Source organism: Capsicum annuum, chromosome 1 (genome assembly GCF_002878395.1).
Source record: "Capsicum annuum cultivar UCD-10X-F1 chromosome 1, UCD10Xv1.1, whole genome shotgun sequence".
NCBI lineage: Eukaryota > Viridiplantae > Streptophyta > Magnoliopsida > Solanales > Solanaceae > Capsicum > Capsicum annuum.
In genome coordinates, this window is record NC_061111.1 from 101,455,210 (window position 1) to 101,527,298 (window position 72,089).

The 72,089-nt window shown below is 36.2% G+C and overlaps 1 protein-coding gene across 10 annotated transcripts; it reads left to right on the forward strand.

The window, feature by feature from the left end:
* The first annotated feature begins 3,098 nt into the window (after positions 1 to 3,098).
* On the forward strand, positions 3,099 to 56,758 carry LOC107878578 (light-mediated development protein DET1). Of its 10 annotated transcripts, none has more exons than XM_047406707.1 (11): positions 3,100 to 3,567; positions 5,632 to 6,059; positions 6,159 to 6,387; positions 7,308 to 7,445; positions 32,830 to 32,898; positions 33,064 to 33,123; positions 33,889 to 33,969; positions 34,051 to 34,215; positions 34,544 to 34,626; positions 56,138 to 56,237; positions 56,361 to 56,375. In XM_047406707.1, exons 1-10 carry the CDS (start codon positions 3,496 to 3,498, stop codon positions 56,217 to 56,219), a joined length of 1,407 nt encoding a protein of 468 aa, XP_047262663.1. In that variant the 5' UTR covers positions 3,100 to 3,495; the 3' UTR covers positions 56,220 to 56,237; positions 56,361 to 56,375. The 10 variants fall into 10 exon arrangements, with proteins under 10 accessions (XP_047262667.1, XP_047262663.1, XP_047262665.1 ...); XM_047406697.1 differs by having other exon boundaries at positions 3,102 to 3,540; positions 34,544 to 34,639; positions 56,361 to 56,758; XM_016725641.2 differs by having other exon boundaries at positions 3,103 to 3,567; positions 34,544 to 34,639; positions 56,361 to 56,758.
* The last annotated feature ends 15,331 nt before the right edge of the window (positions 56,759 to 72,089 follow it).

Below are 72,089 nucleotides of genomic sequence, written 5' to 3' on the forward strand. Positions count from 1 at the left end.
TACTATGCAGATTGGAGATTCTCCCATTTTCAAATCAAACAACGACTTCAATTCAAAGTTAATTACAAACCCTAAAATTCTCATTTAAGTAAATTTATCAAAAATATACAGAATCACAAATTACAATATCTTGAAGATGAAGAAATTACCGTAAATTTGTCCATTTTTTCTGTATATCGCGAGATAAAAGATTTGAAAGAGATAACAACAAAGAAAAAGAGAAGTGCAATGAAGAGAAAGAGCAGGAACGAGAAAGAGTAAAGGCGTTGGACTTGATAAAAATGCGTTTAAGGGCATTAGAGAGAATAGAGATGCATTTAGGGGCAAAAAAATCCTTTTGATATGACAGTAAACCTTTGAAGGTTATTTACTTAGGGGTCGTTTGGTTTGAAGAAAAGTTATGATGGGATTAGTTATGCTGGGATAGTTGTCCTGGGATTAGTTAACCTGCTATTATTTTTTGGAGACTATTTGGTTTGTGGTCCTACAAATAATGTGCATTACATTCTTTCTAAGAATATATTGTTTGTTTACAATATCCTTCACTTTATTTAGCTTATTAATTTTTATGTATGCATTTCTATGATTTTTTTGTGTGTTCAACAAACACCTAAAGAACGCTATTTACATGCCTAATGGAAGAAGAGTCTGTGTAAGGCATTACAACATGTTATTTTTCAAGATATCATGTAAAAATGGATGATCTGGAGTACTAGTTTGCTAAGTTAGGACGTATGATCATGTAAGGTGCTACACGTACATGAAAGAGAGATTATATTAACGAAGAAGCTTTTATTATGATCATTAAATAAAAATCCTTCAACTGATAATTTTCTTTTTTGAAACGGGGGAGTTTGATGAGGCATTTGAATGCACAAGGATAATTGAGAAAAATCCTAGTGTCAAAATCTTCACCCCATTTTATTCTCAGCAATGAACTGAAAACTTTCATTAGAAGACAACAACAACAATGTCTTAATCCCTCCCAAATATTGTTGTAAGATGACAGATGGAGAAAAACTAGCATACTCCACTAGACAACTTAATATTACCAGATGGAGGTCCAACTTTAATCTTAAAACAAAGCTAGTCAGACAGTGCAAGCGATAATCAAAAGAATTGGTGGATAATTTTGTCATTTCATGGTTTTATCCTAAGATAAATCATAATGGAATTAGTTATACCATCAAAAGGATGTGATAACTTATCCCGATACTATTTGTTAATACCGGAATAAGTTATCACGAACTTGACAACCAAACAAGCAATTAAAAATTTTATCCTGGGATTGTTTGTTCTAATACCTTACACCAAACGCCCCCTTCGTTTGGTAGAGTGTATTGAAAAACTAATGCATATAATAATTAAATATGTATTACTAATACCTTGTTTGGTATATATATGTCTAACTAATGCTTGCATTAGTTATACATTCTATTGTGTATTGAGGTGTGCATTACTAATACCTCAAAATCCATGGTATTAGCAATGCAATGGATCCAATACATGCATTAACATGATTAAAGACATTATTGTCCCGTAAAAAAGTTTTCACATTCTTTCTAACATATATATGGAGGATAATTTTGTAAAAAAAAATTCTTAGAAATTATTTAATTCGTGTTATTTTTAATACATTAAACCAAATATTAGATTAAAAAAATACAAGCATAACTAATGCAAGCACAGCTAAAACAAACATTACTAACACATCATATTTTGCATTATTTTTATACACTCTACCAAACCATCCTAAGGGGCCGTTTGGTAAAGTGTATTGAAAAACTAATGCATGCATTAGTTTAATGTGTATTACCAATACCTTGTTTGGTATACTTTTGCACCCTATGTATTATACACTTTATTGTGTATAGAGGTGTGTATTACTAGTACCTCAAAATTAATGGTATTAGCAATGCAATGGATCCAATACATGCATTAACATGATTAAAAATACTATTATCCCTCAAAAAAAATTCGCACCCTTTCCAACATATATATGGAGGATATTTTTGTAATTTTTTTTTCTTTTAAAAATTATTTAATTCATGTTATTTTTAATACATCAAACCAAACATTGCATAAGAAAAATACAAGTATAACTTATGCAAACATAGCTAACACAAATATTACTAATACACCATATTTTGCATTATTCTTATACACTCTATCAAACGACCTTAAGTCTATTTATTTGGGGTTATCAAATATAAAAAGCTTTGTGGTGTGTTTGGTATGATGAAAAATATTTTCTGAAAAATGTTTTCTTATTTTTTTTTGTTTGGTTGCAGTTAAATGTTGGGAAAAATATTTTTCATAATTACTCATTTTTCGGAAAATGACTTCCCTCATGGGCCAAAAGAAGTCATTTTTATTTTCCGAAAAATGACAAATGTGATTTATGCCCCACCCCACCCCAACAACATTCATATTCACATTTCTCAAAAAATTCACATTACTCAAAAATATTTTTCACTGTGTTTTGCTTCAATTTTTCACTGCTTGAAATAAAAATAGTGAAACCCAATTTTTTTTCTTTTCCAATGATCGTTGAATGTATTGTTATTTTCATATGTATAGAGGAAGACTTACCTATGTTACTTTTGCTAATTGTATATTTCATTTTGCGATCGATGTAGCTTGTTTCACAAGGTTAAATAAGCTTATCGTTCCGCTATATTTCTATTGATTGTAGTATCTTGAGATTGTCCTAATAAAATGTTGAAGAATGTCTCCTATATTTGCTAATTAGTAGTTGGTCAAATTTAGTGATTGTAATATTTTAGTATTCGATATTGATATTATTTGCTATGCCTAAATTAGTTCTTATAAATTGTTGAGTTGCTAGATGCACTGATATACTAGTTAACAGTTAGTAGTATTTTTTAAAAAATATTTTTTCACTCACTAATCAAACACCGAATTTTTTTTTCCTATAACATATTTTCTACTTACCAATCAAATACCACGAAATATTTTTGAAAAATATTTTTCACTCACCAACCAAACATATAAAAATAAGTAAAAAATCAATTTATTTTTCCAAAAAACTTTTTCGAGCAAAATATTTTTCAATCAAAAATATTTTCTATCGTACCAAATGTTGCCGGTATCTAATGCAGGAAATATTTTCCATGTAATTTACTGTATCTAAACTTCTTGCCACCGCTGAAACTTCCCCGTATCTGCCACTCCAAATGTTGCTTGCCTAATCTTTGCCAACGAATAAACCTAGCTCGCCCCTTTTCGACTTCATCTATCCTAATTGAGGTTTGCCACTCCAAAAGTTGCCTGCATAATCTTTGCCAACGAATAAACCTAGCTCGCCCCTTTTCGACTTCATCTATCCTAATTGAGGCTTTCTGTTTCTTCAATTATCTAAATTCAGTATTACTGCTACTGAGAATCTGGTCTATTCGGTTTTGTAATATTCACAATACTAATGCTGGTGAAAGCAATTAAATAAATCCGAAAAGTTGTGAGTGATTTGTACTGATGTTCAAAAGCAACAATGTTACCACCAGGCTTTTCCAGCGCCAGGTTTGCACCCCTGCTCCTGGCACCAGTGTATGCGTCGTCTTCTCCTCTTGTCCGACCTTTTTATTTTCCTTGTTTTGTATTTTCATCCTGTAGTTTTATTTATGTTTATTGCAAACTTAATTATGGTGATTGAAAAACTGAACCCTTTATGCATTCGAGGTGTTGTCACTTTTTCTTATGAAGTACTTTCATGGTTATACTCTTAGTTTTGTAATTCAACTTCCAGGATCCAGGCTGCAATTGTGAGAATAATACTTTGAAAGATTTGTTTACCTTTTTAAGATTGGGTGATTTTGTCACCGCAGACGTGCTTTGTATTATGAAAATGTTCTGCGAGGATTTTTTTTTTCCGCCATAGGAGAAAAGTATTCCTCTCACTTAGCAGGGTAGAGACCACATGGAGATGTATGGGTGATCCAGCACCAGTCCTTTTTTTTTTTGGTAGAACTGTATCCAGCATAGTCTCAAACTCAAATATTATGTACTTAAATATGTCATGAGTATTTAGGATATAATTTTTAGCAGCAGCCAGGGCAAAAAAGTTGTTGGGTGCATTAGCTGAAAGATAAGACGAAGTCTCACAAACATGTTGTTCGTAGGAGGTGGCAGGTAGCCCGTGGATTTAGTCGAGGTGCGCCAAAGCTGGCCCGGACACCACGGATATATAAAAATATAATTAAGTACTAGTAGTTTTATATATTTTCAACATGCATAAAAAAAAATCTCTGATAGAGTTAAAAGAACGCCTAGAAAGCTTATGACCTAAAGTAATATGTTAACAAGACTAAAACATAAAACATAACAAACTACTCTGTAATCCCAAATTAGTTGACTGAATCCTCGATACCATAAATGATCTGTTTGGGGCCATAATGTTTCAATACTCCGTACATAGTGACTAATACATATCCCCAACTAATTGGAATCGCATATATAGACTACTCTGTAATCCCAAATTAGTTGAAGTCACTGTTTGAATCCTCGATACCATAAATGATCTGTTTGGGGCCATAATGTTTCAATACTCCGTACATAGTGACTAATACATATTCCCAACTAATTGGAATTGCATATATAGATTTGTTCTTCCATAACGCCCTATCTTTCACTAAATCTGTGTGAACTCAAATAGATTGAACTCTTTCGAGATTTTTTTTTTTCATGTGAATTTACGTCTACCTCATCCCAGTTCAACACATCAGCTCAGCATGATTTCACACCTTTAGACCTTTGCATCTAGGGTCGAAAAAGGATGTGACTGAATGTCCAAGTAATCTCAATCGACCTTATCTCAATGTCCACGTCATATATCATTTATGGTCTGATAACTGTTCTATAAACTTATAGTTTCACTTTGGTAGTCATCCTTATATCCTGTAACGCCCAGTAGCACTTCCCTGTCCGCAACTGATTCTGATTCCATTTCAACCCCCTAACCACTAATTTTAAAACTTTGCGAACTGCCCATTGAGTTACAAAGCCTAATCGCGATGTTCCCTTCGTTTCTTTTTTGCTTTTGATTTATCTATAACCTGTCACCACATCTGGTTGCCGTGTTTCCTTTCTTCTTTTCCTTCTTATTCATGCTGATTTCTTTTTTCCCTTCTCTTCTTTCCTTTTACTTCTTTTTTTTGCCTTTCTTTTGCTCATATGTACTATCCAATCCATTGAACTCCCTCCTGCTTGGGTTCTTTTTCTTCTAAGGAAAAAATAATGATCTTCTGTCATTGGTCTGTTTTTTCTCTCAGACGTAGCCGCAGCAATAGTTTGCTTGTTTATCCTCCTTTTAAGTTCCAACTATTACTTCTTATCACTTATTTTAATCAACTCATAGACATTGTTGTCAATCTTTAATGATAAAAAAATATGGTCAAAACATTATCATCAAACTTTGTCCAGAATGTTGCATTGATACTATATGTCTCGAACTCGTATAGCCAAATAGCATGGTCCAAAAGATAATTCCTAAGAATTAATTTTCTCCATACCAAACACATCTTCGGCTCTTCCTTCGGATTGTCCATGGTTTAATTGGTTAGATTTGGCATCTTTGATGTATACTGTCTAAGAATGCTGGTTCACCCTCTGCAGATTCATTGTGCCAGAAGATTTTATGAGAACATTGTACCAAGTTATACCATATATGATGTTGAATGTCCTGACCATTCATTTCGCAAGTTCACGGATGATGGTCTATATCTTGTAAGTTTCAGCCGAAATCATCAGGATGTGGTTGTTTATAGACCAAAATGGTTGACATTTTCCTGCAAAGAAAAAGATTGTGATACTCATGATCTTCCTTTAAAAGCCAGAAAGTTCGAGAGCTTCTTCACACAATTGTACAGTGTTACTCTTGCTTCTAGTGGGGAACTTATATGTAAAGATTTCTTTCTCTATATGGAGAGCAACCAATTTGGACTCTTTGCTACTTCAACTGCACAAATTCATGATGTACCTCCTACTGGAGGGGCAACACAGGGAGTCCCTTCAGTTGAAAAAATTACTTTCCACCTTTTGAGGTGTGTAATCAGTCTCAACTATGAATTTCATGAGCACTTGACATGATGGTATTTGAAGTTATCGTGGTTGCTTTTGTTGTGGTTTGGTTTTATCATCAGGTTGGAGGATGGAGCTATACTTGGCGAGAGGGTCTTTCACAATGATTATGTTAATTTGGCACATAGCATAGGTGCTTTCTTGTATGATGATTTGCTTGCTATAGTGTCTCTTCGTTATCAAAGAATACACATCCTTCAGATCAGAGATTCTGGAGATATTGTTGATGTACGAGCAATTGGAGAATTCTGCCGTGAAGATGATGAACTTTTTCTCAATTCCAATTCCCAGGTAACTATGGCAGTTCATGCTCTTTAAGGAATTTGGGGTTCAGTTTCATCTGATTTTCATTCCTTTCTTGAGAATGGTATGGTTGTATAAACGAAGCACAAGATTGTTCCAGAAATTACATAAAATTCAGTCCTTTCATTCCTTTCTTGAGAATGGTATGGTGTTGTATAAATGAAGCACAAGATTGTGCCGAAATTACTTAAATTTTAGTTCCTTAACATTACTGTAGTAAGCTGAGAAAATCTATCATCCTATCAACTGTATTAACATTTCTAGTCTACACCAAAGACCCAAAAAGGAAATACATCTATACTTTAAAAGTGTGAATGTTTTCATATTTGTTTTCAAAACATCATTTCTTCGACATGTGATATTGAAGTGAAATAGAGAAAAGCTCAAATTCTTGTAACTTCCTGATATAAAAATAGTGACACACTTGTAAATGAGCCATAGAGGAGAAATGGAAGGAAGTTCACTAAGTCCCTGTAGGACTAACCAAAAAGCGATTGTGTTTCCTTTCTCTCTTTTTTGTTTAAATTTTCACAGCTTTATAACCTAGAAATTGGACTTCTATTGTCTCTCCACGGTGGTAGACTCACCAAGATATCTGTCCTATCATTCCTTATAAAAGAAAAATATGTCTGTCCTGTCATTACATGAAAGAGGTCTTAAAAATACTTGTTTGTTGTCCCTAAAGATTTTGAGCATTCCTTGTTAGGCAGCCTAAAATCCATTTGTTCCTAACCATGTGGAAAGATTTTATTAGGAAAAATGCATCTTTGCTTTTGCCCATTTTTTCCTTCATATTTATTTTATTTTGGGTTGGGGTAGGTGAGCAAGGAGGATGGTTTATTTCTCGCTTATCTGAAATTGATAAGCGGGTTGTGCTGGCAAATCCCTTACAGAGCCTATTGCATCAGGTGCTTGTAGATCATGTTGGAAATGGTTTTCATCATAGCCTGCCTGAATCGGAAACTTTTTTCCTTAGTGGTATAAAGCAGCGGCTGCTTTCTTTTATATTTCGAGGTATATGGAATGAAGAAACTGACCAAACCATGGTTAGTAAGAGTGTTGAATTCCGTATATGTTAAGAGCTTTATTATGTTGTTTACCCGATTGCTTATTTAATTTATTATGTCATCAAAGCTGCAAATCATAGATTATTCTAATTGAAACTTGAGGTTATTTAACTATTCCTTGTTGTGTTAGCTTATACTGATTTTTGACCTCATGCATCTGGAGTACAACTGTTGTTTTTGTATTTGCTTTTTGGGGAGGTTTCTCTTTTCTGAATAAAAATTTATTTAGTTCTGATAAACTAGAATCGTATTGTAACTGTAATCTAATTTCTAGTAATAGAATATCATGAGAAACTCATTGTAGAGGAGAACAATGTTTCTTAATTAACATTGACTGCCAAACAGGAATGAGTTCGTAATTTGATGCCTATATACCTAAAATGCAATTCATCAAGGATATACTTTTTAAAGAAAAACTTGTTAAAAAATGCAATTCATCAAGAATAACTCTTATTGGATCCTATCTCTATATATTTTGGGTAACCTCGAGTAATAGGGGAGTATTCTCTCATGTTATATATATTTTATGATAACCATTGTGAAATGGACATCTTAGTACTCTCATATTATAAATAGTTTAAGAAGACCATTGTGAAATGAACGTTTTATTTGTGGAGAGCAAGAAGAAACTAACAAATCTTCTTTTCATGTACTGCGAAATGCACAGTGAAGTTAAAGTTGCCAGTTTTAAAAAAACAAAACAGTGAAGTTGGTCTACACATTGTGTTTCGGATGGAATGGGAAATCTGGGGCTCAATTGCTAACTTAAAGGGCGATCATTTAGTTTGTGAGCTAGTAAAAAGACTGTGTGACAACCCAGGTCCAACTGGCAAGGCATCCACTATGTCTCCAATTTTTGGGCCTTGTCTCTGTGGTCTTTAACCCAAAAGAGGCACCCTGGCAGTTGAATCCTGAAATCACCCCTATATGGTCACTCACTCTTCCCTCCTATTCCAATGTGGAATTTGCTTAAGGTAAGCTTCATAATGATCCCACCTTTGAGTTCAATCGCTAGTGGTTCGTGGCTGGTATTCTTATCTTCCTTTGGGACTCGACGTCCTTTGTAGTTTTTGCAACAACCGTACTAGAGGAAGTGCTGGCTGTAATACTAATTGTAATGGTCCAAGCCCAATTTTGAAGATATTCTTCGCTTAGGCTCAGACTTTGCGTTTCACAGTTTTGTCCATTTGATTTTGTTTGAATATGAGTAAGAATATGAATAGTATATAAAATCCTACTTGAAAAAGGATTGTAATGTAGTTTCTATAAATAGGGCCTCAGTGTAATTGTGTAGGTACACAATTCAATAATATTTTCTTCTTTATTTCTCACATGGTATCAGAGCATTGGTAAGAAACTTCAGAAAAAGAATACTCCGTCACCATGCGTCAATTTCCGGTTATTGATTTGTGTCTTCTTCTGTTTGGTGAGTGTTGCGTGAAAAACTAACACTATACAAGTCTCAGAAATCTCAGGCAACACATCCCCAACCAGAACCACCGGAAAACAATGCCTCATGCGCTCTCACGTGCTGGAGAAGGTGCGATTTTTTGGTGAAATTTGTGTCACGCGCCAGAGATTCTGATCATTTTGGGGTCGTCCAGATCTGGTATCAGTTCCGATCAGATTCCAACAACTTTTTGCATATTCTTGCACCATTTTTCTGGATTTCGATCGTCGGAATTAGGTTTTCGGGGACTTTCAAAGATTCTTTTCGGCGACTTTTAGAAGTCATTCATTATTGTTTCTTTACCAGATTACTGTCTTGTTGCTTTCTAGTCAAATTTCACAAGATGTCTTTTGGATGTGATATTTTTGGCTCCAAAATACGGTAGTTGGAAGTTCAAGCCATATGATCACTTTCGAACCATTAATGGGAAGTTCAAATTATTTAGCTTGAGCTTCATTGGTTGAGGTTTGGTACAGAGGTCAAGGTGTTCCAAGATCACTTGAAGATCAAGGCTAATGTGGTAGATGAAAAAAAGTCTAGTAAGGAAGATGCGAAAGCCAAAGAAGAATGGGAGAAGGTTGACACTCAATTATGTACTCTCTTATGGCGATCTATTGATTCTAAGTTGATGCCTCAGTTTCGCCTGTTGCAGACATGTTATTTAGTTTATGAAAAGGCTCATGCTTTATACACTAATGACATTTATAATTTTTATGATGTGATATCTCGAATGACCAACTTAAAGAAACAAGAATCCGATATGTCTACTTACTTGGAACAGGTACAAGCAGTGATGGAGGAATTTGAAACGTTGATGCCCGTTACTGCAGATGTAGAAAAACAACAAGAGTACAAACTTTGTTTCTAGTTCTTACACTTGGGAGATTTCCTACCGACCATGATTCATACATGACCAAATTTTAGCTAGTTCTACGGTTCCTAGGATTGATGGATTATTCTATCGTCTACTTCGTTTTGCCATGCCTTCCAGTCACAAAGTAATTTCATCACCCACCATTGACTGTCTATTATCACATTGCAAACCATAGAAAAACAAACATATCAACCTATGGAGAATCGGTGAGGTCATTCTGGAAAATTTCGATCCTAAGTGTAGTTATTGTCATAAGCTTGGTCATACTCAGGGCATGTCATATTTTGCATGATCCACCACCCCGTTATGATCTTATTGCTATAAAGGAACTCAATGAGCTCCTTCAGAATCTAGTAAGCAAGCAGACGTCTCCACAGCCTAATCGACCATCCAATAATGCTCATATTGCTTAGACATAATATGATGAGTTCCTTTAGTATCAAGCAAGTAAGCAGACGTCTCCACCAGTGGCCTTAGTGGCTCAACCCAATGCTTCCGTTTTTGGTAATTGCTTTGCCTGTGTTTCACGGTCTAGTTCTCTTGGATCATGGACTCAGGCGCTTTTGATCATATCTTTAGTAACAAGTCACTTCTATTTAATATTGTTTAATCACAATCTTTTCCTGTTATTACTTTAGCCAATGGGATCCAAACAAATCCAAAAGGAATTGGACAAGCCAAACCCCTATCTTTTGTCATTCTCGACTCTGTTCTTTATGTCCCCGGTTTTCCTCATAATTTTGCATCTGTTAGTCGTTTGATGCGTGCCTTTCATTCTGGTAAAACTTGAATATGATCAGAATCGCTAGAGTCCAGAACCCTTGATCCAAAGGTAGAAGACTGTACAGATGAGGCTACTGGTAAAGATGCCTGCATACTTGCTTGATACTAAAGATACTCATTATATTCGTTATCACATAAATAAACCCATTGATTACCTGTGGTGTTAGTATAAGCAACGTGTGCATTTTTAGGTGGTTGACCATGCAAAGAATAACATATTTCATGGGTTGTCCAAGCCTATTACAATACACTTAGGTCGAGAATATCATATATCAGGGGTGTGTCCAAGCCTATTACAATAACTACACCTAGGTCGAGATCTTCCAAAATGCCCCCCGTCCTGGTCGATTCTTCATGGACTATGACATTTGATTTTTTGATCTCATTAAGGGGTCGTTTGGTAGAGTGTATTGAAAAAACTAATGCATGCATTAATTAATGTGTATTTGGTTCATTTTTTTAGAGTATGTATAACTAATGCTTCATTAGTTATACACTCTATATTGTGTATTGAGATGTGTATTAGTAATACACACCATTTTCCATGTATTTGTCATACAAAGGCTTTGAATACATGTATTAACTTGTTAAATGACAAATTTAACCCTTTCTTTTATCTTTTCTGCTGGCCTGCTACCTTTTTTTCACTAATTCAACATTGCTGCTTTTAGCAATCAAATATTGCGATTCCTTTTCCATATTTACCAATTTGGGTACGCAAGGAATCGTTACGAACCAGTGATTTCTTTTCCATCTTTGATTGTTGAACATTAGCCATCTTTGATGGCATGAAGATTACTGGATCAGTGGGTGTTTGGGAGGATTATTGGACCGGTGGGAATTTGTCAATTCTCATCAAAACGCATCATCAGCTATTTGGGAAGATGGCATTATCTGCCGATTTAAGGTTAATGTAGAGAACGTCTTTGGATTTCCAACTTTCCCTTTTTACATTAGTTGTTGCTATGTATCCCTTGAAAGAGAGGATACAAAGAAGGATATTTGGGTAAATAAACATCTTTTTATAAAAATTATATAAATATATATTATTTTTAATACATCAAACCAAACACCGTATAAAAAATAATGCTTGTATAACTAATACCAGCATTACTAATACTTACATTAATAATGCAGGCTTTACTAATACGCCTTATTCAACATTATTCTTATACATTCTACCAAATGACCCCTAAGGGTTCAGACTTAATCATAGGGCTGAATGAAATTAGTGATGTCGGAACACGCCTGAAATTCGTGGAACTGTGCTGAAGCCGTCAAATTATTAGATTTGATTGCTAAAAATGGTCAAAATCTTAGAAAATTATTGGTAGGGTTGGAATGATGATGTGATCCTATTGAATTTTTTTCCAAGAGAGTGGCCGAAAAGTGTCTCATGTGTCGGCGTGTTGTTAGATTTTGCCGGAAAGTCGCACCTCTGATCGGCGCGGGAGGGCGCATGAGGTGGTCTTTTTCCATGGGTCTCACTAGGTTTTTTGATGCTGGGGAGTGGGGGACCTAGTGATGGTGTTCGTTTTCGCACAACACTGACTAAAATAGATGATGACGCAAATTAGCCATGATAGTTGCCGAAAATTGACATATGGTGACATGTTCTCACCAATGCAGTGATACCATGTGAGAAATATATGAGAAGAATATAATTGAATTGCTTATCTACACTATCACATCAGACCTTATTTATAGAAAGTATATCCCAATCCTTTTCCAAGTAGATACATTAAAATCCTTTTCCAAGTAGGATTCTATATACTATTCCTGATCCTACTCTTATTCTAACAAAACTTAGTGTCCTCTTAAATAATGGAGCAAGGCTTAAAGAAAGCACAAAAAATATCCTTAATTGACAAGCGTGATAAAGCAATAAGGTAAATCCATAGGATCATCACAAGGTAAATCCATAGGATCATCACAGATACCACGCGCATTTACCATAACCATGTAATAAGATAGTGTTTGTGAACTACCGTTGTATAACACTTAAGGTTGAGAACGCTAGCAACCCATCCCCAAGGAGATATCAAAGCCAAGTCAATGGCATCAATGTAAGGCCACGAAGGCATCAAGTCTATGGCTACGAATTATATTGAGGCTAAAGCTGCAGGGCATAAAATAACCCATACTTGCACACATGGTTCCAGGGTTAAAGCCCTATTTAGTGAGAACACCCAACTCAGATGTTATAGTCATACATTCATGCATGGTAAGGGGAAGGTTTGCGCCCCAAATGGATATGGTGCAGGCAAACTACCGTACATGATTTATGTCATCATAAGAGGTTTCAAATTGTTCATAACATTCATTCAACATAAGTGTACTATTTAATTGTAGCATCTTCACTTTTGCATAAATACGTGTACATATGTGAAAGATCACTTTCGAAGTTCAAGTCCAGTTATAAAAGATATAAAGTAGTCCAAAGAATGTAATTTGCATAATCTAAGATATCATTTGATAATTTTCATAATTTGCATAATCTAAGATATCATTTGATAATTTTCATAACTTAGTGAGATTGACGAGGATGTCTCGCACCGTATCGGGGCGGGATGGATGAAGTGGAAACTTGCATCGGGGGTGCTGTGTGATAAGAAGGTGCCGCCCAAGCTTAAAGGTAAATTCTATAGGGTGGTAGTCCGTCCGGCCTTGCTGTATGGAGCGGAGTGTTGGCCAGTTAAGAACTCCCACACCCAAAGAATGAAGGTGGCAGAAATGCGGATGTTGCGCTGGATGTGTGGACTGACCCGAAGGGATAGAGCTCGGAATGAGACTATCCGGGAGAAGGTTGGGGTGACTTCAGTGGAGTGTAAGATGCGGGAAGCACGATTGAGATGGTTCGGACACGTGAAGAGGAGGGGCATGGATGCCCCGGTCCGTAGGTGTGAGAGGCTAGCGTTGGATGGTTTTAGACGGGGTAGGGGTAGACCGAAGAAGTACTGGGGTGAGGTGATTAGGCGGGACATGGAACAGTTACAGCTTACCGAGGACATGACCCTAGATAGGAAGGTCTGGAAGACGCGAATTACGGCAGAGGATTAGGGCCTGTTCGGGTCGCTAATGTAGGGAGGTAATTGGTGGGGGTGTATTCCTGGTATGATTCCGTATTTCAATGTTCTGTTCCGTGTTCCGTGTTCTATGTTTGTTACGAATCTGTGTGCTTTCCTCTGCTTTATATTCCTGCATTCCTGCTTTACTCTGTTTTATATTCCTTATGGCTGCAGTATCTATGTTATGTCATCTGCTTCTGTGCTGTACTATGTGTTTGTTTGATATCTCGTAACTTGAGCCGGGGGTCTTTCGGAAACAGCCTTTCTACTTCATCAGAGGTAGAGGTATGGACTGCGTACATCTTACCCCCCCCAGACCCCACAAAGTGGGAATACACTGGGTTTGTTGTTGTTGTTGTTAGTGATAAGTTGATAAAGGTTGGGGGTTTTAATGGGCCAACAAGCTGTGAGAAAAGTCGAATTTTGTTTCCTCCCTTCTCTCTCCATTCTCTCACCAGACATGACCCCTCTACTTCCACTGTCTTTCTCCCATCCTTACATAAAACTTCCACTTTTAGCATTGAGGACTTGGAATTAATAGATGTTCCACTACATGTAAGATTTTTACATGGTTCAAGGGTGATAATTAAGGGTGGGAACTATAATAGAGACGGTATCTCTTCTCGGTAGAATTGAAGGATGAATTCAGACTTGTAAGATCAGCTCCATTATCAAAGCTAATGCTGAAGTCCGGACATTGGAAGAACTAACTCCCATAATTCTTCTTTTTGAGTCAAAGGTAACTTTGTATTAGCAAAAACTCATCATCCAAGAGATGATAATAGTTCTTACAGCTCCCAATCAAATGGAATTTCTTTCTAGTGGACTGCCCAAAAACAAAGAAACTTTACAAGTTACCTATAAAATCTACTAATATGTGGTATCTCCCCAATTTCCTGTTTACACCAAAAATAAAGTAAGCTAAGGCAATGTCTTTTAATCTTCTGGATGCTGCAACTCTTGCCATCAAAGCACCTGGCATTTCTTTGTTTCCACAACGACCGCCAGACACAAGCTGGAATACTCATCTACCAATCTTCTGTTGAACCTATCTTCCCAATTCCTTTCCAGCTTTTTAGAATTTCTAGTGTGGACCTTGGCATTGTCCAGCTGATACAAAGAAACATGTTCCACAATTTTTCAGCTATGTTACAATGCAGAAATAGGTGGCTATTCACTTTTGCATCTTGTTTACACAAAAAACATCTAGAGCAAATCTGCATTCCTCTTCCTTGTAGAGCTTTATGAGTTAGGCAAGTTTTCGGTTGTCTAACCAAACAAAACAAGCCACTTTCAACGGACTTTTGACTTTCCATGTTTGCTTCCAAGGCCAATTGATTATCTGGTTTTGGTTGTTGTTTCTATTACAATAGCATGATTTCACTTTAAACACCCTTTTATTCTGAATCTGCCAGATTGGTTTATTAGCAACATTAGAGATTCTATTTGGACTCGGTGCTTTGTCACCATCGCGCTGTTTAATAATTTGGAGCACTTCTGATTCTGAAAAAGGTCTTTGTAACCACTCCTGTTCTTCCTGTGAGATCTTAGGACAGTCTAGCATATCAAAAGTTGGTCTGCAAACTTCTATTTCTGAGTACAATTTGCTATAGAAGTCAATCATAGCCTTTTTGATCCCTTCAGGTTCTTTAATCTCACCCCCTGCACCATCAATATATCAATTGTGTTGTACCTCCTGTGCATTGAGGCCATCCTTTGGAAGAACCTTGTATTGTTATCCCCTTGTTTTAGCCAAAGACCTCTGGATTTCTGTCTCCAGGATGTCTCCTCATTTTTCGCTAGGCTTTCTAGTTCCACCAGGATAGTAACTCTAATAATCACTTCGTCCTCTTCAAAGTCCAGCTATCTTGTATCAAATCAATCTCAGCCAATTCACACATCAAACTGTTTTTTCTGTTGATTGACTCTCCAAGATTGGTTTTACTCCACTCTAAGCTTTTGTTTCAGCATTTTCAATTTAGAGCTGAGCTTGAAGTCAGGGCACCCCCCTCTACCACCATTTCATTCCATCAACCCTTTATGAGATCATTGAAGCGATCCACCTTGAGCCACCAATTTTCAAATTTAAAGCTAGTTTTTTTCTTCTCCCAATTCCCTCACTCAAGTATAATAGGACAATGATCAGAAGTCACCCTAGGAAGGACTCTTTGCTGGATATTACTGAAAGATTCATCCCACTCCATAGAGTACATAAATCTGTCCAGTCTAGCAGCACTCTGTGGTTTACACCTCTGAACCAAGAGAATTTCCTCCATCCAGTGGAGGGTAGGGTCATAGAGTTCCAAGTCTTTAATCCGTCTAGAGAAATCAGTCATAACATTTGTAATCCATGGCCCCCGCACAATTCTTTGACCGCAACCTATTCTTCCCAGCATTCTAACTTCTCACTTATATGAGGAGCTGACACACAGCTAAGGAACCAAGTAAAAGAGCTTTGAACAGCTTTAAACTAGATAGTGACCGAGTACTGACCAGTCCACCAATGCCCCCTCCCATGTCCTGCTATCCCATATTATCAATAATCCCCCCCCTACTTCAGCTTCCATAAACTGACATTTCATTGATCTTCATCCATCTGCTTGGCCATTGCATCCTAGCAACACCCTTCACATTTTTATTAATTTTTGTTTCTTGAAAACAATACACATCAGCTCCCCATTTTTGTAGGGCACTCTTAGTCAAATTCCTGTTGGGAATATTATTAAACCCCCTTACATTCCATGTGATGAGTTTTATTTTCATTTAAAAGTCAGGTTAAGTACTCTCCCTCTATTTCTGACCCTTCTACCTCCTCATTCAAAGTGGACTTCAAATTCTTCAACTCGTTTTTCCCAATTCCCCTGTTTCTAGGTGTTGAATAGTCTTTCCCGTTCTATATTTTGTTCAGTTAAGATTTTCTCTCATCTAATCTCATTAGAAGAGCTAAAGTTTCTTTTTCGAACCCCATGAAAAGCGACCCCATAGGTATTGCTCAGCTCCAGGATGCGGGAATTAACATGTTGGTTGAGGACTTCGGATTATTGAATTTGTTGACATGGTGAAGCAGTGTTGGGAGTCTTTGAGTTAGAGGTAGCTACGATTACATTCTGACCCAATAAAGGTTGGAATCCGAACAGCTTTTAATAGAACTAAGCATCTGGCCTTGAGCTAGGAGTTGGCAGTTGAAGTCCCACCAAAGCATCTTTGATTCCTCTGTGTCCATAAGCACCACAAAATAGTACCTGGAACCATAGATAAGATTATTTGGATGAATTTCTCAACTAACCAGAAGTTCCAGTTAACAAAAGTCTGATGCTAGAGGGCATAGCCCACTGTAGGCCAAAGAGGTATAGGTACATAGACCAGATATCTGAAGCAACAGGGCAGTGTAAGATGATTGACAGATTCTAGACTTTTAAGACACGTGCATCTGATAGCTAGGTGAAATTTCCTTCTTTTGAGATTATCTTGACTGAGTTCAACTGTAGTCCTTAAGGTTAACCGACACGAGGCACTAATCTCGGGAGGCATTTTCACCTTCCATACAAGTTTGCCAGGCCACTGATAAGTTGGAGCTTTATTGGAGCTCATGAGTTGATTGTTGAATTTGACCGAGTATTGGCCATCCAAGTTGTTGCCCCATCTGAGCATGTCCTTCTGAGGATTGGTGGAAATATGCTGTAAAATGCCAAGGAGGCCTATTAATTCTTCAAACTCCCAGTCATTTCAGATTACTTCTAAAGCTTGGACACCAAGTATTCCCCTCGCAATTCTGGAAAACAGTAGAGTCAGGATTGGAAGCAATGGAGTTAAACCTAGGGTAAGCTTCTCTCAGAGACAATTGGCCTAACCGTAGATCTTTCCAGAAAAGAGTATGATTCCCATCACCCACATGCAAAGATGATTCATTGAGAGTTCAGGCCACAGGTTCCTGGTTCCGTTCCAGAGTCCACAAACATGAGGGAGCCTGCTGATGTTGGAGACCCAATGACTATCACTGCCATAGTTGGTTTGAACCACCTTCTCCCAAAGGCTCATTCCTTCTGATTGTACCTCCAATGCCATTCCAGTAGCATGGTTTGGCTATGCAGAGCCAGGTCTTTCACCCCTAACCGCCCAATCAATGGCAAGTTAAAATTAGAAGAGGAATGGCAGGAGATAGCAAATATTGAAGAGATATCTTGTAGACAGAAGTCGAGATGTTTACTGTTGCAACATAATGAAAGGAACTCCTAATTCTTCCAAAAAGGGTGATGCCACTAAGCGATACAACTTTAATTAGAAGTTGGAAATTGATGGAAATTTAATATGGGATCCGGAAGTGGTAAAGGAGCAAATTGTAGGTCAGATATAATGCTTCAAAGAGGAAGGATGGAAACCAATCTTTAGAGGAAAAGGAATGACCACTTCAAAAGAGGAAGGAAATAATTGATAAAGATAACATTCTCTAGAAAGAGCAGGAGAAACAAACTCTTATATCGAATATAGGGAAAATAATGAGAAGAAATAGAAAAGCTTGATTATGCTTGGTTGAGAATTTATAGTAATTAAAAATGTATACAATTTTGTAAGTGTACGATTATGGAATCAGATCCTATTAAAATTCCTAATAAAATCCGCTCTTGTTAATGTAATCTTGTATTATCTTAAGTTGTTTGGACTCTTCAAAAATGTTTATGGGTGCGTGTCAGATCCTCCAAAAATAGTGTATTTTTGAAGGATCCAACAAGAGTGCGGCAATATTTTTGGAGAGTCTAAGCAACTTAGGTCTTAACACCCTTCAAGTTGGAGAATACATATCATAACCTCAAAACTTGTTACAAATGTATTCAGTCCAAGGTCCTTTTGAATGATTTAGCAAGAACATAAGAACATCTCTCAGCTGGTCATTTGAGCTCGCAAAGCTGGTGGATATGCAGCGAGATTCAATCTTAGGTCTAATTAACTGACATCTACCTCTAAACGTTTTCTCATCTCATCAAAAAAGCAGGGTTTGAGGCAATGTGAAGGGAAAATTAATTTTCACATATTAGCTTCATCTATTTGACTTTAACGTGACTCATCACTTGGAGAAATTGTTTCAGTCAAATAAGCTTAGAGGTTGTAAAAGACATTGCTTGGTGTTCTGCATAAGCACTAGATCCAGTGCTGTTCTGCTTCTTGCTTTCTAAGAGATTAGATGGCTCTTGTGATATAATATTGAGATGAACATCTATCTGATGAAGAAACAGTCTGATTGCATATATCAAAAAATGTCTAGGTGACAATTGTCGCTGTCGAATAGATGCTGCTTCAGTTAAAAAGTTCGTTCTTGATCGTTTATTATAACGTCATCGGCATAAATTACCATTGATACTTTTTTCTAGAACCAACATGTCAATGGTATGCAGCACTTTGAAACATTCTGAAATGTTTGACCACAGACTAAATCTTCCATTCTCCTGCTATTTGAGATTGTTTTAGACTACATAGTGACTGCTTTAGACAACATACCAAATTTGACTCTCATGAGCAACAAACCCTGGTGGTTTATGCAAAGAGGCCTCAACCACAGTGGAAAAGAATCTCAAATCACAGGGGAATGGAACAAGAGTGGTGTGTGTAGCAGATGGGGTCTTTTACACGATGGACAAGAATGGTGCATGTAGCAATAGAAGTGGAGGGGAGGGTCCCATAGGGTATCTTTTAAATTTAGTTAAGGGTGGGACTGCTTGGAGAATTTAAAAGAAACTACAGTGGAGAACACTGCGGATATCGAAGAAGATGGGGTTTTTTGCGAGATGGACAACAATGGTGCGTGTAGCAACAGAAGTGGAGGGGAGGGTCCCACGGAGCATATTTTAAATTAATGAAGGCTGGGCCTGCTACTTATTTAAAGAAGAGTGGGCCAGTTTTTACTGGGCCCAGAAAGTCAGATTTAAGTGAAAGAAGGCCTCTACGAATTGAACCTTTTGCTGAAAGAGTTAATGTTAACTTTGAAAACACCATGGAGCTTGAAAAGTCTTGCACGTTCAACTATCGTGGAAAAATAAGGGAGATGGAGCAGAGAGGAGAGAGAGGAGGGACTGCTGATAACATGCAATGCCAGAAGTCAACCCCAACCAAATGTGCGACTCAAATTTCAAAAGCAATTCAAGAAGTAAGCACAAAAAATGGGACAATAGGGATAAATGGGGAAGAGGTAAAAACAGGGGATAAACAACTAGTACCTTTGGAGGAGCCAACACCTATTCAATGCATTCCTAGTAATTGTGACACAAAGGTAGGAAGTAGACCATCTTTATGGGTTCAACAATTATTCTCAAGTTGAGTAAGGAATTTGGAGCTTTTTTTGGGGACTTTGAAAAAGAAACAGAAGCTCTACTCGAAAAGTTGGATCAGAGGAGAAAGCCTACAACAGTGTCTATCCTTCTATAGGACCAGTTGGTGCCTATAGAAGTGAGGAACCTAATTTTTGAGGTAAAGTACAAGAATGGAGAGCCTAGGAGTAGCTAACAGAGGGGAGGAGACCTCCTATAGGAGATCAATGAAAATTCAAATCATCTCTTGGAATGTTAGGGGGTTAAATGAGGTTGATAAAAGGAGATTGGTGAAGCAAATTTTACACCAACGGGGGCCAATATTCATGTTTTGATAGAAACGAAATTAGAGGGAGATGTGAAGAATGTGTTGGGGGAGCTATGTGCAACAGATGGGTGGGGGAAGAACATTTAAAAGCTAGGGGTAGTAGTGGAGGGATCCTAATTGTGTAGGATAATAGAGAATGGAAAGGGGAACTGGTAGAAGCGGGGGACGAATGATCATTCGCAAATTCACTGGGGTTAACCTAGAGCTGCCTTGGTGACTCCGTGCCGTTTATGCAGATTGCAACAAGGTGATCAGAAGGGAGTTGTGGAGTGCTTTGGCGGCTGTGAAATACATATGTGAGGGAAAGTATGTGGTTTGTGGTGATTTTAATTTCGCTAGATTCATAGCTGAGAGAGCTAATTGTCACAGAATTTCAGGGGCGATGTCTGAATTTTCTGATAGCATAAATGAATTGGAGCTGGTAGACCCTCTTTTATTTGTAGGGTTTTATACATGGAGAAGGGGGCACAATCATAGAAGTGCTTTTAGCATTGACAGGTTTCTATGCTCGACTGATTGGGAGAATATTTTTCTGCAGGTGAAACAGAACGTGCTTCCTAGGATAGGTCTAATCATAACCCTATCATGTTGACGTGTGTGGATTGGGAACTAAAAAGGTCTTTTTTTAGATTTGAGAATTGGTGGCTAGAAGTGGAGGGATTTAAAGAAGAAGTGAGTGGTTGGTGAAATTTCTTCCCAAGTAGGGTAACCTGCTTTTGTTCTTGCTAACAAACTAAAACTTTTAAGGAGGAGCTAAATCAGTGGAGTAAAAACATCTGGGTGAACTGGAAGCAGAAGAAAGAAGAGATTCTAAATTAGATTAGCTATTTTGAAATTCTTCAGGAGTAGTGAGGCTTCACTGGTGATGAGGTCCTTCGGAAGAAACATGTAGCACTAGAGTTTGAAGAGGTGGTGAAGAGGGAGGAAATAGCTTGGAGATAAAGATCAAGCGTGCAATGGTTGAAATCTAGAGACAAACTCCAAATTTTTCCATAGGGTGGCTAATGCACATAAAAGATATAATGTCACGACCCGAACCAGGGCCTAGTTGTGATGGGTATCTCAAACGCACCGCAAGCTGGCGACCACCCCTTTAGCCTAACATCCAGAACACAATATAAGAATACAACGGAAGCCAACCCAATAGTAATAAAAAAGATAGAAAATCAAGATGTAAACTCTAGGAATCAAAACCGACATCCAACCTACACTTGTCCTCAAAAAGCCTCTAAAACCAAAATACAAAACTTAGTCGGGACATGCCCTCGACTATGGCCAAAAGAATCCAAAAGAAATACTAATAATAAAGGAACAAGTGAAATGACCGGGCCTTTCGAAAGATGGAGGCTCACCACTTCATAGTAGATTCACAGGAATACCAAATCACCTAACGTTGCACAGGAGCAATAGAAAAGCCCTCGGACCCTACATCATGAAACGATCCACTTGGTATCGTCATAACAATTACGCTTGTAAGCTTATATAATTATGCCAAACCAATCCATGAAACCATTTGACTCTCAAGTTCCATTTAAAATCCAAAACCATGACCACCAGGGGCCTTTCAAATCCGTTTTATCTATTTATCCATTAATGCAATGCAACAGTTTCAAAAGGCAAGTTACATTATGCAATTATCCATGTTCAAAACCAAATTTACAATGTGGGTTGAGGTTAATGCCATTACCAAGCCAAAAAGTCATCAACTGGGGGAAACCGATGTTCCCTTTTCCAATTTCCATAACAATGCACCCATTCAGTCCAAAACCATAAATTTAAAGCATAAATAATCAATTTAAAACATGGAAAAAGTAATTCAATTAATACCTATCAAAACCCCTCAACCCAATTTCAAGCCATCAATTCAAACCACATGGATAATGAGTAAATAAATGCCACAATGTAAAATTAAAGTTAGGGAATGAGATACATGCTTGAAATACACAAGAAATTAAAGTCAATTCGAAGTTTGGAGTCCAGACGATGAATTCTCTGTAAAACCCTTGAATATTCTTGGGTTTTGAGTTGAAGAGAGAAAGAAAATGATTTGATCTTTGATAATTGAAGGAAAATGGTCAATTTTATTTTTAAAAGTCGTACAAGAGGTAAAAAGACGAAAAACCCCTTACCCCAAGTGAAAAAAAATAATAATTAGGCGAAATTAAAACAATAGCGTGGCACGCCAATATCGTGGAGGGTAGCCACTGTGCCACGCCATTATGCAGAGGCTAACCTTCGTGGCACACCATTATCGCGGAGGCTTACTGCCTCAGGGTTCCAAAATGGCCTCGAATTCCTTTCGAAAATTTTGAAACTTTTCCGAAACACCCTTTTAACACCCTTAAACATAATTCAAGTCAAAAGTTGACATTACGTAAGCAGGAGGGTCAAAAATAAAATGGTTAAAATTTTGCGGGGTCTTACATTATCCTTCTTAGAATCATTCGTCCCCGAATAATGAGTTAGGACATTTTTAGCATGACAATCGTAAGAATACCTTAGGATCAAATGACAAATTCAAAATGCGATAAGAGGGAAACGAAACTCATACCTTATGCACTTTCATTCAACACGGGGAACAAGGACGGGTACTTGACTTTTATATCTTCTTTCGCTTCCCATGTAGTTTCTTCCATCTTTTGATTTCTTCGAAGAACCTTCATCGAAGCCACATCCTGGGTCCTTAATCTGCGCACTTACCTATTCAATGTCTCAATCGGGACTTTCTCATAAGACACTGAATCGGTAACACCAACATCTTCGACAAACACTATCAAAGAAGGGTCACCCACACATTTTTTCAGCATAGACATGTGGAACACGGGATGAATCAAAGCTAAACTTGCAGGCAAATCTAACTCATAAGCGGCATTCCCAATCCTTCGCAAAATCTCATATGGACCAACGTAACGGGGACTGAGCTTCCCCTTCTTCCCAAATCTCATAACTTCTTTCATAGGAGATACCTTTAAGAACACCCAATCATTAACCTCAAACTCCAACTCTCCCTGCCTCACATCCGCATAAGACTTTTGGCGACTTTGAGCAGTTTTAAGTCTTTCTCTAATCACCTTTACCTTCTCCATGGCTTGGTGAACCAAGTCAGGGCCAAACAACCTAGTCTCACCTACCTCAAACTGCCCAATAGGAGACCTACACCTTCTACCATAAAGAGCCTCCAAAGAAGTCATTTGGATGCTAGAATGGTATATTATTGTATGCAAACTCAATGAGGGGTAAATGATCAATCCAACTACCCTTAAAATTAATCACACAAGCCCTTAGCATATCCTCCAAAGTCTGAATAGTACACTTCACTTGTCCATCCGTTTAAGGGGGAAAGCGGTGCTAAGGTTCACCTAAGTACCCAAACCTTTCTGAAATGAACGCCAGAAGTGAGAGGAAAACTGCGTACCTCGGTCTGAAATGATGGCCACCGATGCCTCATGCAACTTCACTATTTCCTGAATGAACGACTTCGTATAATCCTTTCCTGAGTAGTTAGTCCTTACAAGCAAAAAGTGAGCAGACTTAGTCATCATATCCACAATGGCCCAAATAGAATCATACTGATTGCGAGACCGCGAAAGACTTGTAACAAAAATCATATTGATCACCTCCCACTTTCACATGGGCAACTCTATCTCTTGAGACATGCCATCAGGCCTCAAATGTTCCACCTTAACTTGCTGAAAAACCATACACTTAGCCACAAAGTTCGCCAATCTCTCTTCATATTATTCCATTAGTAGATTTCCTTCAAGTCATGATACATCATTGTCGAACTTGGATGAACGGTATATCTACTCATGAGCCTCAGTCAAAATTCTTTTCCGCAGCCCATCAACATCAAGAGCACAGCCTTCCTTGGTACCTCAAGATGCCATCTCCTCGAATCTCGAATGCCATAACCTTTTGTTGACCCACATCATCTTTAATTTGCATAAGTATGGAATCCAAAACCTGCTTCTTCTTCATTACAACACTAAGAGATGATTTGAACACCTCTAGAACAATCACTTCATTCTCGGAGTCCAAGAGTCGAACTCCCAAGTTAACCAATCTGTGAGTATCCTTCACTACCCTCTCTTCTCCTCACCCATATGAGATAAGCTTCCCAGACAACCCTCTAAGAGCATCACTAACAACATTAGCTTTGCCTGAATGATAGTGAAGGCTCATGTCTTAATCCTTAAGCAATTCAAGCCACCGCCTCTACCTGAGATTCGATTCCTTCTGCGTAAACACATGCTGCAAGCTTTTATGATCTGAATAAATATCCACATGCACCCCATGCAGATAATGACGCCAAATTTTCAAAGCAAAAACCACAACCGCCAACTCTAAATCGTGAGTCGGGTAATTCTTTTCATTAACTTTAAGTTGCCTGGAAGCATTAGCTACAACCTTACCATGCTGCATCAAAACACAACCTAGACCCACATGGGGCACGTCACAATACACAACAAAACCACTAGTGCCCTCGACTAGGGTCAAAACAGGTGCAGAAGTCAACTTATCCTTCAACTTCTCAAACCTACCTTCACAGGAATCAGACCACAAAAACTTGACCTTTTTCTGTGTCATTCTTGTTAGCGAAGCCGCAATAGACGAAAAAACCTCCAATAATACCCAACCAAGCCCGAGAAACTCCTAATGTCGGTTGGACTCATGGATCTAGGCCATTTCTTAACTGCCTCAACTTTCTGTGGATCCACCTTGATCCCTTTCGTAGAAATAACATGCCCGAGAAAGGTCACAATACTAAGCCAAAATTCACACCTAGAAAATTTTGCATACAATTTTTGGTCCTTAAGAGTCTGCAACACAATTCTGAGGTGATTGGCATAATCCTCCTCACTCTTAGAGCACTCCAAGATGTCATCAATGAAAACTATCACAAACAAGTCTAAAAACTACTGAAAACCCGATTCATAAGATCCATGAAAGCAGCCGGAGCATTAGTCAACCCAAATGACATAACCAAAAACTCATAATAACCACACCGAGATCAAAAAGCAGTCTTGGGAATATCAACCTCCCTAATTTCAACCGGTGATTGCCCGAACGGAGATCAATCTTAGAGAAACACCTAGCACCCAAAGCTGGTCTAAAAGATCACCAATTCTTGTAAAAACATACTTATTTTTCACTGTAACCGTAATCAGCTGACAATAATCTGTACATGTCCGAAAAGACCTATCTTTCTTACGCATGAAAAGCACCGGAGCACCCTACGGAGAAACACTAAGACGAATGAATCCTTTATCAAGAAGATCTTTCAATTGCTCCTTAAGCTCCTTTAGCTCAGCTAGAGCCATCATATAAGGAGGAATGAAAATGGGACGGGTATCCGATAGAAGATCAATTCCAAAATCTATTTCCCTATCGGGAGGAATTCTAGGAAGATCATCTTGAAAAACTTCAAGAAATTCATTAACCATAGGGATAGATTGCAAAGCGGGACTCTTAGAATATCAATCCATAATCCGAACTAGATGATACAAACACCCCTTGGAAATCAACTTCTGAGCTCTAAGATAGGAAATAAACCTCTCTTTGGGCACTAAGGAACTTCCCTCCCACTTAATCATTAGTTCATTAGGAAATTGAAAACTGACCTTTCAAGTACTACGATCCAAGGAAGCATAACACGGTGGTGCCTTATTTCTATTTTTTTCATCTTGTGTCATGTTCTATCACAACCTTATTTACTGTGGCGGGGGTCTATCCAAAACAACCTTTCTACGAGGGTGTTTGGACAGAAGATTATAAGTTGGTCAAATGACTTAAATGCCATTTTTTACGTTTAGTAGTGTTTGGCAAATTTAGAAGTTGCTTTAAAAAAGCTAATTTTGGCTTTTTAAAAGCCAAAAGCTAGAAGTTGTTCACTCCTTACTTTTTTTTTAGCTTATAATCCATTAAAAGTTGACCAAGTAAAAGGCGTTTGTGTCTCTTGTAATTCTTGCTTATTCCAAAATTACCCTTTTATAACCCTGAAGGAGAGCCTTGGAGTAACTGGTAAAGTTGCTGCTATGTGACCAGGAGGTCACGGGATTAAGCCTTCGAAACAGCCTTTGGTAGAAATGCAACGTAAGGCTGCGTATGATACTCCCTTGTGGTGGGGCGCTTCCCCGGACATCGCGTATAGGGTAGCATTAGTGCACCGGGCTGTCCTTTTTCTTGTAACCCTAAAACACACTTCTTTCACTAGAACACACTTCTTCTTGTATTAATTAAACACTTTCACTTTTTGTATTTATGGCGAACTTAACTCTAGCCATATTAGTACCTCTTTTGTATGAAACTTCTAATTTATAAAATATGATTTTTATGTATTATTCTCATTCTTTAATATATTCTTTTAAATTTGGACAATTATTATTGTACGACATATGAATTTCTCTAAGAAAAAAACAACTCACCAATCAATATATATGGAGAACACTCACTGAAGATATACAACAACTTCATGAACGATTAGTGAATGATTCATGTATATTTAATGATGCAACGTTCGTATTCGACAATGTTTTAATAGTGATAGTCATTACTCAATCAACGAGTGATATATTTTTCAATTAAGAGTCATTTTAGCAAAACAAATAGTATCATTTGTGACCAACTATTTATCTATTAATGTAATTATAATGATTAGTAACAAATATATTTTGTTTGATGATTTAACATGTCAACAAATGGGGGACTTTTTTATTGTAGTCCAGACAATATGATAAATTCTTTAGAATTTGGAAATATATAAAGATACGTATTCAGACAAAAGGATATGAAGAAATGAATAATGGAAATAACTTACTAAAAATAAACAGTACTAAAAAATAAATAGTACTTAACAAAATAAATAAAAACGGATAGTATACTAATAGACTCAAAACAGATAATAAGTATAATAAAAACAGATCGTAGGGAAATGACGCAAACAATTTATGAGTAGTAAACAACAAGATTAAATAGAGTTTAAAAAATATGGTGTTAAATCCTACTCAGTACTCCATCCTTCGTTTTCCCTTAATCATGTGTAGTCGTGAAATTATCAAAATCAAAGTATGTTTTTCTCCCAAAAGACCCTGTTTATTATTTTTATACCCTGTTCATCTCTTTCTCTTCAGTTTTAGGTATTTTGGCAATATCTTCTTTAATCACACCCTGGGATAACTCAACAGTCCTTTCAAATCTTCTTTGGACTTTTTCAAATCCCTAGGAATTTACAGATTAATCTATTGTTACTACCAAAACACTGAGAGAATAACCATATACTAGGGGTATTTTATAAGTAATGTACTAGATTTATAGGAACGGAAGGCTGGCGGTAATCCGCACGGCCATCAGTCTTGTAATATGATATCGGCAAAAAACCAACTGAAAGAAAATATGAACTTAGTATAACAAACATAATTTACATAGTAGGGAGAAAGATACAATGATTTTAAATAACAAACTACTCATATGTCTTAAGGTGAAGAGGTTTTCCTTTTGGGAGCCCTTAAAACTTCGCAGCTACGGAGGAAAGAATTAGATACTATTCTACACACATTTAATCACTCTCTTGCTCTTTTTTTTTTTTTACTTAGAAAATTAAGAAATTCTTACGCTAATATTTTCTTTACTCTTGAGATTGTTGTTGCTTTCTTTCTCTCCATCTTCTTAAGTCTGATGAAGAGGCTATTTATAGGCGTTTCTCGGACTTCAAACTCGGACTTCAAATATATTTTAGAAGCTTTACATGCCGGGCACACTTTGTTGGCCCCATCGTCACATGGTCATGTTTCTTCTTTTATTCATATCTGTCAACTTATTCTTTACTTAGCATCAGCCTTTAATCTTTTACGTCATTGCTTGCATCTTGGTTTTTGTCTTTTTATGAATATCGTCACTGCTTACGTATCCAAATTATATAATACTTCTGTATCGAAACTCATTCCTGAGTCATCGTCTGTATTTGGGTCTTGAGCGAATTGATCCATAGCTGAGTTATAGTCATCTTCCCTTGTAGGATCATCCTTGTCACTGTCTCCACTTAATAGGCCTAATATTGTTCCAGTCCAGAGTCTTGTTTCTTCTCCTGAGAACATTTTGGATCTCGGGCTTAGGATTTTCCATTGTTATTTATTTAGGCTGTTCTGCTAACAGTTTTTTTGATAGAGTTTGCTACCATTTGTTCTATATTTCTTCTACTATTTTTCTTTCTTCGCAAGAAGAAATCTTTTTTATTTTTGTCTTGGGTATTTGCCGATGTCCCTTCTTCTAATATCTGGGTACTTTTGAAACTGGCTGGGAGGATTCTTCCTACACTTTTTGGCAAAGTGTCAGCCATTAACAGATTTGATGGGAGGATTATGCGCTTAAGTTGTTGGACTAACTTTATATCTTCAGTATTAAAGGTCAACCATTAACGGATTTAATAGGAGGATCATGCACTTAAGTTGTTAAACAACTTAAGCGCACGATCCTCCCATCAAATCCGTTAATGGCTGACACTTTGCCAAAAAGTGTAGGGAGAATCCTCCTAGCCAGTTTCAAAACAATAGGTACCCAGACATTAGAAGAAGGGACATCGGCAAATACCCGAGACAACAATAAAAAAGGTTTCTTCCTGCGAAGAAAGAAAAGTAGTAGAAGAAATATAGAACAAGTGGTAGCAGACTCTATAAAAAAACTGTTAGCAGAATAGCCTAAATAAATAACAATGGAAAATCCTAAGCCCGAACCAAGATCCAGAGGACTGGAACAATATTAGGCCTATTAAGTGGAGACAGTGACAAGGATGATCCTACAAGAGAAGAATTCGCTCAAGACCCAAATGCAGACGATGACTCAGGAATGAGTTTCGATACAAAATTATTACATAATTTGGATACGTAAGCAGTGATGATATTCATAAAAAGACAAAAACCAAGACGCAGGCAATGACCTAAAAGATTAAAGGCTGATGCTAAGTAAAGAATAAGTTGACAGATATGAATAAAAGAAAAAACATACCATGTGACGATGGGGCTAACAAAGTGTGCCCGGCATGTAAAGTTTCTAAAATACATTTGAAGTTCGAGTTTGAAGTCTGAGGAACGCCTATAAATAGCCTCTTCATCAGACTTAAGAAGATGGAGCGAAAGAAAGCAACAACAATCTCAAGAGTAGAGAAAATATTAGCGTAAAAATTTCTTAATTTTCTAAGTAACAAAAAAAAAAGAGCAAGAGAGTGATTAAGTGTGTGTAGAATAGTATCTAAGTTCTTTCCTCCGTAGCTGCGAAGTTTTAGGGGCTCTCGAAAGGGAAACCTCTCTTCACCTTAAGACATGTGAGTAGTTTGTTATTTAAAATCATTGTATCTTTCTCCCTACTATGTAAATTATGTTTTTTATACTAAGTTCATATTTTCTTTCAGTTGATTTCTTGCCGATATTATATTACAGGATTGATGGCCGTGCGGATTACCGCCAGTCTTCCGTTCCTATAAATCTAGTACATTACTTATAAAATACCCCTAGTGTATGGTTATTCTCTCAGTGTTTTGACAGTAACGATAGATTAATCTGTAAATTCCTAGGGATTTGAAAATGTCCAAAGAAGATTTGAAAGGACTGTTGTGTTATTCGGGGTGCGATTAAAGAAGATATTGCCAAAATATCTAAAACTGAAGAGAAAGAGATGAACAGGGTATAAAAATAATAAATGGAGTATTTTTGGAGAAAAACATACTTTGATTTTGATAATTTCACGACTACACATGATTAAGGGAAAACGAAGGAGGGAGTACTGAGTAGGATTTAACACCATATTTTTGAAGCTCTGTTTAATCTTTCTGTTTGCTACTCATAAATTGCCTGTTGTTACATTTAATTTATATTAAAATTAAAAATATATATATTAATTTGAATCATTTTAGAAATAAAAATTAAAAATAATCAACTCTACATATTGTTAACAGTTTTATGGGTATTTCAGACATTTCGACCAAAAAAAGGGCTTAACAACACTTGTACACCAAACACATCAACAACTTTTTTTCAGTTTTCGCACTTTTATCCAAACTCGTAACTGTATATTTTTAAAATAAGTTTCAGCGCTTTTAAAGAACTTTTTAAAAGCCACTTTTTTTCCGTCTATCCAAATGGGCTCTACTTTTTTGGTAGTGGAATGGTTTGCGTATATTTTACCCTCCTCAGACCCCACTAGGTGGGAATTCACTAGGTATGTTGTTGTTGTTGTATTTACAACAACAACAACAACAAACCCAGTGTATTCCCACTTAGTGGGGTCTGGGGGGGGTAAGATGTACGCAGTCCATACCTCTACCTCTGATGAAGTAGAAAGGCTGTTTCCGAAAGACCCCCGGCTCAAGTCACGAGATATCACACAACACATAGTACAGCACAGAAGCAGATGACATAACATAGATACGGCACCCATAAGGAATATAAAACAGAGTAAAGCAGGAATGCAGGAATATACAGCAAAGGAAAGCACACATATTCGTAATAAACATGGAACACGGAACACGGAACATTGAATACGGAATCATAGCAGGAATACACCCCCAACAAACCGTATTTCTTGCCAATCGTAGCATAAGTCTCTTCAACTGGCCTGGTCAATTGCAAAAGTGTATTTGCAGCATCCAACAATAGTCCATCATATGCTCTCCTCCCCATTTCTTTCCCAGGGGGAATCTTGGGTTTATTAGAGTTGGATTTTTATATTTTTATTGTTTGAGCCGGGGGTTTATCGGAAACAACCTCTCTACTTTTTCGGAGGTAGCGATATGGACTGCGTACATCTTACCCTCCCCAGACCCCACTTTAGGGGAATACACTGGGTTTGTTGTTGTATAATTTCTAAAAAAGAGTAAAAGACAGACAATAATTACTACAACAATAACAAGTTAAGTGGAGGGGGGTGGGGGGCATACTGGATCCATCAATTCCAAATTCACGTAGTGGATTGTATGATTATTGTTTCTCTACCATTAGGAAAGTGATTAAGCAAAAAGGAGATAAAACTAAAGATATAGTGGAAATAATATGAAAAAAAGACAAATTTATGCTAGAGCAAGGACCAAATTATCCATCTATGGAATTTTGACCATGGAAATCGTATCATACCCAAGAAATCACCAGTGCATGTTGTCAGCATCTTCCACATCAATGAGTAATAATCTTCTTCTGAAGCACTTCTCGTTTCCCTTTCTTCTTGGCTGCATTAATTTCAGTATTCTTGAATTATTTGAATCAAAATTCAATTGAATTACATTAATATGCCTTGATCAAGGTGTGTTTAATGGTGCAAAAATTTGAGAGGAATGCATCATAGTTGATGTAGAATGTATATATAATAAAAATATTTTAGTAAAAAAAATGAGCTAACCTCGTCCTATCATGCATTTAGATTAAATGAAGGGCAAAGGGTCAAATTTACTCCCGAACTATGGAAATGAACAAATTTTTCCCACGTTAATTGTTGGGGTCAAGTATGCCCTCACCGTTACTAAAAGTAGCTAAATTTGTCGTTATTTTCTCGTGGTAGAAGTTTAGCTCCCGGTGAGGTCACATGTCTCGCAATTTAGGATTAATTAATTAAAACGAAGGATAAATTTGAACCTTTCGCAAATTTCACGGGAAAATTTGATCCTTTTATCTAAATTTTATATTTCTCCCCTCTTCCTGCTAATACATCTATAGGCCAATGAACCTTTCTTCCTCCTTTGAACCCTGCGCGACTATACATATTAAGATAGTATTTTATGTTGCATGTTCATGTCGGTTAGCGCATTTCCTCCTAGTGGTGGAGGTGGAAGTGGTGTGGAGAGAGAAACATAAAGGGAAGATAAAATGGTGATGGAGGTGATGGTGACAATAGTGGTGGAGAGAGACAAGAAAGGATGAAGAAAGGGTGATTGGTGGTATAGGTATTGGCGGGGAGAGAGGTTCAAATTTGCCCCTGTAACTATGTGAAAGGCTCATATGTGGCCTTTGTTCTTAAAAAATAATCCTTAATTGCACGACACGTGGCATTACCGGGTGCTAAGTTTTCCATTCTTGGAAAAAAAAAAGCAATATTTGCCAGTAACGATGAGGGTATATTTTACCCCAACTATTAACATAGGACAAATCTGTTCCATTTCAAATAGTTCAGGATTAAATTCTTGCTTTATTACAAAATTAAATTAGGATATTTCATCTTTATACGTTGCACACGGAATAGTACGTGATTTTAATTGTTCCTTTGCTAGGTCAATGTGGCAATAAAAATTCCATCCATCTAGGATAGTAAACAGATGTGATTCATAATAATATTGAACCCGTTTCTAAGGTAGAGCAAACAGTCAAGTACAATCCTATCATAGGTATCTGGATCGATGGACAATTATCAACATGATAACAGTACTTCTACTTCTAAGGATAGAGGTGATGATTTGAAACAAAGGCTTTACTAGAATGATAACTATCAATTAGAAAGCTAATTTACAAGTCAGTTTGTGCAAACTTCCAGTACTAGAAGTTCAAGACAATCTTGTTTCCTGACTCTGGGTTCTCTTATAATCAGCGAGTGCAGTGCCTGAAGAAGAAGTTTTACTTCCACTTTCAAGATTACATTGACTTGATTATCTGGAAGGTAGTGCTTTTAACTTCATTTTTCTTATTTTTTATGACCCAGATGCTCTGCCTTCCAGAAAAACTGGACATATTCAGTTGCATCTGGTAACTTCTGTACATTTCCACGGCGTGATTCATTTTCCGAATCATTGAAAATCTTCCTACTTCTTGACTGCTATGTTAGCAGGTGCAATTTTTGGACCGACATCACCTGTTGATCAAGTTTGGCAGTGTTGATGGTGCGGTGAGACTTCCTTTTTTGCTCTATGATTTTTGTACAATGGTTTGATCATTTATCCTAATCGTCCATTATGAATTCTGGAAAGTTTGCTTGATATAAGAAACCTTGTGAAAACAATAAGATTTGAGGTTGAAACGTACCCTGAATTTAAAAGGAATTTGGTGTTCAAAGTTGTTAAGATACTGATTTTTTCTAAAAAATCCACATAAGAAAAGTATCTGACTCCTTTATTGCACAACTCTTATCTTAAAATGCATGGCAATAAGTCATTCAGTTTGTGTCGGTGGTATACCTTGACATGTAGTTAAAGAGTAACTGCATTAAATTCTTTGGATATTTTCTTTATTTTGTAGTACATCCATATTGCTGGTCCGGAGTAGTACATACATATTGCTGGTTTGGATCATTATATTTTACCTGTATGAATTCAATTAATATTATTCATGTTTAGCATAGATGGGTCTGCCATTGTAGCCTCTTTTTCTCTTTCTCCGATGGAGCTACTTTTGGGTTCAACTGTAACTATTTATATAGGCTCATTTCTCCTCTAAATTTGATTGGAATTTCATATGGTGCAAGCCAATATAAGTTGTCAAGACAACATATTACCAAAGTTCCAATCCAATTAATGTTGCTGAGCCGTATAAAGAATCTGTTTATTTCTGTTATTTTAGTCTCCTGATATCTCTTGTACTATTCAGTTTGAAGCTTTTTCTCTCTATGGAAATAGCCGACACCTATGTATGCTGAATATTGTTGAATCTGCAGGTATCTCGAAATACTGACAGCCATCCTTCCTTTTTGGCTGTTTACAATATGGAAACTACTGAAATTGTTGCATTTTATCAGGTATATCTGAGGTTTAATGCAAGTGTTGTACTTCCTGTCATGCAAAATTCTCTCAGCTTCAATTGTTTTTGTTTCCTTCAGAACTCAGCCGATGAGCTTTATTTCTTGTTCGAGCTCTTCAGCGACCATTTTCACGTTTCATCCAAAAGTTCATTACATATGAACCTTATGTCCTCACATTCAAACAACATCCACGCCTTCGAGCAACTAAGGTGCACAAAGAATAAAGCAGCCAGTTTCTCTCAAGTAATGTTCTCCTGAACTGGAAAGTTTTAAGTGCTTAGGTGGCATTTGTTGTGTTACATCATGGTATAAAAATAATTGTTTTCAGGAAGTGCAAAAATTATTTTGAAAACCTTTTTCAATTTTCATATTTATTTTTTCCAACCAAACACTGCTGGGGGAGTTTTTTTTGTTTTAATTTCATATTTTGATTTTTCTAAATTTTATTGCACCTGTATTTGAAAGAAACACGACCTAAATTATTTTTCTATATCTCATTTGTACTTCTTAGTATGAGGAATGCAATAGTTTTTGTGCTTTGAAACTGATGCCATGGTGTTTCTAAATGCAGTTTGTTAAGAAGATGATGGCTTCCTTGCCTTTTAGTTGTCAGTCTCAAAGTCCTTCCCCATATTTTGACCAATCTCTCTTCAGGTTTGATGAGAAGGTCTGGTTCTAGAATTCAATCTATATTTATTATGCAAAAGCTATATAGGAAATCCAGAACTGGAACTAAAATCATTACAAAGTTCATTTGAATCTCTGACGTGATAACCAGCTGAATGAATTGTATATTCTTCCCTCTTTTTATTGGGTGTGGGTTGTTCTAGTGTTTGAACTAGTTAGGTCTGTTAGAAATAATGGAGAAAAAATATTATCGAATTTTGTATCTACATTAAGAGTTTAAGTTTTGTACACTGTCAGTGTACAAAATATTCTACACTTAGGTACTTGCAATAGCAGGTCAAGTTTACCTGATAGTGTAGAATATTTTGTACACTGACAGTGCATAAAACTAAAATTCTCTACTTAAATATATTGGGACCCAATTTATAGACACTACATTACTATCCTTTTCCTAGTAGGATTTCATATACTATTCCTATTTTTACTCATATACTAACACTCCCCCTTAAGCTGGTGCATACAAGTCATATGTACCTTGCTTGTTACAAATGTAATTAATATATGAGGACAGGTGAGAGACTTGGTGAAGATATCTGCAAGTTGATCACTTGACTTGATGAATTTTTAACAATATCTCTTGAGGGTATTTTTTTTTTGACAAAGTGAATCAATCTCTATGTGCTTAGTCCTCTCATGAAACACTAGATTTGACGCAATATGAAGACCGGTTTGATTATCACACACAAGTTCCATCTTACCCATTTCTCTAAATTTTAGTTCTCCCAACATTTGTTTGATCTAAACTAGTTCACAAGTTGCTACAACCATTGCTCGATAATATGTTTCTGCACTAGATCGAGCAACCACATTTTGTTTCTTACTTTTTCAGGACACCAAATTACCTCCTACTGAAACACTATCCGGATGTAGAATGTCTATCAAAGGGTGATCCTACCCAATCCGGATCTGTATATCCAATGATATGTCATGGCTTTGATCTTCGAAGAGTAGTCCTTTCCTTAGAGCTGACTTTATATATCATAGAATACGAATGACTGTATCCCAATGGCCATCACAAGGGGAAGTCACAAGACTTACAACACTCATAGGAAAAGATATGTTAGGTCTAGTCCCTGTAAGATAATTCAAATTTCCAACCAGCCGCCTATACCTTCTAGGATCACTGAGTGGATCCCCCTGTCATGGTTGAAGTTTAGAATTTGTATCTATATGAGTGTCAAGGGGTCTACATCCCATCATTTTTTTCTCAAGAATGTCTAAGACATACTTGTGTTGAGAAATAACTATACTTGATTTGGAATGAGCAACCTCTATACCTAGAAAATACTTCAGTCCGTCGAGGTCTTTAGTCTGAAAATATTGAAAGAGATGCTGCTTCAAATTAGTGATACCACATCTTAATCATTGCCGGTGATAATGATATCGTCAATATGTACCAAATAAATATACAAATTTGGTTCATAATGTTGATAAAATACTGAGCGATCAGTTCCACTATGAATCATGCCGAACTCCTAAATTACTGTGCTGAATTCCAAACCAAGCTCGAGGGGACTGTTTCAGACTATAGAGTGACCTGCGCAATCAACATACGAGGCTACAAGACTCCGCCTTAGCAACAAAATCAGGTGGTTGCTTCGTATAAACTTCTTCCTCAAGATCACTATGCAAAAATGCATTCTTAACGTCGAACTGATAAAAAGGCCAATGACAAACGACAACCCCAGCTGAAAAAAATGGACAAATGCTATTGTAGCCATGGGAGAGAAAGTGTCGTTATAATCTAGCCTAAAATCTGAGTATACTTGCTGGCAACAAGGCAAGTCTTGAGCCAATCAATCTGACCATTTGGACCAACTTTGATTGCATAAACCCTACGCCAACCAACAGTAGATTTACCTACAAGAAGGGAAACACACTTCCAAGTGCCAGACGTATGTAAAGAAGACATCTCATCAATCATAGATTGGTTCCATCTTGAATGAGAAAGTGCTTCACGTGTAGTCTTAGGGTTGAAAATAAAGGACAAAGATAATACAAAAGCATAAAGGGATGATGATAGACGATAACTCAAGAATGTATAATGTGGGTAAGCATCACAAGTGGATTGTAATCCTTTTTGAAGTGCAACCGATTGGTTAGAAGGAGGCAAGTACGTAGTGGGAGCAACATCTGATGCATGATATGAATCATTCGGGACAAATGCTTGACGCGGATGACGATGATAAGTCGAAAGTGGTGGCACTGCAAATGGATTTGTAGAAGTAATCATAGACTCCTCAAAGGTTGTTGTGGGTATGACCGGAGGTTAGGGTAAGACCTTCGAGATATCAAGATGATTAGAAGATGTATAGTATGGTTGAGATTCAAAGAATGTGACATCGAATGACATAAGGTAGCGGCGAAGATCAGGTGTAGCAATGATACCCTTTTTGAACTCGAGCGTAACCAAGGAACACAAATTTGAGAGCCCGAGGGGCTAATTTCTCTTTTCCTGGGGCTAAGTTATAAACAAAACATATGTTCCCCTAGACACAAGAGGGGTCGAGTAAAGATGTGACCGAGGAAACAATATGACATGGGAACCTGATTTTGAATAGAAGATGATGGTATTCTATTAATTAGCTAGCAAGATGCGAGGATTGCATTGCCCCAAAAACGCAATGGAACATTGGATTCAATGAGGCGAGCTCGAGCAATTTCAATGAGATACCTATTTTTCCTTTCTGCTATACAGTTCTGCCGGATAAGACGTCTGGTGAATAGTGTCTTGGTGAGTCATAAATCCCTGAAACTAGGAGAATAAATGTTCTAAGGCATTATCATTTCAAAAAAGTACAAATAAATGAACCAAATTGATTTTGTATTTCGTCACCTAAACTTTTGAATATCAACTTTAAACAAAAAACTTTTGAATATAGAAAGTAACTCAAGAACAATCTTTCATTAAGATAACCCATGCGTATCTTAAAAATTCATCAATGCAAAATAACAAAATCCTAACATCGAACGAACTTTACTAGGACCCCAAATATCATAATGAACTAATGAGAAAATAGACTCTAAACGACTCTCAATGCTACGTGAAAATGTGGCACGGGTGTGTTTCCCAGGTTGGCACGACTCAATCTAATGTGGATAAACTAAACAAACTAGGCGCCATCTTCTGTAGCTCGGATAGACTCGAATGTCCTAAACATTTGTGAATTAGGTTTGGAGTGTGTGTAATGGAGCATGCTGTGAAGTAATTTGAAGAGGTAAGATAGTAAAGGCCATGTGATTCATGTCCTCTGCTAATTATCTGGCCCGTACTAGGTCCTACATAAGAAAAAAGTCATCAAAAAATGAAGGACACGCATCAAACGACTAACAGACGCAAGATTAAAAGGATAGCAGGGACATAAAGAACAAAGTCGAGAGTGACAGCAGGAAGAAATTGTTAAACAATATCAGACAAAAGTTATTTGTTACCAAAAATATGATCAAATGCGCTCGACTCCATGACCCATGATCCAAGAGTACTAGACTAGACTAGACTGTGAAACACAAGCAAAAGAATTACCAACAATGGAAGCATTAGGCTGAGCAACCGAGGCTACTTTTGGAGACATCTACTTGCTTGTTACTGAAGGAACTCATCATATTTTGTTTGAGCAATATGCACATTATTGGATGGTCGATTAGGCTGTTGAGATGTTTGCGTGCTTGCTTGATTTCGAAGGAGCTCATTATATTCCTTTATAGCAATAGGATCATAAATGGGTGGTGGACCATTCAAAATATGACATGTGTCCTGAGGGTGTCCAAGCGTATGACAATAACTACACTTAATAAAGATTTCCAAAACGACCTCCTCCTCGCCGATTCTCTATAAGTTGATATGTTCGTTTTTCCATGGTTTGAGATGCGAGACTAGAGGAGTCAACAATGGATCATGAAATTACTTTGTGACGGGGAGGCGTGGCAAGATGAAGTCCAACAAGTGTAAGAACTAGAAACATCTATCGCTTTTGTTGTTTTTTCCACATCTGTAGTAACGGGCATCAACGTTTCAAATTCCTCCATGATTGCTTGTACCTGTCCCAAATAAGTAGACATATCAGATTCTTGTTTCTTTAAGTTGGTCATTTGAGATATTGCACCATAAAAACAAGATATGTCAGTGTATAAAGCACGAGCCTTTTCCCAAACTCAATAAGATGTCTGGAATGGGCGAAATAGGAGCATCAACTTGGAATCAATAGATCACCATCAGAGAGTACATAATTGAGCGTTAACTTTCTCCTATTGCTCTTTGGCTTTTCCGTCTTCTTCACTAGACTTTGCCTTTTCATCTACCACAAGAGCATTGATCTTTAAGTGATTTTGGACACCTTAACCTTTGCACCACAACTCAACTGAGAAAGCCCAAGCTAAATAATTTGAACTTCTCATTAGTGGTTCCGAAGTGATCATAGGGCTTAACGTCTAATTCCTGGATTTTTGGAGCCAAAAATATCACAACCAAAAGACATCTACTTAATTTTGACTTAAAAGCAACAAGAAACAGACATCTAAATGTCTTATAATTCAAATCTGGCTGGAAAACTCACCGCAAAAAAGCTATGAAGGTGTCGGAACTAGGGTTTTGATGATCAAAATCTAAAAAACTTAAAGAGGAATGTGGTCGGATTATTTGGGTGACCAACAGAAAAGGAACAATTTAGGAAAACAATCGGAGGATCTCTCACTCTCCCGGTGCGTGACAAATCTCACCAGAAAAACGCAACTTCGACTGGCGCGTGGGAGCGCTTGGCTTAGAGTTTTCCGGTGGTTCTAGTCGGGTTTTGGTCGCCCGAGCCTTCCGATCCTCTTGATAGTGTTGGATTTCACACAACACCCACAAAGCAGAAGATAACACAATAACAACTTGTACAATCGCCAGAGGTGACGCACTTGACTGGCGGACTATTTTTCCAAATGTTTCTCACCAACGCTCTGATACCATGTGAGAAGTAATGGAGAAAATATTATTGAATTGTATATCTACATAATTACATTGAGACCCTATTTATAGACATTATATTACAATCCTTTTCCTAGTAGGGTCTTATATACTATTTCCTTTGGTACTCATATTTTAACAAGGTCGACTGTTGAACCTTATATGACTTTGACGCGTTGGCCTTTCCCTTATGTCTTAGTCAATCGGAAGAGTTATTGGCTAAAAAATCTTTGATAGAACCCCAATCCACGCTCTTTTTGATCACCATTTCCAAGTCAATCCCTGATGCATGCAATTTTTCTGTTTGTTTGTTAAGTTATGGATAATACATAACTAAAGAAATGTTTACAGTGTATCCATTACCTGATAAAACGGTCTTTTGCAGCAAAAATACAATCTTTCCCATATGTTCGCCTATAGCAGAAACTCCTGAATTTAGAGCTTATTATGGTCTTAGCAGCTCTAGTATTAGAAAAAAGATTTAGCTAAGCATTACCCTATATTCTTCTTAGTTCAAGCTAGAGATATTCAAAATCCCAAGACTGAGATGCTACTGAATTTTTTTTTTTAAATGTAGTAATCAACACTTGTTCCTTAAAGTGATAGTCCATGGGTTGGGAATTAAATGGAATTGCATTATTCAAACAATTTTTATGATATGCAATGTGCATGTATTGCGAGATAAAGGAATTTCTTTTCTTTTCAAAATGTTGAATGTGGTGAAAAAAGCTAATCCAAAGTGGAGGTAGAAAGTAGTTCTTGAGCTAGGCATGGAGCAGGGTTATCAAGTTTAACTTACACAAAGGTAACTACCCAATCTTGAATGAGTTCGATGAGGGATATTCATTGATGGGTTAATTTCGGAGTATCCTTAATTAACCTGACCCAAGATTTGGATCCTTACGGATGCTAGGAAGATTTTGTTTATGTTTGTTTGTTGGGTTTGGCATTGTTGGTTGTTTCTTTAGACTTTCACATATGTTCTCTGTGTAAAGAAAGAAATGTGCTTTCCTCTATAAGCAAACAAAGTTTTTTGTTTTGTTTGGTGGGGATATTTATCTTGTGTTTCCATTAATTCTGTCTACAGTTTTACGCACAACAATGTGTCAGTAAACATTCTCTTTCGTTTAGTTTGGCAAGCATTTTCCTCTCTACAGTTCTCATGCATGTTGTACCTCTATAAAGAAAAAACAACAACATACACGTGCACTTTGGTGGTTGTGTGAATATTCTTTACGCTTTTAATGCTTTCTCCTACCTTGGGAAGTACAACTTTCTTGCTTTGGTTTAAGGGGGTGGGGTATATATCTCTCAGTACCTCGACACATTCTTTCCTATGTGATTGTTTTCAGATTTGGTGGGTATAGTTCCTCTTGACCCTTTCACATGCTACCTCTCTTTTCTTTCCCTTCATATTTGTCTGAATCTGTCTTTAATTTCACCCACTTCCGCTCTATACAGAAAGAAGCTTTTATTTGATTTTGGTGTGTAATATCCTCTCTCAATTTGATTATCCTCTTTTGTGGGGAGACTTGATTATGTTTTGGCCTACAAAATGAAACCCGCGAAGAATAAACTTAAGGAACGGAGCAGAGAGGATCAAGGAAATCTAGGCATACAGGGAAAGAATTTGCTAGAGAAGCTGGCAGATTTTGAAGAAGTGGTTAAAAATAGAACTCTTAACAGTTGAAGAGTCCACAAGAAAAAGGTGTCGTGCTTCTGGAATATGAGAACTTGATCAAAAGAGAAGAAATTGCATGGAGACAAAGATCGAGAGCTTTATGGTTGAAAGAGGGAGATAGGAACACTAAGTACAGGATACAAACAGAATTAAAAAAGAGAGAGTTGATTTTTATCAAGAGGTTGTTCACAGAAACTTCACTTTACTATAGAGACCTACTAGCGATTTCTCTAATTGTTCAGTCATCTCTATAGAGAAGAAAGAGAGTTTACAGGAAAACTTCGAAGAAGAGGAAGTGCTGAAGTGTCTCAAGTTGTGTACAAAGGACAGAGCCCTAGGACCTGACGGCGTCACTATGGACTTCTTCATTAAATGGTGGGACATTGTTAAACATGATATAATGAAGGCTTTTTAGAACTATGTGCATGAAATATTTTAAAGAAGCTTCATGCTACTTTTATTGCCCCCATTCCTTTGAAGAAAGGTGCCAATAAGTTTGAGGGATTTCAGATCCATAAGCCTAATAGGAAGTATGATATACAAGCCAAATCGACATTAACCTCACAAGACCCATAATTCAAGGCCGATTCCACAAAGGGATCCAAGCCATGATCATTTTAAGGATGCAAGGACATGTTTGGAGGACCCTTTTCAAGCCCCCAAGAGTACAATACCACGTGTAGAGGGTAGCTTGGAGTCGAGGAATGCATTGGAGAGCTCATGGGGAAGAAAAAGGGAGCTAGAAGGCATGATGGAGTGACATACGCCCAAACATGCTCCCGCAGATGGTGACATGCGCCAGCAGATGGGGAGAGCATGTCATTTGCGCCCCTCACATGCGTGGGCAAGTGCCACCTGGGCCCTGGCATACATGGGCATGTGCACAATCTACTGAAATGGGTCATTTTTGGGCCCATAATCATAATAAATACCCCATGGCTATAGGTAGTAGTTTCCTTCCTTCATTTATCTTAGTTTTTGCATATTGTTATGAATACACTTGAGAGTGTGAGAGCTAAGATTAGCTTGTATTGAACAATTGTTTAGAAACATGGATTACGTGGGAGATTGATTCCCTCGTGGTCTGTGTAAGAGATCGGTGTTTGTTGGTAGTCAAAAGGGACGTCTTTGGATTTGATATATCTATAGGTTGTCCTTTTTTATCTTCTTGTGTGTGTCTATCCATCTATCTATTTATCTGTTTCTCTATTCGTTGTCTTTCCGTATTTTGATTCTTTGTTTAGTTTTCATGTTCGTTTCATCTTTCGTATTTTGCCCGTTGTCATTTGGTATCAGAGCCGACCTTAGGATCGGTCCCACGATTCTAGTATTTAGTTTGTTATTTTTCAAAAACAAAAAGAGTAAAAAAACATTTTCAAGAAAAATCCAAGAATTTTCTTGTAGATTCAACACTAATTTGTTTTATCTAATGTTATTTGAGTCAGAATCTGAAAATTTGGGTTTGATTTGTGTAGATTTAAAGAAAACCCAATTGTTGAGTTCTTGAGTTTTGAGTAGATTTGTCAAATTTGGGTTGAGATTGAAGGAAGGGTTACTACAGAGTTTCTCATATCAAAAGGACCATAAAATTTACTGTTGATTGGAGAGGTTTTGGAGAATCCACCATTTTTGAGTTTGAAACTTCAAGAAAATTGCAAATGGGTTTAACAATATGAAAATTTTGGTGTGGATTTGAGTGTTAAAAATTGTTGGAAGAGGTTCTCTATGTTCAAGGGAACCTAGATTTAAAATTTCGTGGATTTCCGAGCTAAAATGAGAAAGTTATGAATTTTGAATCTTCACATTGTTCTTGGTGTTATGAAGACATTCAAATCTTCAAGAAGAAGATTCATTCTAAAAGGTTGTTTGAAAAGAGGGTGTACTTGTTTATGCTAAAGGAATATTCCAAAAGAGGAAAAATCCAAGTGAATAAGTACCAAAAGGGTGCACAAAGGCTTAATTTCCGGAGACTCCAGCTAATCTTTTCGACATGCCCTTCGCCCACATCTCAACAACTCCAAATCCCATGTTACTCAGGTTCCATAATCTTAGTTTCAATTCTTGATTCCTAAATTCTTTTCTTGATTCCTAACTAATTAAAAACTAGTATTGATCTACTTAGTTGATTAATTAGTCTTTGAGTCAGTTTTTCTTTCTTCGCTTGTTTCTTGTGTTTTTCTCTTTTTGTTTCGTTGTTATTTCTTGGTTCAAGTTCGTGTTTATTTGTTTGAGTCGTCTATTCTTTTTCAAAAAAGAATTCATTCCGACCCTGAGTAGCAATCGACACCACGTCTTCCAATGGAGTAGAAATGATCTTTCAACGCTAGTGACGCCTATTGTGAAGTAAACAAATGTGTCTTTCGAGAGATTATGAGGTTGATTTCTTAACGCCAACTTGTTTGTTGTTTTGTTTAGTGTTTCTTCTTGTTAGGTACTATGGTTGAGAAAGGTCAAAGTCCTATGAAAGTGAGACATCAAAGTTTCTATGGGGATGATTAAGGATATAAATTGAATATTGGGAAGTATGAAAGGACATCTAACCTCTATAAAAGGTAGCTTGTCAAGCATAAAAGGTAGCCGTAAGCAAGGAAAAAAGGGGAGTTTAGTGTGAATGTTGAGCCAAGAATTGAATTGAAGGAGGTAGACAAGGAACATTTAGTTGTGGAAATTCTCAACCCCAAGTCCTTGTTACACACTAACAATGGTGCTAGCATTTTGCCTGGTACCAATACTTCTCTCTCGCAGGATCAAGAGAAAATGCTCCCAATGGAGGATCTAAAGAAAATCCTTCACAAGCATAGGTTTGAAGACCTAGATGATTTCTTATCTAGGTACTCCAAAGTTTATGGTGCGAGGATTCTAAAGCAACTCCTAAGGATTGATGGATACTTTGATGAAAAAAAGGGTGAAACATCTAACCCCATGTATCGAAAGAGGGAGTTCCCTACCAAGGGAGCTCCTACCAAGAATCAAGAGGACCATGCATGGTCCAAGTTGGTGCATTGAACAAGTTCTAGACCTTGGTTCCAAGGTATGTACTTACCTCCTCCTATTCCTAATGGTCCTTGGCGGCATGATGATATTTTTCTCATATTGAGTAGACCGTTGAAATTGATTGATATCATATTATACCATGAGAGTATTAGTGTCTCCAAGATTTCTTCACGGTGTATGTCTTTTGTTCTTAAATTGTGTGGGTCTTGCAATCTAAATGCCCAATCTATTTGTTGCTTTGGGAAGAATCCTTGGTGCATGCTCGGTGCCCAACTCTTATTTTCTAATCCTTATCACACTTATGTGGTTGGACAAGTTGAAGTGATAGAAGACACTTAGGATTATGCTAAATATCGTGAATAGAGGCAACCCAAGTTCTTGGGTATACCATTTGTTTTGGAGTGAATTGGTTTCTCATAGGTCCTCTAATTCCTCAAATAGCATGACTGCATTAGTGAATGCACTTCTTTGGGAAGTTGCTTGAAGGGAAAAGATGTGATGTGCTTAAATTGTCTTGTCTCATCTTCTTGTGTACTTACTTATGTTTAAGAGTAATTTAGATTAAAATGGTGTCCTTAACTCCTTTTCTTTTCTATTTCCTTGCCTATGATGATAACTAGGGGTGTACAGACCAAACCGTCAAGTCAAACCAAATCGAAACCAAACCAAACTGAGAAAAAAAATTGACTTATGGTTTGGTTTGGTTGGTTTGGCGTTTGAAAAAAAAAACCGACCATTCTTGGCTTGATTTGGTGTTAACAAAAAAAAAAGTTAAATCGAACCCAAATCAAACCGACATAATATATATATATATATATATATTATGTATGTAAATAATTTAACTTTTTATACATAAAATATTAATTATAATCTACTTTTTAAATACTTTTTCAATTAGTTTTATTAATTTTCAATATTTAGAAAGTAGATGTGTGTGTATATATACATATATATATTCATATTTGGGCCTTTAAGTTGTAATATTTATCCATTAATTGCTAATAAAATGATCCAAAATTCAATATAAACTTAAAACCTAAACTTTTCACTCTTCATCTTATTTTTTTAGTTTCAAGAGAGTTTTTCGCTTCTCATTTTTTCATAATTGTGATTTTTTATTAGCACATGAGTGAAAACATACTTGATCTAAACTTCAATCACAATATAATTGTAAAAAATAAAGATTATAAAAAAAATGAGAAGAATCGAAAAAATCAAAAGAACCGACTAAACCTAAATCGGAAAAACCGATTTTATGTTTGTTTGATTTGGTTTATAGTTTTAATAAACCGACATAATTGGTTTTTTTTTTTTCAATAGAAAATCAAACCAACCCGACCTATGTTCACCTATAATGATAACCATGCTTGTGTTGAAAATTCATTTTGTGTAAGCTGGTGATGTCTTGGAAGGAAGGGTAAGTTGCACCCTAATGACTTGACTCCGTCTTGGTTGTTCCAACTCTAGTGACTTGATTGCTAGCTTTCTTGAGTGCCTTGATACTCTTGCGTATGGAAACACCTAGGATGAGACTCGTCTTCTTCATACCTTTTTTTACTACCTCTTTGCATTTGATGATGTCCATTCTGATATTAGATTTGTTTTAGATAGAGGTGGGAGTTGTTGGGTATGGTCTTATGAAAGAAACACTAGTGTCTTACGACTTTGGTAGTTTCCTTGATTCATAATGCTTCTTATAGCCAACACCTTTGTGCATTGTATGATGAGTTCGTTTCATTGATAATAAAGACTTGTTGGTTTATATCAAATGTGTGCCCCCTTGGCGTAGAAATATTATTGCTAATCCTTGTGCTAACCCTCATGCTTTGAGGACGTATTGGGTTTTTGCCCGCCTCATGTGTTTTCATTTTGGATTCAAGGTCAATCCTTTTCAAGAAGGGGAGGAAAATACAAAGCCAAATCGACATTAACCTCACAAGATCCATAATTCAAGGCCGACACAAAGGGTCCAAGTCATGATCGTTTCAAGTATGCAAGGACATGTTTGGAGTACCCTTTTCAAGCCCCTCAGAGTACAATACCACGTGTGGAGGGTAGCTTGGAGTCAAGGAATGCATTGGAGAGGTTGTGGGGAAGAAAAGAGGCGCTAGAAGGCATGCTGGAGTGACATGCGCCCCAATATGCTCCAGGAGATGGTGACATATGCCAACAAATGGGGAGAGCATGTCATCTGCGCCCCTCACATGCGTGGGCATGTGCTCATTCTGTTGAAATGGGTCACTTTTGGGCCTATAACTGTGATAAATAGCCCATGATTATAAGTAGTAGTTTCCTTCAGTTTTCATAGTTTTTGCATATTATTATAAATACACTGGAGAGAGTGAAAGCTACGATTAGATTGTGTTAACAATCAGTTAGAAATGTGGGTTACGTGGGAGATTGATTCCCTCGTGGTCTATGTAAGAGATCATTGCTTGTTCGTAATCAAGAGGGAGGTTGTTGGATTTGATATTGGTTCTTTTCTTTATCTTCTTGTATCGGTTTATCTATCTATGTTTTTTATCTTTATCTTTCTGTATTTTGATTCTATCGTTTCTTTTAGTTTTCGTGTTTGTTTTGTCTTTCGTATTTTGTCCATTATCGATACATAGAAGATCTTTTCCAAAGTCCTAATTGAGAGATTGAAAGGGTGATTGGAAAGTTCGTCGCCTCACAACAAATGACATGTATGAAAGGTAGGCAACTTATAAATACAGTCCCAGTGGCAAATGAAGCTGTAGGGTCAAGACTAAAGCAAGAAAGCTGAAATTCTTTGCAAGCTTGACACTGAAAAATCTTATGCCCATGTTAATTGGGGTTACTTGCTTAGAGTTACAGAGAAGGTGGGATTCAGGCTGCATTTGTTTTTATTAAGATTCAGACATCTGAATTTGAATGCATATCTGAATGATTAAGATGTTGTCTTCAGATCTGAAAACTAAATGGTTAAGACTATTTGTTTTTCAATATCTTAATATGCGCAATTTATTTATTTGCATATATAATAAAAAATATAATTCAAATAAAAAATAAATATATATTAGAAAAATATTTAATTTAATACAATAAAATTATTATTTGATTGAAAAAAATATTTATATTTGTTAGTGATAATGAAGATGGTTTGTAATGGTGGTGGATTGATGTTAGTGATTAGTAATTTTGGTGGTGATAGTTGTGATGGTAAAGATGTTTGGTATTCTAGTGTGTTATGATGGTGGCGATTGGTAGGGTGGTGGTAGTGATGTGAAGTTGGTTGATGTTAGTAGATGGAGGTGTTGATTGTGATAGCTTAAAAATGAATGCATGATGGTTGACGATATGTTGCTGGTAGTTGAAGATGCTGTTGGCTATGATGGTGGAGATGATTATTAGTAGAGATATACTGTAGCAGTGATGGTGGTTGAAGTGATGGTAGAGGTGGTGATACCTGTGACAATGGTGGTGGTGGTGATGATCGAAGAATGTGTGGATGCTGATGATGTGTTAGTGGTAGTTAGCGGTGTTGCTGCTTGCGATGGATGAGTTGGTTTGGCTGATAATGGTTGATGATGGTGGTGTTCGTGTTGGTGTTGGCGTGATGTTCTCTTCTGTTTGCAAAAGTGCATCTTGATCCCTTGGTTGTTCTTCTATGCGGATTCTCATCATCAAAGTCCCAAGAGAAGTTTTCTTTTGCTTGTGGCGCATAGTTTTTTGAAATTCCTTACATGAAGGTGGAAGATTATCAATTTATGCCACAAACAATAAGGTTATCTCCAATTTTGACTTCCTCAGACCTCAGCTCTCCAACAATCAGTGTGAAGTCCTGAGCTTGGTCTACCACTGACTTGTTGTCCATCATTTGGAAACGGAAAAATCTGCTAGCCGAATATTTTTTCGCTCCCACCTCCTCAGTGTCATACTTACTCTGTAAGGTTTTCTAAATTTTCTTTGCACTAGAGTAAGTTTTATCATCATAATAAAAAAAATTATAAGATAGTCAAAGAAAATACCGGCACTTGTAGGAGTCACCATCGTACTTTTCAGCTTTTTCTTGAAGAGAGATAAGTTCATCGTCGGTTATGACAGAGTTATCTACTTTGTTTGGGTTCTTCTCAGTTAACACAGAAGAAACGTTGAGAAGACTTTAGTAGAAAAACACTTTACCCTTCCACCTCTTCAAGTGAGTACCGTTGAGCCGGAATGGCTTGTTAAGATCTCCCATCTTGACATCCGCGGATTTTTCAGTTGTTGCCATTGAATCTCCTTAAAATTGTTGGTGAAATTACAAAAAATATTATAACTGAAAATTACAAGTGAAGAAAATCAAATTATCTTTTTCTTTGGCTGAGGCGCGGATCAAGCCTGTTTCACCGGTCCAGCAGTAATTTTCTTGACTTGTTCCCTCCAGGATACGACAGTCTTCTCATAAAGAACAACTCAACAACTCTGGACAAGAGTTGAGTTCAAAGCTCCACATAAAAAACACCTCCCTTCAACTAATGAACTCTCTTTTTACTATCTTTTGTGAACTCCCTATTATCTTGTGTGTAGAAAAATAATATCTCTATTATTTATCGAAGAGGAAGTCTTTCATGCAATGAATATGAAGAAGTAGTGGGAGATAAATAACATAAAATTTACAAGCGTTACAAAGGTTGCAAGAGTTACCACATAAAGAATAGAATAACGGGGGAATAAAGAGTTGGAGGTTACATGAATTTCAAGAATAATGGTGGCCAAGTTCATCCACCACTATCCAAGATAAAATGCTTTTAATTCATATTACAGCAGCAACAATAGCCTTCACGTTCTCTGCCAAAGTAAAGGCTATTAACTCATTAAGAGTAATTGGCAATTGAGGTGAGGAATGCTGCCAAGAAATGTAACTTAAGCCATGCATGCGCTAAAGTCCAACATTAAGATGCTTAATCAAATGAGACAAATTAATAAAATATTAAAATGCTCAAATAAACTAACAACAACTAAATAGAAAACAAATTTAAGAAAATTAAACATTTTTAAGGGAAAATATATAATAATCTTCAAGAACCCAATATCAAATTGAAATTCTTAAATATGTAAGATATAATTAAAGCAAATGAAGAAATTGGAAGGAGTTATTATGTGCTTAACAAAAGTTTTAATCGTGCTGAAAAAATTGCAATTTTGTGATATCAAACAAAAAATTGATAAAATATCAATTTTATTTATGATGAACTAAATTTATGCATTTGATCGCAATTACGTAGACAAAGAAGTAATGATCTTCATAGAGAAAACTATTAGTCATTGTTTATGTGTACTTATTAAGCAAACAAAACTTCTACATATTATCTTCTTACTTTTCCTTTAATTTTTTTGTTCTTCCTCTAGTCATTTTAGAAATAGAAGTCAAATAGACCTTTGACCTAAACAAAATGGTTAATTGAAAAAATATGAATTTCGCTAGTTTTGAGGGGCAAATTTGAACAAGTTCTTTAATGAATAAGGCATATTTGAGACCAAATGCAAACCAGTATTATCAAAGGCGTGCTTAAAACACTCTTAAGCCCTAAAGCGAGGTTCAAAACGTGTTGAGTGCTTCGCCTCACTTTATGTGCGCTTCATTATTGCAATCAAGTGTCTAAAACATATTTATCATGACCTAATTTCTCAGGTCATGATGGCACCTACTTCAACCTATTAGTAGGTAAGTTAAGCCATAGCTCGGAAAGACAAGTAATGGGCTAATGGGTAGGAGATAAGAGGGAAACAAGAATGAAACCAACAATAAAATAATATAGGCGGAAGCAGAAAAGATATACATATATAACATATTGTACAAGGAAGGGAAGAGGACACAATATACAAAATGACTCCCTCTCAAGTCCTGGTAAGATCGGTACAAGAGCCACTATAATGAAAAGAAGAGTACTAGATTTTATCCAAAATATACATATATACACAGTGGTCTTGGAAATACGAAACTATCACTGAACAAGAAGGAGGAGGATCAGCTCCGGACTCTAGAAAGCTTACCTCGTCTTCGGATCAGTAGCAAGGCTTGAGGATAGTGTTAGCGGTGGTGCCTCATACTCGGATCTGCATCAGAAAAAAATGCAGAAGTGCAGTATTAGTACCAAAACAATGAGTACTTAGTCGGCATCATCGACCGACTGAGCTCAAATATAGTAAAAGCGTTATTAAGGTGTGAGAATGTAAGCTAAAGTCAATACTAAAGGGGTAGAAATGTAAATACCCAGCTATGCTCGGCAAATGCGATAAAGGAAGTAACTCAAGAATAAAAGTAAAGGACTATCTACAACCTAACTGGACCCCTATAAGCCCAAAAGGCATACATAAGAATATAACTAACCTTATCGAGCCCCTATAAGCCCCAGAAATCTGAAGTAAGAATCATAAATAACTGAAATAACTCATAACAGGCCAAGATGGACGATATGCACGATATACTCCCCTCTCATCGTATAACGTATAACCTTTAACTGTACCCATCCTAAATAACTTTCCAATTTCAGGTCTATAATGGAAGTATATTCCGGGCTTGAACTGGAACCAGTGTATCATAACAAAAAGCTGAACCAAGAATAGTGGATAATAACAAGAGGCCAAATGATCCATATACACCCGTTAGAACTGCCATACCAGAACCAAGTACAATTGCTAGAACTCCTAGTAATTACTATAATCAACACTAGAACACCCAAATCATAGTCATAGACTGATGCCAGACTCGAATTTGAACTCATAAGTAGCAAACCGTAACCTTAACAGATGATTTAATAAAGAGCAAACCATAACCATAAACTGAGTTTATGCCAACTCGTACCAAAATTCATAGCAATAGCAATAGAGCCTACACCAGAATTGAATCGGAAATGAAATATATATACATAAGCATGGAATAGCTAGCCTAATTCTAGGGGTTTCTAGCCTATTCACCAGTCCGTTTGTTTAGTAAGTTCAGTTAAATCCACCATGTCTCAAAAGGTTTCCATTTCTAGGTAGGAGGGCAGTCAAGCGTCAATTACTATCTCACCGTGGTCAAAAAGCTAAACAGGTGAGTAATTAAGTCTAGGTCAACCCCCATCCCAAGGTAATAACCTAAGCTAGTAAACACAAGTCCAACTAAGCTAAAGGAGCTTCATTTCAAACATTCTATCTAAAAAGGGTAGTAGGCTCACTAAAGGGTTCTATAACCTAATCTAAGGCAGAACCTTCCCGAATCTAGTCTAAGGCCTCATTTGTTTGCACTTAGTGGAGGTCTGAATCTGAGTGATTCAGACTTTAGCCCATTAAGTGCGTTTGTTTTTCTAAAAAAATATCTCCAAATAGCTTTGACTACATCTGGCCGAATTAGATCTGTTAAGGTGTGTGGACACCTTTCAGACTCAAACTACACACTTTTATTTCTCTCGCTCAAGAACTCATGCTCTTTTTTCTTTCCTTTCTCAAAGCTTTCCCATCTCTGTCAACGATCAATCAACCATTCTAAATTTTTCTTTTGAACTTATAAATCGTGTTCTTGAATCTAATTCTTAGTCTATATTTCATATTATTAATGGTAATTTTCAATAGCAAACTTAGTGTTTATTCTTCAACTTAGGGTTTAATCTTCATCTTTATCTTCTTCCCCAAAACCCTAGCAGCAGTCACTTGTACTGGTTCTTTGCCGCCAATTCATTCTACAAGCCATGATGGACATTGAAGTTGAAGCTGAATGTAAACAACGGACGGTGAATGATGGTTGAGACTAACGGGATGTTGAATGATGGTTGAGCCTAAATAGATGTTGGATGATGGTTGAGACTAGTAATTTGCTGATACAATGCAACATTTCAAAAAAAGCCCCAAAAAAGAGTCCACTTTGAGAAGAAATAAATGATGAATTTGAAACATGTGATAAAATTTTCGCATTGAGTAATAGAGATATGTCTTCAACGACAACAACGATGCAGCAATTTTCAAATCTGGGTTGCATCATTTTTTTGTATTTTATTATATTAATTAAACATAAATAATACTTTTTAAATTTTTTCTTCTAAAATTTCTTTAGATAATATTTAATTGCTCTTTGTTTAAATTATATATTTATTATATCATAATTCAAATAATTATGCATATTCAGATGCTGATAAAAAAACAATTTTGATCATTAGATGTATATTCAGATTCAAACATCTTAAATCTTAATAAAAACAAATGCATTCTAAGGCTTCCAAATCCCATCCCAAGGTACTAGTATAAGCACTAATTCTAGTCCTAAAGGATGATAATATACTAAACTAAGGGGAACATTCCCAAATTTTATCGAAAAGGGGCCCTAATTGGCTAAATAAGGCATAAACATCTAAAACAATCACTCGGCCAGAAATACCCACCCAAAGCTGGCACAATACTATACTAATGCATTAATTAGGCACAATCTAGAGAAAGGATAAGCCTAGCCTACTTGGTCGCTACCAAAAGCTTGCCAAATTCTCTATACTGGAGCTTTTCTCTTTCGAGAAGCCTCCGAGTGATACCATGCCATCAAAAAAACGATATGCATCAAGACGAAAAAATTGATACAAATATTGCATGTAAACGCTCGGGTTAGAAATTGGACTAAAAATCCCACATGGGTCTGTTTGCGGAATCTCCAAATTGAACCCGTCACAGTGCCCCTCTTAGTTCAAGGATCATTTTCTACATAACTTTAGCTAAACTCGAGCCTATACAACCCCAAATCAGCCCCAATCAAAATCGAGTATTTAAGAAATAAATCGGGGAATTAAACTAGAGATTAAGCAGAACTTACGAAGATAACGATGATAAAATGCTCAAGAACCAACCCCCAAGCTAATCCCAGCTCCAAACACTCCATCCGTTAAAGTTTCAGAGCTTTTAATGGTCTATAATGGTGATATACACTTAAGATATTTGCTGAAATTTGAAGAAAGACAAGTTTATATATGTACCAGCGATGGTTGCTTTAGTAGCTAAATAACCGCTAAAGTGGTCTGTGCTAAAGCAACCTAGCCTCGGCTGACCAAGCTCCGTTAAAACGGTCCAGAGTTGCTTAAGCGGCTGCCGGCTGTCCCTAAAACAATGCCATGCTGCTAAAGTGGCTACTGCTGATGTGGTCTCTTGGCCGCTAAAGCACTGCACCAAATAATTTGGCGCCAACCAAATTTAACTAGTCCCAACGGACTCTGATCGGGCGCTCAGGATCGGTTCGGAATCCAATGCATGCAAATGAGCTATGCTACCCTACCAAATTCGACATTCTGAACTCAACGGCTCTATCGAAGTCATCCATTGTCACTTTCTAAGGTTATGGTAGAGAGGTGCTCAGGATCGGTTCAGAATCCAATGCACGTAAATGAGCTATGCTACCCTACCAAATTCGACATTCTGAACTCAACGGCTCTATCGAAGTCATCCGTTGTCACTTTCTAAGGGTATGGTAGAGAGGCTTGAGTAGGTGGACAATCCTTCAGTGAAGACTTAAAGACCTAACGAGAGGCTGAATTCAAACACACCCAAAATCTACTAGAATCGTACGAACATCTATGGAGCGTAGCAAGGAACCTTGGCTTCAGTTCTCGTCACCTCACCCAATCCTACAGCGGAAACTCGAGTCGAGGCGCTGCAAGCGAGCAAAGAAGCACTTCTTGTAATCAAAACAAAAATCCCATGGATCCGCAATTTTTCTGGACCACGCTGCTAGATTGAGACTGCCACCTTCTTACTTGAGTAAGGAATGAATATCGAACCCTACTGACGTTATAAGGAATGAATATCGAACCCTACTGACGTTCAACCGACGACCAGGCCTAGTGGTGCTGCGGCTTTTCCTATTTCGGCTTTGATTGAAAATACTGGATAGGAAAGGAAAACAAACTGTCGAAGCCTTTCAAGCCCTACTATACCAAGTAAAGAGGGATGCGTTGTTGGCTGCTTTAACCCCACCTCTGCTCAACATCGATCCTCTCCCATACTTCCTCAAGGAGCGGAAGACTCAATGCCCAAGTAGTTACACGTTGTTGCCTCTTTCTTATCGAAGACTCTGGTTGTTGGAACTCCATCAGCAGCGGCTCTTACCACTGCAACCTAGGCACTCAGGCCTTGGAGATGATCTGTTAGTCCACCGTTAGCACAATTCTCATACGAGGTCGTTTTGATAAAAAGAGGGTCCCACACCCAAAAGACCGTTCGGTCCCCCTAGCCTAAAATCGGTATTCCGGAGCTGACGAGATTGTCAGAAACGGTATTCGAGGCTGTTTACCTGAGATTTTGGCCTGAGACCAATCCTTAACTTTAGAAGCTTCAAAATAGAAAAATGACTCTAGAAACCAAACGAACTGCCCAGTAATCGAATTGTCTATTCCAGCAAGCCTTAAATGACCTAGGGAAACTATAGGAAAGTTCTAAATGCAAAAAGCACGAAAACGTGGAAAATAACCTGGAGGGTCATTACAATACTTTTCATTGCCAATGAGTCTCTTCTGAAGAGGCAACACTAAACAATTGATATTTCACATTATTGTTATTGTTTTTAATTAAACTTATAATTATTAGTTTTCAATTAAACATTTTGTATTTTTTCTCCCGTTGTATCTTTTTTATAGAAGCCCACACTTTTATTTGTGCGCTTTAAGCCCTAATAGACCTTAATGTGTCTTTGCGCTTCTTGCTTTTGATAACACTGATGCAAACAGAGGGCAAATTTGTTCTGTTTCCCATAGTTGTAGGCCAAATCTGAGCCATTCCACAACGATAAGGGCATATCTAGGGTCAAATTCAAATGGAGGGCAAAGTTATTTTGTTTTGAATAGTTGATGGGCATTTTTGGTCCTTTTCCTTCTCATGAATAGTATCATTATATAAACTTCACATGATTTTTTCCCATACCACAAATGAAAGTTGTTTTCGATTTAGGTGGTGTCCAAACAAACTGTGAAAGAGACAAACAGCTGGTGAAAGGTTTTTGACTTGATCACATTAGGTTATGTCCCATGATAACTGAGCCCTTATTGACTCTAGTAGAACATTAGTTTGTTGGGTCATTGATCATTCATTGATGCAATATGTTCTAACTCACCAAAAATTGGGCTCAACGTGCCCATTTGATAAACCTAATCTGGGTTAAGAGAGTTATCCATTGCAGATGAACATTTCACCTTATCTAACAATAAGCCGAATCATCTAGGCTTATTTCTGCAACAATGGATAATATTTAGTAATTCTTGAGAAAGTTGATAGGAGAAAGTTTTTCTCTATTGGTTACCACTTTCAAAAAAAAATGTTTCTCTATTTGCAAATTTCAGATCCAACTGTAGTTTTGTTAATGCAACAATACTGACAATACTGAGAATCATTCTGGTTAGATTACAGTTAGTCGTCCATGTGCAATCTTGAGGTTTTGCTTTTTGGGGAATTATTGCTGGGAATAAGGATTGAATTGCACCTGGTTTGCTCCTGTTTGAATTAAATTACCTTATGGAAATGGAGACCGTCCAACATTATGTTCCAGCATTGCCCTTGAATTAATCGACCAAGTAGAAGTTGAAGTTCAGTTGGAATCCATATTGTCCAGTAGTTTTTTTTTACTATGAATTTTTTTTTACTATGAATAGCCTCCTATTGTTGATAGAGAGCTTACCGCCCCGCCCTAGTTGTGACTCTTATGGAAAATTCATTTAATATCATTCTGATACTTGAGCAAATTTTCAGAGCGTACTATATCCTTGCAGCAGTTTGTTGGATCTATGCAGTCCTCTCATCTACACCCAGCATGCATTTTTCACTTATTGCAATCTAAGTGTTGATTCTAATACAAGTTTGAATTTTCTCATGAGCCCTTTATATTCCTGATGAGCCTTCTATTGCAGCTTATTTCAGCTATTGACCGCCATAGACAGTCTACTGACCATCCAATCAAATTCATTTCTAGAAGACAACCTAATATCCTGAAATTCAAAATGAAGCCAGGTACTGACGTTTTGTTCAGAATTGTTGACGAGCTTCATCTTCTGGTTGTAAAACTTGGTTTGTTTTCTTGTGCTGCTTATTCTTAATGTACATTTATTCCAACAACACTATGCTTATTATTAGGACCCGAAGCTGGCAGCATGGATGGGCGCACTAAGAAGATTTGTTACTTCCTCTTCCACCCAATATTACCCCTTGCACTTTCTGTTCAACAAACCTTGTTTCTGCAGGCATCAGTTGTAAATATCCATTTTCGCCAATAATGTAAAAAATCTATTTTATATGTTACCTATTTGTTTATAAATTTCTCGTAACGACTTCTAGATTGAAATCAACCTAAACTTGCAAATTGATTAAAACAGATCCGTAGATGCTAAAGTTCTTCTTCCCCTCCTTTACTTTGCTATAAACATCAAACAAACTCTGCCAAGTGTGGTAGGGATTTGTTCTTCTGTACTTTGTTTCTTTCAACTTCTCTTTTTTTATTGACGTAAATTCAGATATTTATTTGCGAGGTAGAAAACTGATGATGACTTATTTTTGGTTCTCTATGAATGCTGTAAAAACTGAAGAAGACTCCTTTTTGGTTCTATTATGAATGCTGTAAACTATTTGCACACAAAATTCTTTTACCTGTTTCAGCTGCGTTAACTGCGTCTCTTGGGATGCTCAAGTCAGAAAGATGGGAAGATAACATATAATTAGGTTTGCCATTTGTTGTATTTCTAATGCTGTGTCCATTCCTGTTGGTTTCAATTAAGAAAAGCAGTATGATTACACTTGGACGAATTTGGATCAAGGACCTGGTAACCATATTCGTGCAAAATTTGTTGTAGGAATAATTTTTCAATAGTTACTTGTTTCTTTGTCATAAAAGTATTCTAAGGCAAGAAATGGAATAATGTACGTTTAACTTTTAAATGACAATAAGGTAACCTTACCCACATTGTATTCTTAGAACATATTCGTGGAAAGGGCTGCAGGCAGAGTACTGCTGGCTTTAAATATTTTATACTGTCGTCTCAAAGTTAGGTTAATATGTGTTTAACACTATCTGTGTTATACAATTGCATTGGAGAAGTATTTTAGCCGAGAAAATTCAAAGGGAAGGATAGTTCTTGATATGGAAATAAATTGACAAATTCTGAGGAAAACTGCTAATACTTTTTCTGGTCTTCAAAGGATTATTTCATAATAAACTGGAAGCCAGTACAGGGAACATCTGCTAGTGGCGCTATATCGTTTCGGTGATTGGGATCAGACGTGGATTTGGAATTTTAAGGTAGGTGCGTTCTTAATAATAGGTGGATCCACGATATATATTAGGCTGATTTAACTCTTATCCTCTCACCATTAAACTTATTATGGCTTTGAAATTATGCGTACAAACCTAATCAATTTTATCATCAATTGTATCCAGACTATATAGTACATTATACTATTTCAAATATCTATTTCGATGTGATTTTCGAAGATTTTGAAAAATAAGCCCAAGAAAGGAGGAGAGTAAAATTAATCTATAATCTATCTATATCTATAATCTATATTTATAATATATTAAAAATGAAGAGCATTAAAAAAGTGATTTGAACTTTTTGCTCTCATTAAATGACACTTCTTTAGATAAAATTGTCTTTTCGCTATTTTCTTCAATTTATTAGTTAATTATTTTTATTATATTAGCTAAACCTCCTAAATTATATGGGACTACTAAACATTAATTAATATTTCCTTTCTACCGTTCAACTAGAAAAATACTCCTAAAATAGAATTTTATTAAAAAAAATACTTCTATAAATATTGGTTATAGCATGTTACACCCGTGATGATATTATACTTTTTAAAATTATTTTTATTTTTTCTATATTTAGTAATTAAAAATTAGCAAATATGAAATAGGAAAAGTGCTACAAACAAATCCACATCCTTTTACGTTTAGGGTATTAATATCTACGCTTATAAATTAATTAGAAGTTTATCATATTATACTTGTTAAAAATATTTTTGTTTCCTTCATATTTAATAACCAAAATTAGTAAATACAAAACAGGAAACGTACTACAAACGGTTTAGGGAAATAATATTTACTCTTATAAATCAATTAGAAGTTTACCATATATATATATATATATATATATTATTTTTTTATTTTTATTATATTAATTAAACCTCCTAAAATATATAGGACTTCTAAACATTAATTAATATTTTTTTTCTACTGTGCAACTAGAAAAATACTCCTAAAATAGGACTCTATTGAAAAAAAAAATACTTCGATAAATATACGTAATAAGATATATACCTCTTGAATTTGTAAGTCGATTTTCTTTCTTTTTTTCCTTATGAAATTATTCTATGAATTGTTACGTGTGGTAAAGATAAATTCGTCCATGGACAAATGGGATTTGGGTTCAATTTGCATCTTCTTTTTTTTTTTTCAAGTTAATTAATATAATTCTCAATATTTTTATGGTCTATATCACATTTATGTATGTTCCTTTCTTTTTTGCTTTCTCACGGAAGTTGAGGTTGATGCTTTCTTATATGCATCTTGACCTTGTTGTAAGTATGTCATGTTAATATTTATATTCATTGAATTATGTATGTTTTTATGGAGTATTTTGTCAATTTGATGCTCTCTCGAGTATCTTCATTGTTCTTGTCAACATAATAGAATTCAATGTATGTATCTTCTTTGTTTTCATTCAAGTCATCTTTAGGATCAAAGTTTTCGCTCAGACGAGAATTATTTTCATCAAAATCGAAACTTTGTGATCACTACTGTATTGTTTTGTTTTAATTTATAGATCGTAGATGAATGCCGGTTTGCCTTGAAGAATTTCTTGTGTAAAGGTTAGGTTTAATAAATAAATTCTCCATCTTTACATACTCAAAAGATATTGAATTTAATTATTGTATTCATATTTATTATTTAAACAAATATCCTATTTAGTGTAATGTTTGAACTCATTAAAGTGATATACACGCATGAGACGCGTACACCTAAACTAGTAAATTAAAACGTGGGTGGCACCAATAATCACTTAGAGAGGTGAACCAATCTATACATGGAAAAGAGACATATATATATATGGAACAATCATAAATGGTATGCATCTATCCTTTATTATATTTTGGTTATGTATATACCCTATCGTTAATTTTTGGGGTTGTAAATACCCTTTATCCTAATGGCATGTAGCTTAATTGTGTGCGTTTATCTATTTTTTTTTTTTATCTATTTTACTGACATATATACCTCGAACTATCGTAGATGGTATGTATATACAATTTGTTATACTTTGGATACGTATATACTTGTCGTTGATCTTTTGATTTGTGTATACTCTTTATCCAAACAGCGGAACACATGACTTAATCCTACGGATTTATCAAATGTTTAGTTTATTTATCCGAAATAAAATTAATTCACCTATTTTAGATCGAAATTAAACCCATTAATTTAGTTTACCACTTAAGACCCCATTTTAAATCACCTAACAAAAGGATCCCGGCGAACTTCCTCCGCCATCACTTTCGTTTCTCCACCAGCGTCGCCCTTTACCTATCCATTTTCTATCACCACTTCGGTGGAAATATTCCACTAGCAAGCGTTGTGCTCCGACCACGAGTGAACAAAATCATCGGTAGAATTCATTCACCCCAATAATTTCGGGATTCTTCTTTCATGTGATCTAAAACGGGAATTTGAGTAATTGAATTAATGAATTTTAATTTCTGGTCTAAATTGGATGAGTTAATTTTATTTCAGATAAAATAAATAAACAATTGGTAAATGCATAGGGTTAAGCCATGTGTCCTGCTATTTTAGTAACGGGTATATACATACTCAAAGCGTAATTAATGATATATGCGTACCATTTATGATAGTTCGAAGGTATTATGTTCCTTTCTCACAAAATAAATTAAAAAAATGGGTACACACACATAATTAAGCATGTTCCTTTCTCATAAAATAAATTAAAAAAATAGGACACATAATTAAGCTACGTGTCCCGCTGTTTGGGTAAAATATATATACAATCTAAAAGATTAACGTCAGGGGTATATATGTATCAAAAGTATAATAAAGGGTATATGTGTACCATTTATGATAGCTTGGAGGTATATATATATATATATATTCCTTTTTTGATCTATATATAATAGGGTGAAGATCATTTACACACTCAATTTTGCTTTAAAATATTAAACACCCCCCCCCCCCCCACTACACACAACACCCCCTCACCCCACCATATTGAACAATAATCATTCTTTCCTCTTTTTCTTATGCATTGCATATTTTACCTTTAACATTTTTAATTTTCTATTCACAGATTTTTTTTTATATTATATGTATATTTATTTTTCATTACTTAGGTATTTATCATTTTTATTTAAATTCATTAATATTATTAGTTAAAATTGTTCTTTTATAAATTAATCACAAAATCTATATTTTTTTATGATACAAATTGTTTATATTATATGTATTAAGCATGTATGTGTGTAATTATGTATATAGATGTATGTTTTAATTCTCTCTTATTCTCTAATGTAATTATATAGAGATAAACGAGTTTTGGTTGTGAATAATGAATTATTTTTTAAATTATAATTTATTAAGTAGTATTCATTAACAATAACCATTTGATCTGTTATAAATATACCTCCACAAAAACACCATATCTAGTGAAATTTCGTAAGTTACGTCTATGGAGCGTAAATTAAACCTTACCACTGCCTTGGCGGAGGTAGAGATGCTATTTCTGAAAGACCATTGACTATTAATTATTTTTGTATTATCTATATTGAAATATATTTATCAAATTATAACTATCTATTATTTTAATATATAAATAGATATTAGAGTTATGATTTTAATAAAATTAATTTATTATTATTCTGACTGAACGCCATTGGTTTATATATTCAATTAGTATTTCTCACTTTTTTTCTCATCTAAGAAATAATTTTTTTAGCTTTATATAGCAAAATAAGTTATAGAGATTGAAAAAAATTATAAATTGTGTTTAAAAAGAAGTTTTTTTTTTGTTTTAAAAGAAAAAGGATACAAATATTGATATAAATACAAGGATAAAGTAGGCATTTTAAAAAAATTAAATAGAAAAGAAGAGGGAGGGATGATTATTATTCAAAGTTAAGGGAGTGAAATTTCGTAAGTTACGTCTGTGGAGGGTAAACTAAACCTTACCACTGCCTTGGCGAAGGTAGAAATGCTATTTCTGAAAGACCTTCGACTATTAATTGTTTTTGTATTATCTATATTGAAATATATTTATCAAATTGTAATTATCTATTATTTTAATATAAAATAGATATTAGAGTTTTGATTTTTAATAAAATTAATTTATTATTTTTCTCATTGAATGCCATTGACTTATATACTCAATTAGTATTTGTCACTTTATTTCTCATCTAGGAAATAATTTTTTTAAGCTTTATATAGAAAATAAGTTATAGAGATTGAAAAAAATTAAAAATTATGTTTAAAAAGAAGTTTCTTTTTTTTTTTTCTAAGAAAAAGGATACAAATATTGATATAAATACAAGGGTAAAGTAGGCATTTTAAAAAATTAAATAGAAAAGAAGGGGGAGGGGTGATTATTATTCAAAGTTAAGGGAGTGTTTAATTTCTAAAGTAAAATTGGGGGTTGTAACATATATTTTTTTTTGGAAAAGGGTCCAAAATACCCCTCTACTTTCATAAATTGACTAAGTTTGCCCCTGGTTAAACTATGAGGTTAAATATGCTTCTGCTGTTACTAAAATATGCAAATATACCCCTCTTTTTAACGGTTTTCCAAGTAAACTAACAATTGGGTGAGGTGGACGCTAAATATATTTGGCGCTGAGGTGGAATGCCATGTGGCGTCCAGCTCACCTAGGGGTGTGCATTGGTCGGTCCGGTTCAGTTTTATATATTATTGGTTCAGTTTATCGGTTTTCAATTTTTAAATATGCAAAACAAATAACCAACCAATAAGATATTTTTTTATCGGTTTTCAGTTTGTTGATATTTGGTCCTTAACGGTTCGGTTTTCGGTTTGACCAATAAGAAAATACTAATAAAATAGAAATAGTAACAACATAAAAAAATGAAATTTAGTTGCCACCAAAATCATACGCAATGCGTTTTAGTTTACAAGAATCTTCAAACTTGAACTGAATGTTAGTTTGGAAAAAGCTAAATCCTGATTGTTGGAAGCTACTAAATGCTTTAAGCTTTCAATACGACAATTCCTGTGCTTTGTATTGTGCCTTTGTTTTTCTAATCTCTGAATTGTGAATAAGTATACATATAAAGTAATATAAATATTTATATATATAACACAAATAGGGGTAAAACAGTAACTTAGTGTATCCTTAGTGGGTTATCGGTTTAACTGATAACTCAATAAGCTAAAACCGAAATTGAGCCGTTTATCCAATTTTTTTTTTTTTTTTATAAAACCAATAAAAAATCGCTAATCCAATAACCCAATACCAATAACTCAAATACATTTTTATCAGTTCGGTTTATCGGTCGATGCGGTTTTTGCACACCCCTAACCTCACCGAATCGTTAGTCTATGTGGAAAATCGTTTAAAAAAGGGATATATTTGCATACTTTGGTAACAGTAAGGGAATATTTGACCCCATAGTTTAACCAGGGACAAACTTAGCCAATTTATGAAAGTAGTGGGGTAATTTTAACCTTTAATCTCTTTTTTTTTTTTGGTTAAAACCAATATTGAAAAAAAAACTCAAATACATCATTTATCTCTACATAACAACATCATGCCTTTAACAAAAAAAAAACAGCATCATCGCTCAGTAACATAAAAAAAAAGCGAAAAAAGAACTACTATAACCTCAATCTACTACCCTATCTGCTATACAATTCTCTCAATCCATCTTCTATCTTTTCTACAGTAACCTCTATCTATTTTATTACCTATTTTCACCTTGCATTCCATTTGTATCTTTGTGCATGTAGTCTTTGGATATGGTACTGTATGATTTCACACTGTTTTATGTTTTGCATACCAAATGTGATATATTAGTCCTGCAGTTGCTGTCCAAACAAGTGCTCTACTCATCTTTTATGGAACCTTTCTGGCAATTCTGGTCAACCAGCCGTGTAATGACCAGTTCTATAGTCTGATCTATAACTCTTGGCATATCTGTGTAACATAACCTTATGAGAAGGAACATGATAAGTGACTGATTGTCTTAAGCCATTGCCACAGAGTGCACATCTGTCTATATCACATAAACCCAACCTCTTTAGCCCAGTTCTTGTTATCATCCTCTTGTGCATTGCTAGCCAACAAATAAACTATTTTTTTGGGATGCTAGCTTTACACAACACCCTCTCCACACAGGCCATTGAGGCATTTGGCCATACATAGCCACTATGAACAGTATATTTTCCATGATGTTTCAGCCATCCATTATTGATGTATCTAGCACCAAACCTTTTCTTCAATCCACAAATTTATCTAATACCAAAAAGAATCTAAGGGTGCATCATATTGTCACCAATTCTACCTCTTTTTTATAGATATGATTGACCTATTTGACCCATACATTATCTTCTTTATTTGCCACATTACAAATGTGCTTTTCCATTGCAACATCATTCTAAGATGCACAATCCACCACCCCTAGTCCACCTTCCTTCTTAGACCTACAAACTAGGCCCTATGCAATTAATGGTGGCTTGTTAGCATGTACCATCCCTATCCATATATAATTTTTACTCATAGTGATCACCTATTTCAACAATATCCTAAGAAGCAAGAACATTGAAGCCCAGTAAAATTGTATATGCTTGAGAATAGAATTTACTAAATGTGTTATCCCTATATATGATAAATTTTTGATCCCCAAGTCTTGATTCTGCATAAATCTTATCTTGAAGCATCACACAATCAACTGTAGATAATTTCCTTGAGGAGATAGGCACCCTCATGTACTTGATGGTAGCTTTCCTTGTGTATATCCATTCACTTCATACAAATCATTTAAGTCCTGCTCATCCAATTTTGCTGAAAATATATTGGATTTAGCTGCTTTTATGGTTAACTCTGAGGCCAATAAGAATGTTTCCAATCCTCTTATCATTAACAACACTGATTTGAGTGCACCTTTGCTGAGGTTCAACATGTCATCAGTAAAACAAAGGTGATTCAACTTCAAACTTTTGCATTTGGTATGAAACTCAAAACCCTCGTTGTCAGCAATCCATCTCATAATCCTTGAGAAATATTCTAGGCACACCACAAAAATAGAGGATATAAAGGATCATTCTATCTCGTCCCTCTCTTCCTTTGTATATCACCATACACCTCTCTATTTATTGCTATTGAATACCTTGGTGTCTGAACACATATAATAACCCATCTTATGTATTTACTAGGAAAATTTAAAGCATGCAACTTCTCCTCCCTAAAATTCTATTTAACTGAGTCATATGTCTTTTTAAGTCAATCTTAACAAGGCAAACTTTTGTGGTAATTTTCCTATAATACAGCCTCACCAAATCCTGACAGATCAAGATATTTTATACTATAGACCTACCAACTACAAAACCACTTTAGTTTTCAGACACAATACTTAGAAGCACCTTTTTTATCCTCATACATAACATTTCAGATTTAATTTGTACAAGATATTACAACATGATATATGTATATATTATCCTATCGATTCAGCATGTGCTCACTTTGGAATTAAGGTAATAATGGTGGAGTTTATACCCCTTAGCAATTCACCTGTGCTGAAGAAATCCAAGACCCCGATTGTGACCTCTTCTCTTGTAGTACTCCATGTATTTTTGAAAAGTTGATTTCCATATCCATGAGGTCCAGGTGCTTTATCACCGACCATAGCCTACATGGCTTGTTTAACCTCATTAGCATTAAAGTCAGCTTTCAACTCTTCTTCTTGCATTTCAGTCACCAGTAGTCTAGGTCTCACCAGATTACTATCAACATGCACTTTATTCTCTACAATAGTACCAAGTAGTGCTGAGTAGTACTCAATGAAGCCTCAATTATACATTCTATCCCTTGTCTATGAACTCCATCTTTGTCCTGTATAGAGAAAATCATGTTTCTATTTCTCCCTGCCTTTAGCTGGGTGTGAAAAAACTTTGCGTTCAAATCTCCCTCCTTTAACCAGTTTGTCCTCGCCTTTAGCTGGATGTGAAAAAACTATGTGTTCAAATCTCTCTCTTTTAACCACTATAGTTTATACTTTTGTTAGAGGAGCTTTGTAAAATCGATCCTCCATTTCTTGTATTCAAGTGTTGCAACAGCTTCTTCCTCAATTAGGACACTATTCTTAGGATTCAATTTTAATTTAGTTTAGACATTTCATTTATATATCTTTTTCTATATCAGTCTGCTTCTCCACTTCATGAATTCTCTCTTTATTTGGTTTGATCGATACACCCTTTAGTCTATGTAATTTACCAACCACCTAGAACATCATTTTGCCTGTCCTAGGTTCCTTCCAATTATTTTTAACCCTGTCTTGGAAAAATATAGTGCTAGTCCTCACTTGCTGTATTATTTAAACCATTTTCTTTGGTATATGCTCCCTCCTTCCATTTTACAATTGCTGGACAATGATCTGAGAGCCCTTCATTTAGAAACCTTCCTTCATTAGCTGGTAGATCAGTGTGCCATTTATGATTGACTAACACTATCTGTTTTGCTAAAACCCTTGCCTCTCTTGTTGTTTGTTAGTCCATGTGACATAGGACCCTGAGGATTTAAGATCGTGGCTGGTCTTCACACTGTTTAAAATCCCTTATTTCAGCAAACATAACTCTACTCCCCGCTCTTTCCTCCATATTCAACACATTGTTAGAATCACCCATAACTACCCAAGGCCTCTGCATAGTGTTATCAATGATTGAGATCAACCCATAAGCTCTTTCTTTCAATGCTCTCATTCATCATATGTACCATAGTTATTTTCATTACATGGCCGATTCCTTTATTATGCTCCTGTAATGACCCTCCAGGTCATTTTCTATATTTTTTCTCAGTTTCGCTATTTAGAGCTTTCCTATAACTGCTCGAAGTCATTTATAACTTGCTGGAGATGACAGTTCAGTTATTGAATAGCTCTTTATTTTTTAGAGTCAATTCTCTGTTTGAAGTCTTCACTAGTAAGAATTGGCTACCAGATAAAAACAGTCAAACGACCTCGTATTCTAATTCTGACAATTCCAACAACTCTAGAATATCAATTTTTGGCAGGGTGGACCTCTGGTTTGGGTTCTAAGGCTTTCTAACTCAGTCTGCGCTATTGGCTGAAAGTTAAAAAAATAGCACTTAGGTGTGGGACCCACTTTACATTGAAACGACCTCGGCTGAAAAATTTGACTATTCCGTTAAGTCTGTAAAGTCAAATTTGATAGGGTAACATAATTCATTTACATTTACAGGATTTTGGATGAACCCCAGAGGTTGGAGGAGACTTGAAAAAATTTCAAGTCTTCATCTGGTGCATTTGCTTAAGCACCCGTTGGGTCACTTCAACGAAGGTCGGTTAAGCGGCTAGCCTATCGCTTAAGCGTCCTGGACTACTCAGCTTAGGCCACTTACACAGTGCCTTTGTCGCTTAAGTGACCAAAGGTCTCTTAAGCATCTTGTGCAAATGTATCTAGTATCGCAAAAGCAACACTTTGCCGCTTAAGCGATGGCCGCTTAAGCGACCTACTGTCCGCTTAAGCGATAACTTGTACCGTTAAATGCCCCAATTAGCCCATTTTCTCTCCTATTTTTCATCCATCTTCAAGAGTGTAGAACCTTAAAAAGTGTGAATACTTGGGAGAACCATTAGTTGGTGATTCTGGGGTGTCTATAAGCTTAAATTACTTGTTTTCTCTCCCAATTCTTGGTAAGTTTTTATTAATTTCATAATTAAATCCTTTATTATTTTTCAAAATCTCTAAAATATTGGTAGGTCGATTTTAGCACCATTTGAGCTCAAAATTTACCCATTCTTTAAGGTAAAAGTTCCTTAAGTATAGAGGGATGTGTTGATGATTTTGAAAGTGTGATTTTGCAAGCAGTCTCCAATGGGAATTTTACATAATTTTGAATCCGAAGAATAAAAATTCAATATGGGTACCATTATTCTAATTTTGATGAGTAGATTATAATTTTGATAGCGTGTTATCATGTGGAATCTTCTCGAAAGAAAAAAATATCATTTTAGCAGGTTTCATCGAGCTTTCTTTGCTGTCCAAGTAGTCTAGATTTACCCTTCTTTTAGATTGAGCTTAATTATAGTATAAATATGATAATGTGCTAGATATGGGATGGAAATTAGGTCTTGGGGGTGTAGTTTGTATAATTTGTGACTTTTAGCTTATTAAGTAATCGTAAATTTGACATAAATGACTTAATTACTCATGTTTAGGGTAGAATTGCTATCTTAGGACTAAATGTGTCTTATTTAATATCTAGTAGTAATATTAGATACCTTAGCGTAGTTTGGGAAAAAATTTGCCTTAGAACGTTTAGAATGAAGGGAATATTATTTTTTAAAATGGTTCAATTGGGTGAGAGATTAACATTTATACACTGACGGATTTGGGGATTAGGGGTGAGCCCCTTCGATCCACCTTAGACCAAGACTATTATTAGTTCCTTGTAAACTTTGTAGGCGTATTATATCCTTTAGATGGAATATTTAGGAGCTTGAAGAGGTTGGATTCATGATATTTATATTTATATTTATATTCTAGATTGGTACTTGAGAGTTGGTTTGAGTTTTGATTTAAGTCCGACAATTGACGATATGAGTTTTGATTCAAGTTTGACAAATGATGACAATATTGAGTTTTGATTTGAGTCCGACATTGAGAGTTACATATGAATAGGTTATACTATGGAAGGATTTTTAGTTATGGCTTGAGATGTGGTTACTTAGTACAATTCCGGTTACTTATTTTCTTTGATTGTACCCTCCAGGCTTATGGAGGCCCGCATTGGGTTATTCTTTTCCACACTTACTAGCTTATGAGGGCTAATATGTGGTATTAGTTATGATTTATTTCATATTATGTCTATTTTGATTATTTATTTATAGTGTTTGGAGCATTATCCCAGGTTTGCCGTTTTACCTTGACGTAGCTTCTTTATTTTGCATGTTTATTTTACTTATGTTATGATTTAACTTAGTCGGTCAATGATGACTACTGAGTACTCATGACTTTGGTATTCATACTATACTTCTGTACCTTTTTGGTGCAGATCTGAGCACTAGTGGCTGCCGTTGATGTCGCGATCATGCAAATTTCAATTCAGAGATAGTTGAGCTCTCAGATTCAGAGTTGCACTTTTTCCTTATTCTATTTATGTATAGTCTTTCATTAATATAGATTAATTTGTATTTGACTATTACAGTACTCATATTTCTTTTGTTAGGGGCTCTTGTACAGTCATTACTAGGTCGTGGGATTTTATGTTTATCTTATTTACCCTCTGTATTAGTACTATTATTTTTATTATTTATTTGATTTATTGCTGTAACCCTTTACTTGCAAATTTTCTGTCTATTATACCATCCTTAGCAAATGAGCCTATTGCTTTTAGTTCCTGGCTACAATTTGTCTTACTAACTAGTGGGATTAAGTAGGTGCTATTATGACTGGAAAATTGGGTCGTGATAAATTAGTATCTGAGTGCTAGGTTTACCAGTATTGTTGGTACAAGAGCAAGTGTTTAGTAGAGTTCCACGGATCAAAATAATTATGCTCGTTTCTTATCTTTGGGATGTTATAGGACATTCTCAGGAGACCTTCACTTATTTCACTCTAAGAGTCCGTGCTGTTTTATAAAGATTTATTTAGTTTTATTCTTTCGTAGATGGATAGAAAGAGTACTATAGTTACATGAGACGATGACCTTGAGTCCACGACTAGGGACCTTATCACAGTTTGCGGATGACTTAGGGGTTGAGTATAACCTAGATATGTAGCCCAAGATAGGGAACCAAATAGGGGGTTTTAACCTAACCCTATTTCTGCTCTCGAGCTATTGATTTCTCCACCCAAGCTAGTGGTGGTCCAGGGACTAGCCTAGGCTCCACCAGGGTTTATTTCTTTTTTACTGCTCAGGGATGCATTGGTTCCACTCTTGGGATTGGTTGGTGGTGCACTATCTGATGATGTACAGTCTGCAGATCAAAGTGGTACTGAGGCGGGGACACAACTTATATCTGCGGGTCCTAGAGTTTTCCCTCTTTTACTAGCGGTTGCTCAACCAATTATTTCCTAACATGCCATGTCCGTTAAGGAGTAGATTATGCTGGATGGATTCTTGAGGTTGGCTTTTCCTAGGTTAGGTTGGCTTTTTCTAGGTTTTCTTTTGCATTAGGCGAGGATGCTTATACGTTTTTGGTTGCTTGTGAGGACTGGCTTCATAATTTGGGCCTTATTAAGACTTATGGTGTAGGCTACATGACCTTTAAGTTGGATTTGACAGCTCGACACTGGTGGAGTGGTTATCTAGATACCATGCCAAAAAGCTCTTCTCTTATGACACAAAATCAGGTCTCTGAGGTCTTCTGGGAGAAGGATATACCTCACAGTCTTAAAGATCATTTTAAGGATCAGTTCTTAAGGGTTGGAGCAGGGATCCATGACTATTTTGAAGTATGAGGCTCGATTTCATAAGTTGGCTAGACATTCCACATCTATTCCGACTACAAGTATGAGAGGGATCAGTGCTTTATTCAAGGACTGAGACTCCCCCTCTGTATGTCTACTTAGAGTTTGATTGCTATTGGTAAAGTTTTTATAGAAGTTTTTGATCACACTCAAGTTATAGAGGAGATGCATCATGAGTCCCAAGGGGAAAATAATAATATGTCGTAATATTAGGGTAGTTTTAGTAGGAGCCATATTGGCTCATGATGGTTCAGAGGTAGTAGTTCTAAGGGCAGGTACCCTCTGCATTAGCCTTATCAGTATTAGGGCCAGTCTAGCAGGCTGGCCCAATTATGTTGCTCTTCAGATCATCGATGGAGGCAGTCTAGTTAAAGTGAACATCCTAGCTAAAGTAGTGGTCGACCTCGAGGGTTCATTTTCTGTGTATTCTAGCCGTGGTGGTTATTCTGGGTCAGTTGGATCATCGAATTTTAGCACAACGTCTAGGTCATGTTATAGCAATGGGTACTTTGACTATTTCTCGAGAGAGTGCCCTAGTCGTGTAGAGATAGTTCCTTCATCTTAGAGTATTCCACCGATTAGGGTAGTTCCCCCCAGCTAAAGGTGGTATGAATGGTCATCGGGATGGTCCTAAAGATGCTCGTGAAGGTCCTCAATCAGGTAGGACAAAAGATCAATCAAGAGCCCAGCCAGGTGATGGGTGTGTTCAGTTTATATCGTACTTGCTAGACCTAAGGTAGAGTTTTCAAATGTCATTATTTTAAGTACAATTTTAGTATGTCATAATTTGGATATTTGATTTGAAATCCATGTATTCTTATACATCTACTTATTATGCCCCACAGTTAGAGTTATCTTGGGATCCTCTATCTATGCCATTATATGTGTCTACTTTCGTGGGTGACTCGTTAGTAGTGAATCGGGTTTATATATCATGTGTTGTGACTGTTTAAGAGTTTAATACTCAGACAGATCTTATTATGTAAGATATGATAGATTTTGATGTGCTTTTTTGCATGGACTGGTTATCCCCTATTATGTTGTCTTGGATTGTTTTGCCAAGACCATTACCTTATCCATGCCAAGCATAACCCCGATTGTGTGGTAGGGATCTATTTTCTATACGTCAATAGGGATTATTTCTTATATTCAGGATATAAAGCTTATTTCTAGGGGTTGTAAGTCTTATCCCACTTATATTTATGATGTTATAGTTGAGAGTCCCTCGCTTGACTAAATTTCTATAGTTTATGAGTTTTTTTAATGTTTTCCCTACCGATCTACCTGGTCTTCCTCTTGAGTAAGATATTTAGTTCGTTATTGATCTTAACACAGACACCCGACCTATTTCTGTGGCACCTTACCATATGGATCTTTCCAACCTTAAGGATCTAAACTCTCAGATTCAGGATCTTCTGGGTAAAGTCTTCATTATTTTGAGTCTATCACCTTGGGCTGATCCTATCCTCTTTGTGAAGAAGAAGGATGGTTCCTTACATATGTGTATTGACTATATGGAGCTTAATAAGGTGATGGTGAAGAATAGTACCCTATGCCTCGCATTGATGATTTTTTTGACCAGCTTCAGAGAGCATTAGCTTTCTCTAAGATTGACTTGAGCTTCGGTTACCATTAGTTGAGGATGCAAGATGAGGACATCCCAAATACGACCTTCAGGACTCGTTATAGGTACTATAAGTTTTTGATGATGTCTTTTGGATTGACCAATGCCTTAATTATGTTTATCAATTTAATGAAACATGTGTTCAAGCGTTACTCGGATTTCTTCATGAATGTGTTCATAAATTATATCCTTGTGTGTTTAAGGAGTATAGAGGAGCATATACAAACATTTAAGAATTGTTCTCTAGACTTTGAAAGATCATAGGCATTTGGCCAAATTCTCTAGGTGTGAATTCTGGATTGAGCCAGTGACATTCCTAAGACATGTGGTGTCCAAAGATGGGGTTATGGTGGATCCAGCAAAAATTGAGGCTATTCTTGATTGGGTCAACCCTATATCTTTGTTTGATGTTTGTAGCTTTATTGTTTTATAGAAAGTTCATTTAGAGTTTTGCTAATATTGCAGTGCCGATAAAGAGATTGACTCGAAGGAGGTTTCTTTCCAGTGGTTTAAGGGGTGTGAGTT

Bases quoted from the DNA above. Each gene is read 5' to 3' on its own strand.
- LOC107878578 (XM_016725641.2), top strand. From the start codon at position 3,496: ATGTTCAAAAGCAACAATGTTACCACCAGGCTTTTCCAGCGCCAGGTT. The intron at 3,568-5,631 runs GTATGCGTCGTC...CACCCTCTGCAG, and splicing joins CCCCTGCTCCTGGCACCAGT to ATTCATTGTGCCAGAAGATT. The intron at 33,124-33,888 runs GTGAGACTTCCT...TTGAATCTGCAG, and splicing joins TTGGCAGTGTTGATGGTGCG to GTATCTCGAAATACTGACAG.